The sequence below is a fragment of the Chlorocebus sabaeus genome, chromosome 17 (genome assembly GCF_047675955.1).
Source record: "Chlorocebus sabaeus isolate Y175 chromosome 17, mChlSab1.0.hap1, whole genome shotgun sequence".
Lineage (NCBI taxonomy): Eukaryota > Metazoa > Chordata > Mammalia > Primates > Cercopithecidae > Chlorocebus > Chlorocebus sabaeus.
This window is the reverse complement of record NC_132920.1, coordinates 67,701,221-67,773,309: the sequence shown is the minus strand read 5'-3', so window position 1 is coordinate 67,773,309 and position 72,089 is coordinate 67,701,221. Positions and strand designations below refer to the sequence as shown.

The following is a 72,089-nucleotide window of genomic DNA, read 5'->3' as shown; positions in this document are numbered from 1 at the left end:
GCTTTGTTTAGAACAAAAATTATGAAAGAAAGAAAGCTTAGTGAAAGTGGAAAATGACTTTCATAAATAGGAAAAAATACCAATTGAATTACTCATTCTGAAGAGCAAAATTTCTAAATCTATTTTTCTTATAAAAGAGAATAAATGTAGTAATTATTCTGTAAGATATATGTGTTGTGGAACTAAGAAGATATGGGGAAAGGAGAAAAAATTTAAAAAAGAAATAAAAACTGAAAACTAAAATTGTAAAAGTAAATATTAACTATTCTTATATAGAACACATATGAATAGAAGTGTATATTATGCCATTAAGGAACTCAACTCAATTTTGCTTTTTCCTGTAGTCTGTCTTTTCTCTTTATTACCATCAAAGAATTAGATGTTTATCAGCAATGAAGTTTCAGAAAGTAGCCCCTATGGGCATCTAATTACTTTTTTCTTCTGCAACCAGCTACTGGAAGATGAAACTTGATTGACAGATAACTCTAGAGTGTAATCTTCCAGGCTCAGTGGTGTTCCTCAGATTGAATCAATGTTGAGACTTTTCCAAGACTCTTCCAAGAACACCCTGGGGGACCCTAATTGAACTCCAGGGGATGGAGCTTAATTCATTTTCAACCCTTGATAGCTCCCAGCCTAAAGAAACCTCCTTAGGCTGAGAAACAGCTTGAGGTTGTAGAAAAAAGTAACAAAAGCCAAAACAGATCTAGACCCCTGCTGCATTAACATATCTATCTTAATATGCAAGATAAGTTTCATGCTTTTGGTAGTGGATAGTGCTGTTCCCTCTGCTTGGACTGTCCTTCTGTCTCAGTTCATTTTGACTGCTATAACAAAATATGACAAACTGGGTAGCTTATAAATAACAGAAATTTATTTCTCACAGTTCTGGAGACTGAGAAGTACAATACCAAGGAACCTGCCAATTTGATGTCGAGAGAAGGCCTACTTTTTGATTCATAGACGGCACCAGCTTGCACTGTTCTCACATAGTGTAAGCAACAAAGCAGCTCTCTTGTACCTCTTTTATAAGAGCACTAATCTCATTAATGAGGGCTCTGCCTTCAGGGCCAAATTGACTCCCAAAGGCCCCACCTTCTAATAACATCACATTGATTGGGTTTCAACATATGAATTTTGGAGATGATATAGGCCAGATGAGCCCCCAAACTGGGACTTTGCCCATGAATTTACCATCCCTTTCCATGGCACTAACCTGGAAATTGCCATCCCTTTTCTAAAAACTTCTGAATAACCTTCTTAATTTGCATGTAATCAAAAATGGGTGTAAATACAAATGCAAAACTGCTTCTAAGCTGCTACTCTGGGCACACTGCCTATGGGATAGCCCTGCTCTGCTGTGAGCAGTACTTCTGTATCCAAGGGCAAGCTGGTGGTATTAGACATCAACTATTATTGATGCAACACTGTACAGCAGCAGTAGAGGTACTGCTCCTAGCACAGCAGGGCTACCCATAGGCAGTGTGCTCAGAATATCAGTTTAAAATTAGTTTTGTAGTTGTATTTATACACACTTTTAATTACATACAAATTAAGAGGCTGGTTATTCAGAAATTCTTAGAAAAGGGATGGTAATTTCCAGGTCACAGCCATGGAAAGGGGTGTTAACTTCTGGATGTTGCCATGGCAATAGTAAACTGACATGGCACTAGTGGGCTTGTCTCAGAGAGAAGTGCTTTCAATTATTCCTGGTTTCAATGACTCTTCAATCTGGCCCAGAATTTGAGCCCCATCTCTGAAGTCACCTCAGGGAAACACAAACATTCAGACTATAGTACTCATACACAAGATGAGCTTCTTCGTTTTGGTAGTGGATACTGCTACTTCATCTGACTGGAATGTCCTTACTGTTCTCTGTTTCTTTCTAAAATTCTGCACATCCTTTAAAGTGTACGTCTAAAGTCACCTTCCCTGAGAATCCTTTCCTAGGCTCCCACAGCATCCTCTGAGTTTGCAGACTGTTTTATTATGGGCACTTATATTAGGTCTTCTATAGTAAGTGTTTGCTTATTTGTGACAGCATCATGACAAGGAAAGTGTAATTTCTTTTCTCTTACATCTTATTTTTTATACTTACAACAGAGTGCTCAGTAAGTCTAATACGAATAAAAGTATCCTGACCCAATTCATCAAACCTCTCTATGTCTACTTTATTTTATATAGAATGTGAATAACAAATTATGTCTCAGGGAAAATTGTTATTGGGATAACCAAACATGAATGTGTTTTAGAATGTATGTAGTTTGGTGCTGTATATAAATATCAATCATAAAAAAAAAATCACACATAGTATGTTGTATTCCACTTTTGTGAACTTTTATAAAATGAATTGGATAACACCAGAAAAGAGGTCCTGGGGATTCACTACCTGCCTTGATAATCTGTAAATTATAAGATGGGACTCACTGTTTACTGGGAGTTGTAAAAATTCCTCCTGGGTCTGACTCACTGTGTCTCCAGATGTCTAGAAAGTACAGATATGCCAGGCTTGTAGGAACGCAGCACAAGTATTTCCCAGTCCAGCTACATTTTAGCTTCTGGAAATGGCTCTGAGAGTGAAATTAGCATATGGCCAATTTGCTGGATGCCCAGAGGTTCCTGGATCATGCTGATACATCTTTATCTACTCATTAGCATTATGGCCTGAAATTTGGTTTACTTGAGTTTATGCCTCTTACTCTTGAAGTATTATAGATGAACAGTTCATTCACATTAAGCTTCCCTTTCTCCTTCGACAAAATGGATTAATTGACACTAAACTACAAAATATATGTAGTAAGTATCTTGACCTGTATCCAATTACATGTAATTTGTTCTCAATGGGCCAGGAATAGAAAATGACCTTCTAATTATATATACCTATAATGTAATTTGTATAGAATGTTGTTATTAATAGAGACACATTTAAGGCAGTATACAAATGTTTTGGTTTCATTATTTTTTATATTCATATAGTCTCTTTCAGGAAAACTTAAATTTAATTTGTCCCCTTATCACTGAAACCTTGTTGAACAAGTTTATCTTAATGTGATCTGAATGAAATTAAATTTTGCCTTTTATTTCACATAGAAAAATTTACTCAAGATCAGGTTGTTCCATTTCCATGTAGTTGTGTGGTTTTGAGTGAGTTTCCTTTTTTTTTTTTTTTTTTTTTTGAGATGGTGTTTCACTTTTGTTGCCCAGGCTGGAGTGCAATGGTGTGATCATCACAACCTTAGCCTCCTGGGTTCAAGCGATTCTCCTGCCTCAGCCTCTTGAATAGCTAGGATTACAGGCATGCACCATCATACCCAACCGATTTTGTAGTTTCAGTAGAGATGGGGTTTCTCCATGTTGATCAGGCTGGTCTCAAACTCCCGACCTCAGTTGATCCACCAGCTTCAGCCACCTAAAGTGTTGGGATTATAGGCATGAGCCACTGTGACCAGCCTTGAGTGAGTTTCTTAATCCCAGGTTCTAATTTGATTGCACTGTGGTCTGAGAGATGGTTTTTTATGATTTCTGTTATTTTGCATTTGCTGAGGAGTGTTTTACTTCCAATTACATGGTCAATTTTAGAATAAGTGCAATGCAGTGCTGAGAAGAATCTATATTCTGCTGATCTGCAGTGGAGAGTTCTGTAAATGTCTATTAGGTCAGCTTGCGCCAGAGCTGAGTTCAAGTCCTGAATAACCTTGTTAATTTTCTGTCTCATTGATCTGTCTGATATTGACAGTAGGGTTTTAAATTCTCCCACTATTATTGTGTGGGAGTCTAAGTCTCTTTGCAAGTCTCTAAGAACTTGCTTTATGAATTTGGGTGCTCCTTTTTTGGGTGCATATATATTTAGAATAGTTAGTTCTTCTTGTTGCATTGGTCCCTTCATCATTATGTAATGTCCTTCTTTGTCTCGTTCGATCTTTGTTCGTTTAAAGTCTGTTTTATCAGAGACTGAGATTGCAACCCTTGCTCTTTTTTGGCTTTCCATTTGCTTGGTAAATATTCCTTCATCCATATTTTAAACCTATGTGTGTCTTTGCATGTGAGATAGGTCTCCTGAATACAGCACACAGATGGGCCTTGACTCTTTATCCAATTTGTCAGTCTGTGTCTTTTAATTAAGGCATTTAGTCAATTTTCATTTAAGGTTACTATTGTTATATGTGAATTTGATCCTGTCATTATGATGCTATGCTGGTTATTTTGCCTGTTAGTTGATGTATTTTCTTCATAGTTTCAATAGTCTTTACAGTTTGGAATGCATTTGCAGTTGCTGGTACCAGTTTTTCCTTTCCATATTTAGTGCTTTCTTCAGGAGCTCTTGAAAGGTAGGCCTGGTGATGACAAAATGTCTCAGCATTTGCTTGTCTGTAAAGGATTTTATTTCTCTTTTTCTTATGAAGCTTAAAATTAAGGCAGAAATAAATAAGTTACCTGAAACCAATGAGAACAAAGGCACAACATACCAGAATTTCTGGGACACAGTTAAGCAGTGTTTAGAGGGAAATTTATAGCACAAAATCTCCACAGGATAAAGCAGGAAAGATAAAAAATAGACACTATAACATCACAGTTAAAGTAACTAGAGAAACAAGAGCAAACAAATTAAAAAGCTAACAGAAGACAAGAAATAACTAAGATCAGAGGAGAACTGAAGGAGATAGAGATACAAAAAACCCTTAAAAAATAAATGAATCTAGGAGCTGGTTTTTTGAAAAGATTAACAAAATAGATAGACTACTAGGCAGACTACGAAAGAAAAAAAGATGAACCAAATAGACATAATAAAAAATAACAAATCAGATATCACCACTGATCCCACAGAAATGCAAACTACAATCAGAGAATACTATAAACACCTCAAAACAAATAAACTAGAAAATCTAGAAGAAATGGATAAATTCCTCGACACTTACACACTCCCAAGACTAAACAAGAAAGAAGTTGAATCTGACTAGACAAATAACAAGTTCTGAAATTGAGGCTGTAATTAATAGCCTACCAAGCAAAAAAATCCCAGGAACAGACAGATTCGTAGCTGTATTCTACCAGAGGTACAAAGAGGAGCTGATACCATTCCTTCTGAAACTATTCCAAACAATAGAAAAAAAGATACTCCTCCCTAATTCATTTTGTGAGGCCAGGGTCATCCTGATATGAAAACCTGGCAGAGACACAACAACACAAATCAGGCTGATATCCCTGATGAACATTGATGAGAAAATCCTCAATAAAATACTGGCAATCCGATCCAGCAGTACAACAAAAAGTTTATCCACCACGATCAAGTTGGTTTCATCCCTGGAATGCAAGGCTGGTCCAACATATGCAAATCAATAAACTTAATCCATTATGTAAACAAAGTCAATGACAAAAACCACATGATTATCTCAATAGATGCAGAAAAGTCCTTCGATAAAATTCAACACCTCTTCATGCTAAACACTCTCAATAAACTAGGTCTTGATAGAATGTAACTTGAAAATATTAGAGCTATTTATTAGAAACCCACAGCCAATATCACACAGAATGGGCAAAATCTGCAAGCATTCCTCTTGAAAAATGGCACAGGACAAGGATGCTGTCTCTGACCACTCCTATTGAACATAATATTAAAAGTTCTGGTCAGGGCAATCAGGCAAGAGAAAGAAATAAAGGGTATACAAATAGGAAGAGAGGAAGTCAAATTGTCTCTGTTTGCAGATGACATGATTGTATATTTAGAAAACCCCATTATCTCAGTCCAAAATCTCCTTAAGCTGATAAGTAACTTCAGCAAAGTCTCGGGATACAAAATCAATGGGCAAAAGTCACAAGCCTTTCTATCCACCAAGAACAGACAAACAGAGAGCCAAATCATGAGTGAACTTGCATTCACAACTGCTTCAAAGAGAATAAAATACCTAGGAATACAACTTACAAGGGATGGGAAGGACCTCTTCAAGGAGAACTACAAACCGCTGCTCAAGAAAAAAAGACAGGACACAAACAAATAGAAAAACATTGCATGCTCATGGACAGGAAGAATCAATATCATAGAAATGGCCATACTGCCCAAAATGTTATCCCCGTCAAGCTACCATTGACTTTCTTCACAGAATTAGAAAAAACTACTTTAAATTTCATATGGAACCAAAAAAGAGCTCATATAACCAAGATAATTCTAAACAAAATAGCAAAGCTGGAGGCATCATGCTACCTGACTTCAAACTATACTACAAGGCTACAGTAACAAAAACAGCATGGTACTGGTACCAAAGCAGATATATAGACCAAATGGAACCGAACAGAGGCCTTAGAAATAACGTCACACATCTACAACCATCTGATCTTTGAAAAACCTGATGAAAACAAGAAATAGGGAAAGGATTCCCTATTTAATAATGGTGTTGGGAAAACTGGCTAGCCATATTCAGAAAACATAAATTGGACCACTTCCTTACACTTTAGACAAAAATTAACTCAAGATGGATTAAAGGATTAAAGGTAAGACATAAAACCATAAAAATCCTGGAAGAAAACCTAGGCAATGCCATTCAGGACATAGACATGGGCAAAGTCTTCATAACTAAAACACCAAAATCAAAGGCAACAAAAGCCAAAATTGGCACATGGGATCCAACTAAACTAAAGAGCTTCTGCACAGCAGAAGAAGCTACCATCAGAGTGAACAGGCAACCTACAGAATGGGAGAAAATTTTTACAATCTATCCATCTGAGAAAGGGCTAATATACAGAATCTACAAGGAACTTAAACAAATTTACAGGAAAAAAAAAAAAAAAAACCCATCAAAAGTGGGCAAAGGATATGAACAGACACTTCCCAAAAGAAGACAGTTATGTGGCCAACAAACATATGAAAAAAAAGTTCATCATCACTGGTCATTAGAGTAATGCAAATCAAAACCACAATGAGATACCATTGTAACATGCCTGTTAGAATGGCGATCGTTAGAAAGTAAGGAAACAACAGATGCTGGTAAGGATGTGGAGAAATAGGAACACTTTTACACTGTTGGTGAGAGTGTAAATTAGTTCAACCACTGTGGAAGGCAGTGTGGAGATTTCTCAAGGATCTAGAACCAGAAATACCATTTTACCCTGCAATCCCATTACTGGGTATACATCCAAAGAATTATAAATGATTCTACCATAAAGACACATGCACATATATGTTTATTGCAGCAATGTTCACAATAGCAAAGACTTGGAACCAACCCAAATGTCCATAAATGATAGACTGGATAAAGAAAATGTGGCACATATACAATATGGAATACTATGCAGCCATAAAAAAGGATGAGTTCATGTCATTTGCAGGGATGTGGATGAAGGTAGAAACCATCACTCTCAGCAAACAAACACAGAACAGAAAAGCAAACACCACATGTTCTCACTCATAAGTTGGAGTTGAACAATGAGAACACATTGACAGGATGGGGAACATCACACCCTGGGCTCTGTTGGGTGGTGGGGGTCTGGGGGAGGGCTAGCGTTAGGAGAAATACCTAATGTAGATGACAGGTTGATGGATGCAGCAAACCACCACTGCATGTGTGTACCTATGTAACAAACCTACACATTCTGCACATGTATCCCAGAATTTAAAGTATAACAATAAAAAAAGAATATACTCAATGAGTAAAGTTTTCTCCTATCCTTAGATAATGTTAGGTGGATCTCAAGGGTTCTCTACTCAACTGGCTACTCTTAATGAACGTCTAGATTACAAAAACATTCTCAATTCAGATATGAGAATGCCCAACATGATTAAATAATAATAACTCTGAACTCTAATTGCTATCGTTTCACCTCACTTACCAGTTACATGTGGTGGGACGATAAAACGAACAATTATAGAAAAAGTAAAAACAAAAACAAAATGTCTGGGCCTGCATGGTATAACTATGAGGAGGGGGAAGACAGAGAGAATTGGAATTTGGGCTCACCGTGGTGGTTCACAGCTGTAATCTCAACATCTTGGGAGTCCAAGGCAGGAGGATTGCTTGAGCCCAGGAGTTCAAGACCAGTCTGGGTAATATAGGAAGACTATCATCTCTATAAAAAATGCAAAATATTAGCTGCAGACGATGGTGTATGACTGTAGTCCTTGCTTCTCAGATACTTAGGAGGCTGATATGGGAGGAGGATTGCTTTGTCCTGGGAGGTGGAGGCAGCAATGGGCTGTGATCATGCCATTACAGTCTAGCTTAGGTAAGACAGGGAGACTCTGTCTCAATAAAAATAAAGTAAAACTAGAAATGGACTTTTATAGTTGTGGTAAAGAAGGAATACGTTAATTTATTCTGATATTGGGGTTGCAATGGTTGCTAAGTGAGAAAGAGAGAAGTCTCAGCCTCACAGGAATAGCGAATATTACTCAAAAAAGGAGAGACATGGTTTTGAGGAGTGTCACTTCTCTGAGGATGTATTGGGAACCTGAGAGCAGAAGCTTGGGAATATCAACAAGACTACCAACAACTTTCAAATATTTAAGGCCGATCAGGAAGCTTAGCGGACTGTGGGAACAAAGACAAGCCTTCATGAAGGTAGGATTTAAAAGGGCTAAGGAATGCCAGATCCTGGAAAATAAATTTCAGCAGAGAGCGAAGGAAGACACTTTTAGGACATTGCTGGAGAGAAACGCTGAAAAAGATACCAGATAATTGAGACATCAAGACATGAAGTGTGCATGAAGAGTTAACTGTTACAAATGTGAACAACCTGTAAAAGTGGAGAGTATCTGAGAGGAAGCTCAGGTTCAGTTTAACTAACTCTGGGGTTGCAAACACAGAGGCTAAGGTAGAGAATAAAAAAGAAAATTAAACACACACACACACACTCTCTCACACACACACACACACATATGGCTGGGCATGGTGGCTCACGCCTGTAATCCTAGCACTCTGGGAGGTTGAGGCAGTGGGTCACATGAGGTCAGAAGTTTGACACCAACCTGGCCAACATGGTAAAACCCTGTCTCTACTAAAAATACAAAAATTAGCCAGGAGTGGTGGCATGCACCTGTAATCCCAGCTACTCAGGAGGTTGAGGTAGGAGAATCACTTGAACCTGGGAGGTGGAGGTTGCAGTGAGCCGAGATCACACCCCTACACTCCAACCTGGGAGACAGAGTGAGACTCTATATATCTTAAAATTCCTACTACATGTGTGTGTTGATGTATATGTATATGCATATCACATCTGTGTGTGTGGAAGCTAGGGAAGAGGAAAATGATGAGATTAGACCTTGCAAAATTCTGCAACTGTGTTTCAAATTGTAACCTTAAAGGAGGGAAGTAATCTGAAAAGGTGGTGGATTTATTTATTTTTGTATTTTGATAGCTTATTAACACTTTAAGAGAAGTTAAGTGAATTTAAGTGTTATACACTATGGACATCACTGGCTGGCAAGTCTTAAACATTCAGCCTTTCTTTTTCTTTTATTATCTGTATCATAGTTCACAAATTATACTAGTTTATGTTCTAATTACCAGGGAAATTCTCTTGGGCAAAAAATGGTGGTGACAGTCTAATCCTTGTAAATATGGTAACTGGACCCTTGGATAAATTAACTAATAATATTTGTGAGGGCAGTTTTTACTTACAGAATGCTTTTAGTAGCTTATTTCTGGTTGAGGACTGCACATGGTAAACACACTTTGTATATATACATACACACACACACACTTCATATATATATATATACACACACACTTCATATATATATATATGAAGGTTTGGCGAATGTTGTACAACTTATATACTCTTATAGTGTAAAATAACACTATTTCATAAATAAAATACTCCCTGCTGTATTAGATGACTAATCAAACCCATCTGAGTCCTCATCTATGACTCTGGGCCAAACACACAAGTCCAATGTAGAAAGAAAGAACGTGAGATGCAACATGGAACACCCCAGGCTTCTGCCTTCTTCATCTCTTCCTCTTAAATAGAGTTCTATACTGGGTAAGATCTATGATGTGTGGTAATCTGACTGGACAATCCGATCTGATATATTGGTGTTCACCCAGATCACTCAGATTTGTGCTATGAAAATTAATGTCCTTCAGTTCAATGAATAAAACTTCTGGTAAGAAAATTGAAAGGATTGAAAATATAGTGAAAATAAAACAGTGGATGATTGCTACTCACCTTAGTATAAATAGATAAAAGATTTGATGCAAATTACTGTATATGAGTCTTACCAATGGGATTTGGAAGACATAGGCATCAACTAGGATAAATTAAGGAAGTCAATTGATAACAAATACAAGGGTAAGGAAAATGTACCAAAAAATTATATGTATTTGCTGTTGTAACAGTTCTAGTAAAATCTATATTAGCACTGTCCAATAGAAATATAATGTGAGCCACAAATACAAGATGTATTTATAATTTAAAATTTTCCAGTAGCTCCAGTCAATAGAGTAAAAAAAGGTGAAATTAATTTTGATTATATAATTAATTCAAAATATTATTCAAAATATTATTTTACCATGTAATCAATATAAAATTTATTAATAAGTTATTCCATATTAGTATCTTATACTAACACTTTGCAAACCAGAGTGTATTTTAACACTTAGAAGGTGTCTCTGTTTGGACTAGACATATTTCTAGTGCTCAATGTATGCTCAACATATGGTTAGTGGTGAGCGTACTGGATAGAGCAAGCCTAAGCCTGGATAAAAACAAAAAGAGGAGAGAAAGATGAGAGTATGAGAGTAAAAGATAATTCTGCAAGACTAGTTTTTTCTATCTCTGGATAATTTTGTTGTAATTTTTTTTTTTTTTTTTTGCTAGCTGCAGAGATTTATATTAACCTGCAAATAGAAGCAAATAAGGTCACTGATTAACCAAAAGACTGTATAGGTAGCCAGAGACTAAATTCAGATGACTATATAATATGAATGCATTCTAGTAAACAACTGATATATTTTTAGACGTAAATTACAACAGACAACTGTTGAATCATTATTGGCATAGATTCTTAGGTTTAATGATCAGCAGGGAACTTTGCTAATCTTAGATACTATTGGATTAAAGGAATTACTTGGTTGAACACGGATGCCAAGGTGGCTACAAGCTTTTGTGAGCAAATGTATCTACAGGGTATGGCAGCTGATCTACTGCCGTGATTTAGGTGCCGGTTGAACAGACCTAACTTGGGAGGGTAGCAAGCAATCTTACCTTCTGCCCTCTGCCTCAAATGTAATACTAAGGGTCTGGAATACTATTCGTATAGGTAACCTGAGACTACACTTTTTTGATGACTAGAGAGACACAACTAATTTAACACTGCTGTTAGTTTAACTCATATAGATACAACAACTACACTGAATGAGGCTGGGTGTCCGTAGTCTTATGCACTGTATATAACATTGTGCTTGAATATCCAGTTTCTATAAAACCTTGTACTATAATATGTGTTATATGATCATGTCCACAAACCAGTTGAAATTCAAAATTTACTGAAGAGTGGTCTCCATTCACAACCCTAGTCACTGGAAATGTGTGGTAAGCGGGAAAATTTCATTACTATTGGGCAGAGATAACTTGCCATTTTAGTCGAAATGTGATACATAAACCATTAAAACTAAATCTTTCTTTCTCAATTATATGGTGTATCAAAGTGTTTGTAAGTTTACTGACAAAATTAAATAAAAATGTGAAGCCGGGAATGGTAGCTCACGCCTGTAATCCCAGCACTTATGGAGGACAAGGCAGGCAAATCACCTGAAGCCAGGAGTTCTAGCACAGCCTGGCCAACATGGTAAAACCTCATCTCTATTAAAAACACAAAAATCAGCTGGACATGGTGGTGCATGCCTGTAGTCTCAGCCACTCAGGAGGCTAAGGCAGGAGAATCTCTTGAACCTGGGAGGCAGAGGTTGCAGTGAGCCAAGATCGTGCCACTGCACTACAGCCTGGGGAACAGAACCAGACTCCGTCTCCAAAATAAATTAATAAATAAAAGGGATGTATGTCAATGTCAATGATAATTCATAGGATAAGTAAAAATTTTTTATATACTTTTAATTCTGAGATACATGTATAGAACATGCAGGTTTGTTACATAGGTATACATGTGCCATGGTGACTTGCTGCACTCATCAACCCGTCACCTATATTAGGTATTTTTCCTAATGCTATACCTCCCCTACACCCCCAGCACCCAACAGGGCCCAAGGTGTGATGTTCCTCACCCCATGTACGTGTTCTCATTGTTCAGCTCTGACTTATGAGTGAGAATACATGGTGTTTACTTTTCTGTTCCTGCGTCCGTTTGCTGAGAAGGATGATTTCCAGCTTCATCCATGTCCCTGCAAATGACATGAACTTATCCTTTATTATGACTGCATAGTATTCCATGTTGTATATGTGCCACATTTTCTTTATCCATTCTATCATTGATGGGCATTTGGGATGGTTCTAAGTCTTAGATACTGTGAATAGTGCAGCAATAAACATACATGTGCATGTGTCTTTATAGTACAATGATTTATAATCCTTTACGTATATATTCAGTAATGGAATTGCTGGGTCAAATGGTATTTCTGCTTCTAGATCCTTGAGGAATCACCACAATGTCTTCCACAACGTTGAATGATTTTATATTCCCACAACAGTGTAAATGTTTCCTATTTCTTCACAGACTCTCCAACATCTGTTGTTTCCTGACTTTTTAATGATCGCCATTCTAACTGGAGTAAGATGGTATCTCATTGTCATTTTGATTTGCATTTCTGTAATGACCAGTGATGATGAACTTTTTTTCATATACTTGTTGGCTGCATAAATGTCTTCTTTTGAGAAATGTCTGTTCATATCCTTCACCCACTTTTTGTTTGTTTTTTTCTTGTAAATTTAAGTTCTTTGTAGATTCTGCATATTAGCCCTTTGTCAGATGGATAGATTGGAAAAATTTTCTCCCATTCTGTAGGTTGCCTGTTCACTCTGATGATAGTTTGTTTTGCTATGCAGAAGCTCTTTAGTTTAATTAGATCCTATGTGTCAATTTTGGCTTTTGTTGCCATTGCTCTTGGTGTTTTATTCATGAACACTTTGCCCATGCCTGTGCCCATTGCCTACGTTTTCTTCTAGGGTTTTTATGGTTTTAGGTCTTACGTTTAAGTCTTTAATCCATCTTGAGTTAATTTTTGTATAAGATGTAAGGAAGGGGTCCAGTTTCAGTTTTCTGCATATGGTTAGAAAGTTTTCTCAACACCATTTATTAAATAGGGAATCCTTTCCCCATTGCTTGCTTTTTGTCAGGTTTTTCAAAGATCAGATGGTTGTGTTATTTCTGAGGCCTCTGTTCTGTTCCTTTGGTCTATTTATCTGTTTTGGTACCAGTACCATGATGTTTTTGTTACTGTAGCCTTGTAATATAGTTTGAAGTCAGGTAACGGGATGCCTCCAGCTTTGTTCTTTTTTGCTTAGGATTGTCTTGGATATATGGGCTCTTTTTTTTTTTTTTGGTTCCATATGAAATTTAAAGTAGTTTTTCTAATTCCATGAAAAAAGTCAATGGTAGCTTGATGGGGATAGCACTGAATCTATAAATTACTTTGGGCAGTATGGTCAATTTCACTGATATTGATTCTTTCTATCAATGAGCATGGAATGTTTTTCCATTTGTGTCCTGTCTTATTTACTTGAGCGGTGTTTTGTAGTTCTCCTTGAAAATGTCCTTCACATCCTTGTAAGTTTTATTCCTAGGTATTTTATTCTCTTTGTAGCTATTGTGAATGGGAATTCACTCATGATTTGGCTCTCTGTGTGTCTATTATTGGTGTACAGGAATGATTGTGATTTTTGCATATTGATTTGGTATCCTGAGGCTTGGTGAAGTTTCTTATCAGCTTAAGGAGATCTGGGGCTGAGATGGTGGGGTTTTCTAAGCATACAAACATGCCATCTGCAAACAGAGATAATTTGACTTCTCTCTTCCTATTTGAATATCCTTTATTTCTTTTTCTTGCCTTATTGCCCTGGCCAGAACTTCCAATACCATGTTGAAAAGGAATGTGAGAGAGGGCATGCTTGTCTTGTGCTGGTTTTCAAAGGGAATTCTTCCAGCTTTTGCCCCTTTAATATAATATTGGCTATGGGTTTGTCTAGATATTGATGGAATGTATTTTTTTTTTTTTTTGGAGACAGAATTTCTCTCTTGTTACCTATGCTATAGTGCAGTGGCCTGATCTCAGTTCACTGCAACCTCCACCTCCTGGGTTCAAGCGATTCTCCTTTCTCTGCCTCCTGAGCAGCTAGGATTACAGGCTCCTGCTACCACGCCCAGATAACTTTATGTATTTTTAGCAGAGACAGGGTTTCATTATGTTGACCAGAATGATCTCAATCTCCTGACCTTAGGTGATCCACCCATCTCGGCTTCCCAAACTGCTGGGATTACAGAAATGAGCCACCACTCCTGGTTGAATAAGTAAATATTTTTGGAAATTTAGTGGCAGTTTATTTGAAGTTCCCAAGTGATGAAATGCCTATGGAGACAGATTAACTGGGAAATATAAATTTGGCTATGAAAATTATCCATGAAAATAAATGTATCCATCAACATGGATAAATTGATTCAAATTATTATGAATGGTAGAGGAAAAAGAGTAAATAATCTGGACAAAGATTATCATAAATGTGGTCACAAATAATTAAACAAATATCAAAGTATATGGTCACAAGTAACATGCTTAACAGAGATAATTTATATTCCTATTCATGGTTCAAATCCTATTATTCATCTAGTAGTTAATTGGCATATTATTTTATATGCTTTTGCAGAAAATTGTGGAATATCTGTAAAATGTAATGAGGAGATAATATCCAAGTTCAGATGTGTAGTAGGCAAGAAAAAGTTAAAGCTGCTGAACTGTGATCAATTTCTTCCATGATTCGTAGGTAAGCGAACACTTTGGGGAAAACAGAAAAGGCTAGTAACTATTATTCATCTAGTAGTTAATTGGCAAATTATTCATCTAGTAGTTAACTGACATATTATTTATATGCTTTTTATTCAAATCCTATTATTCATCTAGTAGTTAATTGGCATATTATTTTATATGCTTTTGCAGAAAATTGTGTAATATCTACAAAATGTAATGAAGAGATAATATCCAAGGTCAGATGTGTAGCAGGCAAGAAAAAGTTAAAGCTGCTGAACTGTGATCAATTTCTTCCATGACTGGTAGGTGGGAGAACACTTCGGGAAAAACAAAAAAGGCTAATCACCTTGTGTAATCAGTCTCCTTGTAAATATGATTTTTTAACTTCTTGGTAAATAGACTAATGATACTAGTCATTGTCTATGTAATGACCTTAATAAGATGTCTCTGGATTCAAGTGTCTTAAGTAAACAATTTATGGAGAATGTTACAAAAACAACTCTCTGGATTATAAGACAGATGGTTCCAGACTGGATTTTTGGGGGTTCTGAAAACACTGATTTACTGGAAAAAAAAAAAAAAAAACCCGTTTAAGATAAAATTGGTGTTTGGATTATAAGCAGCTCTTATTGTACATGAATTTTGAAATTTTATTTCATTTTTCCATGTTTTTCACGGCTATCTAGTGTTGTTATATTCTTATGTCCTACCTTGCCGCTAAGAGGATAACATGAGCGAATTGGAGGTGGGGTAACCCAATGTTGGAGGCGTGAAAGGGGAGATGCTCTGGAGAAGATGGTAGAATTCACTCACAGGGAGAAGCAGACTCCAAACAGGCATCTGAGTGAAGGACTTTTGGCTTGCCTAGAATAAGATAAAAAAATTGAGTGGGGAAATGCTTTTATATATGTATTGAGAAACATTAATTTCACTGTGGAATCAACAGTTTCATTTGAAAATGTGACAGGTTCTCACTGTTAAAGTTAATGGGGGTAGGAATAAATCTGAAGTATTTCATATTGCTGACATTGTGGTGTTATATGACATACATCACATGACCTTTACACAGTGAGCTTGGATAGACAAATGCCTTGGCATTAATCAAGATGGGAACTAGAAGATTAAAATTTTTTTCTAGAGCTTTGTGTTCTTAAAGAAAACTAATGGAAGTTCATTCATGATTTGGCTCTCTGTTTGTCTGTTACTGGTGTATAAGAATGCTTGTGATTTTTGCACATTAATTTTGTATCCTGAGACTTTGCTGAAGTTGCTTATCAGCTTAAGGAGATTTTGGGCTGAGACAATGGGGTTTTCTAAATATACAATCAGATGTCATCTGCAAAGAGGGACAATTTGACTTCTTCTTTTCCTAACTGAACACCCTTGATTTCTTTCTCTTGCCTGATTGCCCTAGCCAGAACTTCCAACACTATGTTGAATAGGAGTGGTGAGAGAGGGCATCCCTGTCTTGTGCCAGTTTTCAAAGGGAATTTTTCCAGTTTTTGCCCATTCAGTATGATATTGGCTGTGGGTTTGTCATAAATAGCTCTTATTATTTTGAGGTACATTCCATCAATACAGAATTTATTGAGCATTTTTTAGCATGAAGGGCTGTTGAATTTTGTCAAAAGCCTTTTCTGCATCTATTGAGATAATCATGTGGTTCTTGTCTTTGGTTCTGTTTATATGCTGGATTATGTTTATTGATTTGCAAATGTTGAACCAATCTTGCATCCCAGGGATGAAGCCCACTTGATCATGGTGGATAAGCTTTTTGATGTGCTGCTGAATCCAGTTTGCCAGTATTTTATTGAGGATTTTTGCATCGATGTTCATCAGGGATATTGGTCTAAAATTCTCTTTTTTGTTGTGTCTCTGCCAGGCTTTGGTATCAGGATGATGTTGGCCTCATAAAATGAGTTAGGGAGGATTCCCTCTTTTTCTATTGATTGGAATAGTTTCAGAAGGAATGGTACCAGCTCCTCCTTTTACCTCTGGTAGAATTCAGCTGTGAATCCGTCTGGTCCTGGACTTTTTTTCATTGGTGGGCTATTAATTATTGCCTCAATTTCAGAGCCTGCTATTGGTCTATTCAGGGATTCAACTTCTTCCTGGTTTAGTCTTGGAAGAGTGTAAGTGTCCAGGAAATTATCCATTTCTTCTAGATTTTCTAGTTTATTTGAGTAGAGGTGTTTATAGTATTCTCTGATGGTAGTTTGTATTCCTGTGGGGTCAGTGGTGATATCCTCTTTATCATTTTTTATTGCAACTATTTGATTCTTCTCTCTTCTCTTCTTTATTAGTCTTGCTAGTGGTCTGTCAATTTTGTTGATCTTTTCAAAAAACCAACTCCTGGATTCATTGATTTTTTGGAGGGTTTTTTGTGTCTCTATCTCCTTCAGTTCTGCTCTGATCTTAGTTATTTCTTGCCTTCTGCTAGCTTTCGAATGTGTTTGCTCTTGCTTCTTTAGTTCTTTTAATTTTGATGTTAGAGTGTCAATTTTAGATCTTTCCTGCTTTCTCTTGTGAACATTTAGTGCTCTATATTTCCCTCTACACACTGCTTTAAATGTGTCCCAGTGATTCTGGTATGTTGTATCTTTGTTCTCATTGGTTTCAAAGAACATCTTTATTTCTGCCTTCATTTCATTATGTACCCAGTAGTCATTCAGGCGCAGGTTGTGCAGTTTCCATGTAGTTGAGCGGTTTTGATTGAGTTTCTTAGTCCTGAGTTCTAGTTTGATTGCACTGTGGTCTGAGAGACACTTTGTTACAATTTCTGTTCTTGTACATTTGCTGAGGAGTGCTTTACTTCCAATTATGTGGTCAATTTTGGAATAAGTGTGATGTGGTGCAGAGAAGAATGTATATTCTGTTGATTTGGGGTGGAGAGTTCTATAGATGTCTATTAGGTCTGCTTGCTGCAGAGATGAGTTCAATTCCTGGATATCCTTGTTAACTTTCTGTCTCGTTGATCTGTCTAATGTTGACAGTGGAGTGTTGAAGTCTCCTATTATTATTGTATGGGAGTCTAAGTCTCTTTGCAAGTCTCTAAGGACTTGCTTTATGAATCTGGGTGCTCCTGTATTGGGTGCATATATGTTTAGGATAGTTAGGTCTTCCTGTTGAATTGATCCCTTTACCATTATGTAATGGCCTTCTTTGTCTCTTTTGATCTTTGATGGTTTAAAGTCTGTTTTATCAGAGACTAGGATTGCAACCCCTGCTTTTTTTTGTTCTCCATTTGCTTGGTAAATCTTCCTCCATCCCTTTATTTTGAGCCTATGTATGTCTCTGCACGTGAGATGGGTCTCCTGAATACAGCAGACTGATGGGTCTTGACTCTTGATCCAGTTTGCCAGTCTGTGTCTTTTAATTGGAGCATTTAGTCCATTTACATTTAAGACTAATATTGTTATGTGTGAACTTGATCCTGCCATTATGATATTAACTGGTTATTTTGCTCATCAGTTGATGCAGTTTCTTCCAAGCCTTGATGGTCTTTACATTTTGGTATGTTTTTGCAATGGCTGGTACCGGTTGTTCCTTTCCATGTTTAGTGCTTCCTTCAGGGTCTCTTGTAAGGCAGGCCTAGTGGTGACAAAATCTCTAAGCATTTGCTTATCTGTAAAGGATTTTATTTCTCCTTCACTTATGAAACTTAGTTTGGCTGGATATGAAATTCTGGGTTTAAAATTCTTTTCTTTAAGAATGTTGAATATTGGCCCCCACTCTCTTCTGGCTTGTTGAGTTTCTGCTGAGAGATCTGCTGTTAGTCTGATGGGCTTCCCTTTGTGGGTAACCCGACCTTTCTCTCTGGCTGCCCTTAAGATTTTTTCCTTCATTTCAACTTTGGTGAATCTGGCAATTATGTGTCTTGGAGTTGCTCTTCTTGAGGAGTATCTTTGTGGCGTTCTCTGTATTTCCTGGATTTAGAGCCAAATCATAAATGAACTTCCATTCACAATTGCTTCAAAGAGAATAAAATACCTAGGTATCCAACTTACAAGGGATGTAAAGGACCTCTTCAAGGAGAACTACAAACCACTGCTCAGTGAAATCAAAGAGGACACAAACAAATGGAAGAACATACCATGCTCATGGATAGGAAGAATCAATATCGTGAAAATGGCCATACTGCCCAAGGTTATTTAGAGATTCAATGCCATCCCCATCAAGCTACCAATGACTTTCTTCACAGAATTGGAAAAAACTGCTTTAAAGTTCATATGGAACCAAAAAAGAGCCCGCATCTCCAAGACAATCCTAAGTCAAAAGAACAAAGCTGGAGGCATCACGCTACCTGACTTCAAACTATACTACAAGGCTACAGTAACCAAAACAGCATGGTACTGGTACCAAAACAGAGATATAGACCAATGGAACAGAACAGAGTCCTCAGAAATAATACCACACATCTACAGCCATCTGATCTTTGACAAACCTGAGAGAAACAAGAAATGGGGAAAGGATTCCCTATTTAATAAATGGTGCTGGGAAAATTGGCTAGCCGTAAGTAGAAAGCTGAAACTGGATCCTTTCCTTACTCCTTATACGAAAATTAATTCAAGATGGATTAGAGACTTAAATGTTAGACCTAATACCATAAAAACCCTAGAGGAAAACCTAGGTAGTACCATTCAGGACATAGGCATGGGCAAAGACTTCATGTCTAAAACATCAAAAGCAACGGCAGCAAAAGCCAAAATTGACAAATGGGATCTCATTAAACTAAAGAGCTTCTGCACAGCAAAAGAAACTACCATCAGAGTGAACAGGCAACCTACAGAATGGGAGAAAATTTTTGCAATCTACTCATCTGACAAAGGGCTAATATCCAGAACCTACAGAGAACTCAAACAAATTTACAAGAAAAAAACAAACAACCCCATCAAAAAGTGGGCAAAGGATATGAACAGACATTTCTCAAAAGAAGACATTCATACAGCCAACAGACACATGAAAAATTGCTCTCATCACTGGCCATCAGAGAAATGCAAATCAAAACCACAATGAGATACCATCTCACACCAGTCAGAATGGCGATCATTAAAAAGTCAGGAAACAACAGGTGCTGGAGAGGATGTGGAGAAATAGGAACACTTTTACACTGTTCGTGGGATTGTAAACTAGTTCAACCATTATGGAAAACAGTATGGCGATTCCTCAAGGATCTAGAACTAGATGTACCATATGACCCAGCCATCCCATTACTGGGTATATACCCAAAGGATTATAAATCATGCTGCTCTAAAGACACATGCACACGTATGTTTATTGCAGCACTATTCACAATAGCAAAGACTTGGAATCAACCCAAATGTCCATCAGTGACAGACTGGATTAAGCAAATGTGGCACATATACACCATGGAATACTATGTAGCCATAAAAAAGGATGAGTTTGTGTCCTTTGTAGGGACATGGATGCAGCTGGAAACCATCATTCTTAGCAAACTATCACAAGAACTGAAAACCAAACACCGCATGTTCTCACTCATAGGTGGGAACTGAACAATGAGATCACTTGGACTCGGGAAGGGGGACATCACACACCGGGGCCTATGATGGGGAGGGGGGAGGGGGGAGGGATTGCATTGGGAGTTATACCTGATGTAAATGACGAGTTGATGGGTGCTGACGAGTTGATGGGTGCAGCACACCAACATGGCACAAATACATATGTAACAAACCTGCACGTTATTCACATGTACCCTAGAACTTAAAGTATAATAATAATAAATAAATAAATAAATAAATAAATAAATAAAAGAAAACTAATGATTGTCATCTAATTTTAAATTTTAGAATCATCTGTGGCTATAACATATATGCCATTGTTTGATGTAAAAATGCATATTAGATCAATGAGAAGAAGGAGGAAATAAAAAGAAAAACTCGAGAAGCTTTAGGTAAGATACTTGACACTCTTAAATTTCTTCCTTCATGGTCACAGTTATATTCTTGGTTTAAAACAGTCTGTATTTTAAGCCCAATAGATAAAATTTAACAACAATAAATGTGGAAAATCTGGCTTCTAGGAATAGTATCAAGTTCCTTATCCCTTCTATTATTCATTTTTTTTTTTTTTTTTTTGTCAAATACAGGTAAGGTTCAGTGAATGATAAATATTGGACACAATTTCTCTGAAAATCTATCATTCTTCATCTCTCTTTGTAGTATCTCTGTACCATCCACTTGAGCAATAATATAGGAGGATATCAGGCTGCCCTTTACTATTTGAGAAGAGACTTCATACTAAGGAAAATTTGGGGAATAGATATGATTGATACTTCTGTGTATTTCACTGCATTTTTTTCTCCTTGATGTCTTTTACCTTCGGTTGCCTTCCAAGTATGTCAATCTAAAGTCAATCAACACATTTCTGCCAGCTCTACTCAGTGGCTGCTCAACGATTGTTGACTAAATCAAGGTACGATGCCTTACTCTAAAAATAGGGAGATTTTTGTTTTACATAACCTTTCTAAATGTCTCTTCTGCAAGTCTGTGGCAGAAGTAAGCAAATGGTCAGGGATTTTGGCTTTTGGGATTGTGGTTCTCAGTCAAGTATTATTTTATCTTGACGAACACTTGCATTGTGCTTTTATCGTTTTATGAATATTTGGAAATGTCAGGGTGAGTGGCCCTTGTATAATACTTTCTTTTCTTCGTAGCAAATAATAATAATAATAGTAATAATAATAATAATCCGTGCAGATATACCTGTTAGTTGGGAATGAAGCCAAATCATTGATTTAAGATTTCAGCATGAGCACATGCTGCTAGAGGTCTCCCTTGCTTCAATTATTATGAAAGTCATGTCTTTAAAAGAAGCATCATATCTCTTAAATCAGCTTCAGTTGGTGCTGATAACACAGTCATAAAGTTTATCCTGTGAGTAAATAGAGGGTAAGAAATTGTGAATTCTGTCCTTTATAAGAACATGTCAGTTTGCTGTAATAACTGTTCAAATCCCTAGATTCATAAAATGTGTAGAGTTAGCATTTGAAAGTTATAATTAACAGCCACACTTCAATTGCAGTGCAGCAAGTGGGAGAGAAAAAATAACGTCAATTATCTGCTTTATTTCAACAAGACTTTTTAAAGTATGTTGCACTTGCCAACTCTGTTTTTCTAGTAACCCTGGGTTATCAGAGATGAAAATAAGAAAAATTTACACCTGAGTAATTATTTGGATTACTAAAATGACTGCTAATATTAGGTTGGTGCAAATGTAATTGTGTTTTTTGCCATTAGTTTTGCACCAACCTAATAATAAAACAAGTGACTCAATTCCAAATAATACAGGCTTCATGTCTACTAATTAATACCAAAACATTATCTAAATTATTTAAACCAGAATGAATTGGGATACATAATGTCTCTAGAACATTTAGGGCTCTTTGCAACATTTTTTTCTATTTTTTTATTTTATTTTATTTTATTTTAGAAATAAGTCAAGCTGGGTGCAATGGCTCATGCCTTCAATCCCAACACTTTGGGAGCCCAAGGTGGGTGGATCACCTGAGGTTAGGAGCTCAAGACAAGTCTGGCCAACGTGGTGAAACCCCATCTCTACTGAAAACACAAAAATTAGCTGGGCATGGTGGCATGTACCTGTAGTCCCAGCTTCTCAGGAGGCTGAGGCAGGAGAGTCACTTGAACCTGGGAGGTGGAGGTTGCAGTGAGCCAAGATCGCACCACTGCACTCCAGTCTGGGGACAGAGAGAGACTCTGTCTCAAATAATAATAATAATATAAATAAATAAATAAATAAGTCAAGACATAATCCCCCTCCTTTTATTCAGTTTCATCTTTCTCATTGGTTAAGGAAGATAGATTTCTATCAAAAGATAGATTTCTATTACCTCAGATTCAATAGTATAAGTGCTAAATTTTCTTTATATCCATGTATCTTATTCATGGAGAAGGTAAAAAAAGTGGAGAAACTCAAAACCAATTTCATTTAAATCTCATTGAATTGTGCATTTATTTGTTTAGGATGCCTTTAAATTATGACTTATGATGAGCTGATTGAAACTATTTTATAAATATTTGAGTTCTACTACCATTTGGTCACATTTTAGGTCCTGATGGGTATCATAGTAAACAAGAGAGCCATACATATTTGTTCTCATGGAACTTTTATTTATGATTTTGGTTGGAGGCAAAAAATCAAATAAATAAGATACATAATTGCAGGTAACAAGTGCTCAATACTATGGCAAAAAATACAGGAGTGTGGGGAAAAAGAAGTTCCACAAGAATGCCATTATAGATAGGATGAGAATGTGAATTTTGACAAGAGATGTGAAGAAAGCTGCAATTATTTGAGAAACAGGAATGTCAGGTGCTGATAACATCAAGGGAAAAGGCAGAAGCACTCTATGTAGCTGAAGTGCAATGAACTTGAAGAAAATCAGGAGGTTAAGAAAGAGAAGAGGCCAGGAGCTTAATCACATAATTGTAAACCATGGGGGAGACTATGTGAATTTTATCCTAATGTGATGAGAAAATAGTACAAATTTTGAGTAGGGAAGCAACATAATTTGATGTATTTTTGGCATTTCCATTTTATGATAATAGCCATAACTGTTATTACCTGCACATAAAAAGTAGAATAATGGATGAAGTTAGTTGAGCAAATAATATTTAGAATTATTTCTAAAAAATGGTTTCTTTAATAGCAAAAATTTCAAAATAATTTAGAGGTTTTTTTTTGACAGTTTATCACTCACTCAGACTGGAGTACAATGGTGCAATGGCTCACTGCGGCATCAAACTCCTGGGCTCCTGAGCTCAAGCGATCCTTCCACCTCAACCTCCTTATTAGCTGGTACTACCAGTGAGTGCCACCATGCCTGGCTATTATTATTGTTTTTGTAAAGACAGATTCTCACTATGTTGTCCAGGCTTGTATCACACTACTGGCCTCAAACAATCCTCCCATCTCAGCCTCCCACAGTGCTGGGATTATAGGCCTGCCTGAGAAATGAGCCTGGCCAGTGAGAAAGATTTCATGTGTAGTTCTTTAAAATTGTATGCCACAAAGTTCTCTCACAGAATAATTTGTGATTTTGAGGATGCAAAATCATCTATATTCACTATGTCTCCTCTTAAAAACATTGATTAAAATATACATATAAACACATGTGTATTGCATATGTTATATATAAAATATTTTCTATATATAAATATTTTAAACTTCTTTGGAATATGTATCAGAAATAAATACTATCCAAAACCACAAAATATTTTAGTAGCAATTACATTTTACATAGAGCTCATAAAATATATTTTGAGAGACAAAAATCTAAAAATACTTTAATAAAATTATATTTTAGATAGTATTTTTTTAGTTAAAAGATTTTACATTTAATGTCTTACCTTAAGTTTATATGTCATTGAGATGCCAATGTTTTAATGAAAAATTAGAATATAGAGTATAAAATTAAATATCACCTATTTGTCTCAAATAAAAAGTACAGGGAGTATTAAATAGGAATGACAGTATAGTAACAATAACAGAACTTGTAGGTTTTCCCAAATTGAATTAACTCTCTTTCTCTGAGTTCAAGGGGTATGGAAAGTTGAATGTTTGATCGCTCAGCAATTATTACAGTATCAGTTTAACACCATTCAAATACTACAGAAGGCATTTCTCTATTCACATTGACTTCTTAAGTAAGTATGCATATGCTGAACTATAAATAGTTTTCTTTCCATGTTTGGTCTCTAAGCACTAAATATGTAGACTTCAAATCAGTCTGTGCAACCCAGTGGCCCTCTCTCCAGAGGCATCAGTAATGCATTTGGCAAATGCCTTGAACCATGAATTGTAAATTAACTTAGTTATAATCTTGATAATATGAAAAAAGACTTCCAAATACTTATTTTTGAAATAAGAAAATATAACATTTTTCTAATAACATTAGAAAAAAGAAACAACAAACTACAATTATCATCATTTCTACTTCCTGAAAATTCATTTGAGGTAACTTCTGCCGGTCACAGCTCTACATTTACATACAGTTCTGACCCTCTTTTTGGCTGAGCTGTGGTCAATACACTCTGAAGGTATATCTCCAGAACCTTTTGTTTGATTGTCAAAAATCAACTCTTCTCCAGCATTTATAGTTATCATGGAACACAGTACTATTTAGGGAAGGCAAGTGTCAAATTATCAATGAAAACATTGAACACCTGAAGTTTTGGGTCAATACCGTGATTCACAGAATGAGATACAGTTCCATATTGAGCTGCATCCACCGTGAGTTCATCAGATGCATAGTCCAGATCCTATGTTGTCATACAACTGCCCTCATATTTCAGCTTTTTCACTTGTGATTACCTTTCCAACACATTCAATGACAAAACTCATTCTTTTAATCTTCACATGGATTTTTACACCCCAGCCATGGTCATTGATACTGTGAAAGATGCAAAGTGAATTATTGTGTGTCTTTTTGTACAATCCTATTGGTACAGCGAGGCCCACATTGACAGCTTGAGATACATTTATAGAATTGAGTAACAGGTGGAATTTTAATTTGTTGGTTTTTACTATAAGTCAAAAGAACTCCAGCTTCAGCAGGACAACATTTTTCAAAGAAGCAACCTGTGCATGATCAATCAAAGGTGGCTTCATTTACTAAGCTGATTCCAGGAGCTGGTTTGTGTTCATTAATGTAGCAGAAGTCTGAAAGTGGGCCTTCTAAGTGAACCTTATTTTCAACAAATATCAGTCTTTTATTATTCTGTCTTCTGTTGAGTTCATCTTGCCATCTCTGCAGGACTATCTTTTGTTTGGCCTTCATTACAATGTACTTGGCAATGGCAGGTTTCAAAGTTTTGTTATTGTCTTTTGGAGTTATTGCTTTGCCTTTCTTTACCTGAGATAAATAATTATGCTCACTATTAAAGAATTGCTGAAACAGTCATGGGCCCTTGAGATTTTGCAAAGATTCTTAAGTATTTGTAGAATCTAGCCGTCATTTTCATTTTACAAGATTAATTCCATATTCTTCACTGCCTTGTAGTCACACAAGTAGTCTACCAATAGATTGGTGATTCCAACCTATTTACATGTGTGCTTTTCTTTTCTGCATATTTCCTGAAGAATATCAAGTGTAACTAGCCAAGGCACCATGCCAAGCTCCTTCATGCCGTATCCCAGCTGCTGCCACCTTGTGGATATTTCGTTCAAAGTCTAACAGGATAGCTCAGGTGAACTAATGCCCACCCTTGCTCAGTCCTGTGAGACCTGGGGCCAATGCTGGGGGTCTGGTACCTGAGCATCGTGATATCACTGCAGGCCCACCTCGGCCACAGTGTCCCAATACTGTATTGTTTTAATAACTACTTTTACTAGGCACTTACTATATGTCATCATCTCTCAGTATTGTACATATATTGTTTAATATCTAACACTCTTTGTGTAGGCATTGTTATCTCAACTTTCCAGACAAGGAACTTGAGACTCAGATACAGTAAAATAATTAACCACAACTTGCTCAGATAATTAACATCATGACTAAGTAGCAAATCAAGTTGTGGGTGACTGAAATACAATATCTTAAGCACTACACTGTAATGCCTGGCTTAGGAATAAATGCTGTGTATCATAAGCAATATCCTAAGATCACGATATTATATAGATACATTGGACAATGTTAGTATTTAGTATTGGAATTTTTATATGACAAAGACATCTACTCCACATACAACAAATGATATCACTGGGTGATTTTCTTGAAAAGTTAACCTAATCTATATACTTAAGGGCCATATGTATGTAACTAAACTCCACCGGATTAAGTCTGCACATTTTGAATTTATTTGAAACTATTTAGCTTTCACCGTTTATTTGTTTCACCTAAGGAGAATATCTCTCTGTCCAATGCCTTACATGATATGAATTATGTTATATGCCACCAAGGACTTTTATTCACTCCCAAACCCATTACTTGAAAATTAGAAAAATCAGAAATGTTAATTAAAAAATTAATTTTTGGCAAAGTGCACTGTTTAGGGACACTCTTTGTATTTGTTCCTTCTTCCAATAATTCACAGTTCTTTATAGAAAAATGATGGAAGAATGACCTTAGAACAGCAAAGATTTGGCTGTATCATCTGATAAGAAATATAAAACATTATATTAAATAATAATAGAATAGTGCAATACATCTCCCATGCTGTATCTTTATGCAGTCTTTGTCCCTCCTTTATATATTTAAGCACCCAGTAATATTATTCTTCAATAATCAAAGATGTCTTAATATAACTACCTTATTTAATTTAATGCCTTAAGTTAAATCCCTTATATTTAATGGGTATTTATACATGTATTTCAATGAATTGTTCCATTTTGTAGTTGTTACCATCTTATAAATGAGCAAAGCAAGCATTTTACATTTTGTTTTCATTTTTAGGTGAAAACAAGAATAATTAAAAATAAAATGACAGGTTTTTAAGCTCCAATGAAATAACACCTACTTTGACTGAAATATAAAATTCTTTATCATGTATTTCCAGCTTTTTTTCCCAGCTTTCTTGCCACTACCTTTTGCTGAGCATTATAGGGTCTTATAACATCACTTTATTCTTTCCCAAATGCTCAACACATGTTCATGCCTCAGGCCTTCATGAGGTTGTTTCTCTTCATGTTCCTTCTCCTGGAATGCCTTCTTTATCTGTTAAAATTTTATTCATGTTTAAGCTGATTTATCATCTGTCTTTCTTCAGGGAGAACTTATCACTCATTAATTCATTCTGATGAAATTTGAAAAATAGATTTATTTTCTAATTCATTTATCCAGAATTACTTATCGAATTCTTTATAAGTGCTAGCTACGGTGGGAAATCAGATGGTGAATATTCACAAATGCTGCCTTTACACAGTCTTTGTAATACATTTATATTACACGTGTTTTGTTATGATGCTGTATTTATCTATCCCTCTCCCAAGAGGTGGTGAAAGGATCGAGAGACTATGGAGTAGAGATTTTTGCTTATCTTTGTATCTTCAGCACTGAGCATTGCTACCTAACACATTCTTTAAATGATTAAAGATGAATGCATAGTAGTTTTTAAGAGGCATATATCTGAAAATAAGGAAGTGTGAAGCAACACTTAGATTTTCTAAATCCTATACTGTCCACTGTATTGTAGTGACTCCAATAAGAATTCACTAGGAAAATAATCATTCTACTAATCTCTGTGATTCGACCATTTTTTGTTTTCAACTGAAAAAATTCGCCGATTGCTTTCAAGCATCAAATTAGTGTCAAGTGTAAACTAGGCATAAAAGTGAGGTGTTGCTAGTCACTTTATTTGTTTTGAATACGTTACTAAAGCGTCCACAATTGGGGACAATCATTATGGATGGTCAATTGGTTTAATATGTGTTTTAATAGTCTAGAGAGACGTTAGACCTTCCTTTAACCAAACACAAAACTAGATCTATAGCAGGGGTCAATAAACAGAGAACATTGATATGGTTTGGCTGTGCCCCCACCCAAATCTCAACTTGAATTATATCTTCCAGAATGCTCAGGTACTGCGGGAGGGACCCAGGGCGAGGTAATTGAATTATGGGGGCCTGTCTTTCCGGTGCTATTCTTGTGATAGTGAATAAGTCTCACAAGATCTGATGGGTTTATCAGGTGCCTCCGCTTTTGCCTCCTCTTCATTTTCTTTTTCTGTTGCTACATAAAATGTGCCATTCACCTCCTGCCATGATTCTGACACCTCCCGAGCCATGTGGAACTGTAAGTCCAATTAAACATTTTTTCTTCCCAGTCTTTGTCAGCACCGTCAAAACAGACTAATACAAACATTAATTATAACTAAAAGAAAATGACCTCCCCATAAAAAATCCTCTAAAATAGCAAAAGAAGTCAATATGTATGTCTTCACGTTTGAATACAGCACATGATTACAAAAATCATAAAGATAATTTTAAAGCTTTTTATGTGAATTAGGAAGCTGTGTCTTTTCAGTTACAAGCAAAGGATTACTGAACTAAACAGTCTCAATATTATATGTAAGCTATAATTATGTGCCTGTGATATTGGCTTATGCTAGTTTTTATTGTATTAGATAACAAAAACTTCAAACATGTCTCCAAAATGATGACAATAATCTATTCAGTCATCAGATTAAGATAAAAGTCTGTAACAAATATGTGTCTACTGATCTAATACATAGATACAATTTGAGAGAGACTAAAGATAGTAAATGGGAAAAACAACAGTGTTTCAGTACCAGAATGGCTTGCGAACTAGCCAACATTAAAGACGAGGAAAGGTAATTTCCTTTGAAAAAATTGTAAGCTCTTCTACTGTAATTTTTTAAAGTTTTTTTATTATTATTATTACACTTAAATTCTGGAATACATGTGCAGAATGTGCAGCTGTGTTACAAAGATATACACACGCCATGGTGGTTTGCTGCACACATCAACCTGCCATCTACATTACATATTTTTCCTAATCCTATCCCTCCCTTAGCCCCCCAACCCCTGACAGGCACCAGTGTGTGTGATGTTCCCTTCCCTGTGTCCATATGTTCTCATTGTTCAACTCCGACGTATGAGTGATAACATGCGGTGTTTGGTTTTCTGTTCCTGTGTTAGTTTGCTGAGAATGATGGTTTCCAGCTTCATCCATGTCCCTGCAAATGATATGGGTTTTTTTATGGATGCATAGTATTCCATGGTGCATATGCGCCACATTTTCTTTATCCAGTCTGTCATTGATGGGTTGGTTCCAAGTCTTTGCTATTGTGAACACTGTTGCAATAAACATACATGTGCATGTGACTTTATAGTAGAATGATTTATATTTCATTGGGTATATACCTAGTAGTGGGATTGCTTGGGCAAATGGTATTTCTAGTTCTAGATCCTTGAGGAATTGCCACACTGTCTTCCACAATGGGTGAACTAATTTACACTCCCACCAACAGTGTCAAAGCATTCCTATTTCTCCACATCCTCTCTAATATCTATTGTTTCCTGACTTTTCAATGATCTCCTTAATGACTACTGGGTAAATAACGAAATTAATGTAGAAATAAATAAGTTCTTTGAAACCAATGAGAACAAAGACACAACGTACCAGAATATCTGGGACACATCTAAAGCAATGTTTAGAGGGAAATTTATAGCCCTAAATGCCTATAGGAGAAAGTAGGAAAGATCTAAAATCGACACCTTAACATCACGGTTAAAAGAAGCAGAGAAGCAAGAGCAAACAAATTCAAAAGCGAGCAGAAGACAAGAAATAACTAAGAACAGAGCAGAACTGAAGAAGAGAGAGACACAAAAACCCTTAAAAAATCAATGAATCCAGTAGCCGGTTTTTTGAAAAGACTAACAAAATAGATAGACTGCTAACTAGTCTAATAAAGGAGAAAAGAAAGAAGAATCAAATAGACACAATAATAAATGATAAAGGTGATATCACCACTAATCCTACAGAACTACTATAATTTATTGAAAATGTTTAGTTTACATAAATATTGCAATTCATGGTTCATGAAAAATTGCAGCTGTTTCATTTTAAAAATGTATATATAAGTGAAATAAATGCCTTCAATACCAAGGTTGTCCATTAACATTTTTGTAAGTCTCCTTCCAGAAGTATATTTTTTTGTTGTTTATATTGACTTCAGGAATCTGACTAATGTATAAAAAATGACCTAGTTTTTAAAAAGTGTCTTCTATGTAATAGTTTTGTCTTCAGGTTGTTTTTCAGTGGATTAAACATACCAATAATAAGCAAAAAGGCAAAAACAAAACATGTTAATTTTTTTCTATATTTCCAACTTTTTAAAAATTTTACTTTAAGTTCCAGGACACATGTATAGAAAGTGCAAGTTTTTTACACAGTTATGCGTGTGCCGTGGTGGTTTGCTGCACCTATTGACCTGTCCTCTAAGTTCTCTCCCCTCACTCCCACCCCCCAACAGGTCCTGGTGTGTGATGTTCCCCTTCCCTGTGTCCATGTGTTCTCATTGTTCGACTCCCAGTTATGAATGAGAAGATGCAGTTTTTGGTTTTCTGCTCCTGTGTTAGTTTGCTGAGGATGATGGCTTCCAGCTTCATCCACGTCCCTGCAAAGGACGTGTTTTCATTCCTTTTTATGGCTGCATAGTATTCCAAGGTATATGTGTACCACATATTTTTTATCCAGCCTATCATTGATGGGCATTTGGGTTGGTTCCATGACTTTGCTATTGTAAAAAGCTCTGCAATAAACATACATGTACATGTGTCTTCATAGTAGAATGATTTATAATCCTTGAGTATATGCCCAGTAATGGGATTGCTGGGTCAAATGGTACTTCTGGTTCTAGATCCTTGAGGAATCACCATATTCTTTTCCACAGTGGTTGAACTAATTTACATTCCCACCAACAGTGTAAAGCGTTCCTATTTCTCACAGCCTCACCAGGATATATTGTTTCTTGACTTTTTAATAATCGCCATTCTGACTGGTGTGAGATGGTATCTCATGGTGACTTTGATTTGCATTTCTCTGATGATCAGTGATGTCGAGTTTTTTTTCATATGTTCATTGGTCAAATAAATATCTTCTTTTGAGAAGTGTCTGTTCATATTCTTTGCCCACTTTTTGATGGCTTTTTTTTTTTTTCTAATTTCAAATAGCATCCCTGTTGCATTTAAGTACAATTGCAAAAGATATTAGCATTTTGTTAAAACATTTTCTCTCTGAATTCTCTATTATTTTTATAGCATTTAAATACTTTTGAAGAACAAATTGAGACCTTAAAATGTGTAGAACTTAGTTTAGCCAGCATAATCCTGATTCCAAATCTGAGAAGAGACACAACAAAAAAAGAAAACTTCAGGCCAACATCCCTGATGAACATGGATGCAAAAATCCTCAATAAAATACTGGGAAACCGAATCCAGCAGAACATAAAAAACCTTATCCACTATGGTCGAGTCAGTTTAATCCATGGGATGCAAAGCTCGTTCAACATACGCAAATCAGTAAACATAATCCATCATATAAACAGAACCAAAGACAAAAACTACATGATTATCTCAATAAATGTGGAAAAGGCCTTTGATAAAATTCAACATCTCTTCATGTTAAAAACTCTCAATAAACTAAGTATTGATGAAACTTATCTCAAAATAATAAGAGCTATTTATGACAAACCCACAGCCAATAACATATTGAATGGGTGTCTGGGCAAAAGCTGGAAGCATTCTCTTTGAAAATTGGTACATGACAAGGATGCTCTCCGTCACCACTCCTGTTAAACATAGTATTGGAAATTCTGGCCATGGCAATCAGGCAAGAGAAATAAATAAATCATATTCAAATAGGCAGAGAGGAAGTTGAATTGTCTCTCTCTGCAGGTGGCATGATTTTATATTTAGAAAACCCCATCATCTCAGCACCAGAACTCCTTAAACTGATGAAGAAAGTTCAGCAAACTCTCAGTATACAAAATCAATGTGTAAACAACACAAGCATTCCTATACACCAATAATAGAGAGCCAAATCATGAATGAACCCCCATTTACAATTGCTACAAAGAGAATAAAATACACAGGAACACAGTTAACAAGGGATTTGAAGGACCTCTTCAAGGAGAACTACAAACCAACTTTTATTTTAAGTTCGGGGTACATGTGTAGGATGTGCAAATTTGTTACATAGATAAACATGTGCCACGGTGGTTTGCTGCACAGATCACCCCATCATCTAGGTATTAAGCCCAGCATCCATTAGCTATTTTTCCTGATCCTCTAGCTCCTCCCATCCCCCCCCCCCCCCACCGATAGGCCCCAGTGTGTGTTTTTCCCCACTATGTGTTCATATGTTCTCATTATGTAGCTCCAACTTATAAGTGAGAACATCCTGAATTTGGTTTTCTGTCCCTGTGTTAGTTTGCTAAGGAGAATAGCCTACAGCTCCATCTATGGCCCTGAAAAGGACATGATCTTACTTCTTTTTATGGCTGCATAGTATTCCATGGTGTATGTGTACCACATTTTCTTTATCCAGTCTGTCATTGATGGGCATTTAGGTTGATTCCATGTCTTGGTTATTGTGAATAGTGCTGCAATGAACATATGTGTGCATGTATCTTTATAATAGACTTACAGTCATTTGGGCACGTACCCAGTAATGGGATCGTTGGGTCAAACGGTGTTTCTGCCTCTAGGTTTTTAAGAAATTGCCACACTGTCTTCCACAATGGTTGGACTACTTATACTCCCACTAAGAGTGCAAAGGCATTCCTTTTTCTTTACAAACTCACAAACATCTGTTGTTTTTGGATTTTTTAATAATAGGCATTCTGACGGGTGTGAGATGGTGTCTCATTGTAGTTTTGATTTGTATTTATCTAATTATCAGTGATGTTGAGCTTTTTTATTTGTATGTTTTTTGGCTGCATGTATGTCTTCCTTTGAGAAGAGTCTGATCATGTCCTTTGCCACTTTTTAATGGGGTTGTTTCTTTTTCTCGTAAATTTGTTTAAGTTCCTTATAGGTGCTGGATATTAGACCTTTGTCAGATGGATACAATCCAAAACTTTTCTCCCATTATGTAGGTTGTCTGTTTACTCTGTTTATATGAATAGTTTCTTTTCCTGTGAAGAAGCTATTAGTTTAATTAGATCCTATTTGTCAATTTTCCTTAACAAAACATTTTTAAATGCATAAATTATGTGTTATCTATCTCTGGGTGCTACTCGTAATTTCCAGTGGTCTACTCAGCATTAAAATGTGAATCATGTGATAATATTTCATATAGATCTGGCTTTCATGATTAAATGTTGTCAGCAGAATTATTGGAGTTATTGGGGCTATTTAATAAAGCCAATGATGAGAATTAGAAAGGCTGGGTTAAATTTCATCATAGCCGAGCACATATGCCTTATAAAGTGCTTCTTAAAGGCTACTGTGTTGTATGATCATTTTCAGTAATTTTGCTAGGCAATTGTTTCCCAACTTCAGACAACAACTGTATGAACCCAGAAAGAAGATTATATGTAAGAAATGGCACTATCTCTTTTGATCATTATTAGGAGTTTACATCTTTCTTCTGCATTCATAATAAAATGTCTACATTTATAAAATTATTGCTGTAATAGACTTTTTATTTAAAAATATTTTTACTTAAAAAATAGAAAGATTGCTGTCTTTAAAAAATAATCAGTAGATCACAAAATGTAACAATTAAGTAACAATCACCACACTTCTTCCCTTTTGGAAGTCAATGTTCTTAGAAAATAATCTGGGCTTCTGAGGCTTTCTCTGCACTATTTAGTGAACTGTCAAATATGACAATATTATGAATAAGTGATAATCTTTAGAATCTTTCTAAATTTATATTAAATTGTATTTGAAGCACTTCAGGTGGAAATTCCAATTAAATAAGGCTTGCTGTATACACATGTTTCTCTTTTATCTTGTTCCTAAATATGGTTAAATGATATTACAGAAAGAGAAAGTACATGGGCTTAAAATAGTAAAAAGAATTGGAAAGGAAAAAAAAAATCAGAAGAGATTTCAACAGATTGTGAGAACACTAAATGAAGAGAGAGGAATGCCAACTGATAAAATAAGTTGGCAGAAGCTGCAGGTTAGAATACTCAGTAATCCTGCCCAAATATGCTTGGGAAGCTTTGGATTTGGAAATACCAGGAATGTTACAGGCAAGTCATGAGGTTGAAAGCCAGGGAAATTAATTGAAGTTATGCAAAGCATTTAAACCACCAATTTATCTATCTTACTTTATATTCAGAATGTCAAGAAATTATGAGTCAACACTTTTTCTTAAAAATGTCAAATGTACCTTAGAGGAGTGAATTTCTGCCCAACAAAGCAACCAATCCTAAGATCCAGCACAGAAAATAAAGAACAACATTGAACAGATCCTGCCCACATATGGAGTTTCTCTCCCATAGTTGCAGGCATCATTGTTAAATATGAATGGCCCATTCTGGATCAGCAGAATTTAAAAAAAGGTACAAAATTTTAAAAAAGGATAACAAAGGTTCAAAAAATAAAATACGTGATCAAAATAAACAAAGATAATTTCAGAAATAGAATAGACGTTTTTAAAGATAGTCATTCAAAAAGTCCACAAGGAGGAATTGAAATCATAAATGAGAACAGAATGTTATTTTGAAAAGTAACAAGCGCACAAGAAAAATATTTTAAGATACATATATGTATACATATACATATTTAAATTCAGACATAGACTTAGTTTCAATTTTGATTTGTAAAAAGCTTGAAAATTTCATGCTGAACATTGTAAGAAGAGAAAAACTGAACAATCTGAAAATTGACAGCTTTTCTCAGACCATCAGAGAATTAGGGTCCTAATACAAACCCTGATCTACATATCTGAAACAAAACAAAACAAAACAAAACAAAACATGAATTTAAGAGAAGCACCAAATGCTGTTTCTTAGAAAAGTTCAATATAATTAATAAATTGGTAAACTGATAAGATTTATATACTTTTGATCAATTTAACCAGGGGAAAAAAAGAGAAAAGATACAGTTTGCTGATATCAGAAATGAAAAAGAGGGCAGAGGGTGGTGGCTCACGCCTATAATCTCAGCACTTTGAGTGGCCCAGGCAGGCGGATTGCTTGAGGTCAGGAGTTGGGAGACAAACCCGGGCAACATGGCCAAAGACCGTCTCTACAAAAAAAAAAACCACAAAAATTAGCTGAGCATGCTGGTGTGTGCCTGTAGTCCCAGCTACTTGGTAGACTAAGGTGCGAGAAGCACTTGAGTCAGACGGCGAAGGTTTCAGTGAGCCAAGATCATGACACTGCCCTCCAGCCTAGGCAACAGGGCACGACTCTGTCTCAAAAAACAAAAAAGAGAAATTAAAAAGAGGGCATCACTGTCGATTCCATGAGGCCATCACTGTTAATTCCATGGACACCACAGTTTTAAAACTTTGATGAAATTGATTAACTCATTGAATAACAGAAATCTTCCAAACTCATGTAGGAGAAATATATAATCTGAAAACACCAATATCTATCAAATAAATTAAACCAAAGTTAATAATCTTTCTGAAAAGAATGCATCAGGAACAAATGATTTTAAGGGGTGACTTTTACCAAATATTTTAAGAATAAAAGATACTAGTTCTCCACAAACTCTCCCAGAAACGACAAGTAGAATGAAGACTTTCCACTCATTCTATGAGGCAAAAATTATCCTAATGTCAAAACTAAACAAAAACATTACAGGAAAGGGAAAGTACAAACCAGTATCTCTCATGAACCTAGATGCAAAACTTCTCAAAAGATCCTAACTTATTGGATCCAACAATATATCAAAATAATTATATTTCACAATCAAGTGGGATTTATTTCAGGTATGCAAGACTGTTTCAATATTCACAAATCATTTAATGTAATTCACCAAATCAGCAGACTAAAGAAGAAAAATTATACTATCGTATCAATTGATGCAGGAAAAGTTTTGACAAAATATAATTTCTAGTTATGATAATTATACTTAGCAAACTGACAATATAGGAGAACGTCCCCAACTTGATTAAGAACACTTACAAAAAATCAGTAGCAAATATTACATTTAATGGTGATAAACTAGATGCTTTCCTCTACTATTGAGAGCAAAGCAAATATTGCCTCACCATGTTTATTTCTATAGCTTTGTATTATGTTTTGAAATCAGGATGTGAGATAACCACAGTTTTGTTTTTCTTTCTCTGAATTGATTTGGCTATTTATGACTTTTGTAGTTGTATTTCTTCTTCTTTTTTTTCTGTAAAAAATACCATTGAAGTTTTGGTGGTGACAACATTGTGGATTGCTTTGAAAATCCAGCATTGTGGATTGCTTTGTAAAGTATGCACATTTTAAAAATATTAGTTTTAAAATCTGTGAACACAAAATGTTTTTTCATTTTCTTGTGTCTCTTAAAATTTATTTTAGGCTGGGTGCAGTGGCTCAAGCCTGTAATCCCAGCACTTTGGGAGGCCGAGACGGGTGGATCACGAGGTCAGGAGATCGAGACCATCCTGGCTAACAGAGTGAAACCCCGTCTCTACTAAAAAATACAAAAAACTAGCAGGGGGTGGTGGCGGGCACCTGTAGTCCCAGCTACTTGGGAGGCTGAGGCAGGGGAATGGCATAAAACGGGGAGGCGGAGCTTAGAGTGAGCTGAGATCTGGCCACTGCACTCCAGCCTGGGCGACAGAGTGAGACTCCGTCTCAAAAAAAAAAAAAAAAAAAAAAAAAAAATTTATTTTATTGGTGTTTCATAGTTTTTAATATGTAAGTCCTTCATCTCTGTAGTTTATTCCCAATTAATTTATTTTTTGTTAATGAAATTGATTTTCTAATTTTATTTTAAAATAGTTTACTGTTAATATATAGAAACACAATTATTTTGTGTGTTTTCATTTTGTGTCCTGCAACTTTACTAAATTCATTTGTTCAAATATTTTTTAGTGGAGTCTTTAAAATTTCATTATATGAGATCATGCTACCTGTAGACAGAAACGATTCTACTTCTTCTTTCTGATATGGGGGTATTTTATTTCTTTTTCTCACAAATTATCTGGCAATTTTTTTTCTCACAAATAGCCAAGATATGGACACAATTTATATGTCCTTTGACAGATGACTGGATAAAGAAAATATGGTATATACACACAATAGGATATTATTTAGCCTTTAGCAAGAAGGAAATTTTGCAATAAATGACAGCATTGATGCCTTGATGCCATAGTAAAATGAAATTAAAGTAAAAAGATAGTAAGGGAAATAAGCTAGTCACAGAAAGATAAATACTGCATGATTTCACTTATATGAGGTATCTAAAATAGTCAAATTCATAGAATCAGAGTGGAATGGTAGTTGATAGGGCCTGGGAATAGAGGAAATGGGGAGTTACTAATCAATCAATGGGCAAAATCTTTTAGTTAAGCAAAAAGAATGATTTCTAGAGATATGTTATATAACATTGTACCTATAGTCAACAATATTGTATCGTACATTTAAAGTGTTTTAAAAAGGCAGGTCTCATGTTGGGTTCTTACCACAATAAGATGAAATTATATTCAAAATTCTCTCACATCATTCCCTACTCAACAATATACTATAAATCCTAGCTAATACAGTGAGACAAAAATGAAATATACATATTGGAAAAACTAAATAAAGCTATCTTTGCATGCAGATGACCTACGTGTTTATGTAGAAAATCCCAGAAATTTGACAAAAGTTCTGGAAATAAATGATTATTGCAAGTTTACACAGGATACAAGATTAATATATAGAGTAAATTTCATTCCCATATACCAGCAATAAGCAATTTAAATTAATAACATATTGTTATTTATAATGACTCTAAAATATGTACAAGTGTAGCCAAATATGCACAGAAACTTGACATGGAAAACTACAAAGCTCTTTTAAAAGTAATTGATGACTACCTAAGTAAATGAAAAGATCATGTGTTCATATATTGGAAGGCTCAATATTCTTAAAATGCCATTTCTTTCCAAATTTATCTATAACTTCAACTTAATCCCAATAAGAATTTCAGCAAACTAATTTTCATTATCAACAAATTTATTATAAAGCTTATGTGTAAGCGCAAAAGATCTAGAGTAGTCAACACAATATTAAGAAGAGCAAAGTTAGAAGACTGACACTATTCAACTTAAAGATTTACCATAAAGCTACAGTAGCTAAGGAGTCATTGTATTAATGAAATAATAGGCCCAAGGAACAGAGTACAAAGCTCAGAAATAGAACCATACTAATACAGTCAAGTGATCTTTGACAAAGAAGCAAAGGCAACTCAATGGAGAAATGCTGGCCTTTCCTCAAATAGTGCAGGGATAATTGGAACTTCTAAAGGAGCTCTCACTCATTGCTGATTGGTGTGTGTTAATAAAATACTATAACCTCTGTCAGAGACAATATGGCAGCCCCAACAAAGCTAAACATGTCACCATACAATTTGACAACCAGGCCCTGAGGTTCTTACACAGTGGTTTAAAATCTATGTTAACACTAAAACTTACAGGTAGAAGTTTGTAATAGTGTTATGAATAATTACCAAAAACCGGGAATATATCCAGAAGTCCTTCAATAGGTGAATAGATAAATAAACTGGAAAATAATATAGATAGAATCATATAGCATGCATCCTTGTCAGCTGGCTAATATGCTTTTAAGTTTTTTCCAGGTTATTGTTTGACTTGATACTCAGATTGTTGAAAAATATTTCATTGCATCAATAATCTGTGCTATCAAACCAAAACATAACAGGAAAAATCTTAAATGTATATTAGCCAGCTGACAAGGCTATGTGCTATATGATTCAATCCATATTATGTTCTAGAAAAGGCAAAACTAATGGGATAATAAAAGATCAAATAATTACTAGAGGCTGAGAATAAGTGAAGCACAGGAAATGTTTAAAGAGTACAACTATTTCATATGATACTGTAAATAAGGATATTTGACATTATGCATTTGTCAAGAACTGTAGAAATATAGAAAATAAGAGAGAACCTTAACGAAAACAAATTCTTAAAAATTACATAGAAAATCATGGGATAGGCCTGGTGTGATGGCTCATGCCTGTAATCCCAGCACTTTGGGAGGCCGAGGTAGGCGTACCATGACGTCAGGAGTTGGAGACCAGCCTGGCCAACATAGTGAAACCCCGTCTCTACTAAAAATATAAAAATTAGCTGGGCGTGGTGGTGCCTGCCTGTAATCCCAGATATTTGGGAGGCTGAGGCAGGAGAATCGCTTGAACCTGGGAGGTGGAGGTTGTAGTGAGCTGAGATTGCACCACTGCACTTCAGCCTGGGCAACAGAGTGAGACTCCATTTCAAAAACAAAAAACAAACAAAAAAGAAAGTCATGAGATAACAGAAAACAATGTAGACTGTGATGAGATGATTTAGTTTTATTACAAATATAGGAAACAACCCCATTAAAGGGGTTGGGAAAATAGTGCTGATGTAAGGATTTTCAGAAATGAATGGAGTCTCTAAGGTTAAAGGCAAAATTAAATGCCCATAAGGAATTTATTTGATAAAGTTGTTTTCAGTAGAAATATGAGTTAACATTTCTGATACTGCTATAGATGTATACTGGAATTGAACAGTTAAGAAAAAAAGTTGGCTTACACTATGAGTCAGGTTCTCATGGTTGGAGTAGGATTTTGTAGATACACAAGAGGTAGAAAGTAGGATGATACATTTGGTAATATGGATTAAAGTTGCATATCTCATTGGGAATTTATTTAACTTTATGTATATATGAATAGTTACATATAGAAGTATTTATAAAATATATCTATACATATGTTAGTGTATATACACATATTTTTTTTGCTTTGTCACCTTATAGCATCTGAAGAAATACACAAGTAGCAATATGCACATCTATTCCCGCATCTTGGTTTCTACAATAAATGTAAGTGGAGCTTCTTGGAGAAATGGTTGATTTTAGGACTATGGCAGGAAATATATAAGATGAGTCTGGAGTATCTTATAATGCCAGAAAGTAATAAAATGCTAAAAAAAGAAAAAGAAAGAAAAGAAAAGAAATGACAGTTGGAAATATATCAAAGCGCGACACAGCAGCCAAGGGAAAGAAATTCTACTAGCCAAAGCGGGAACAATTTTAGCAAAAAATGAAGTAGTGCTGGATTATAACATAGAGGATTAAATAAATACCTGTGCATCTATACTGATATAAATACATAATTGAGCAAATTAGTAAGTCACGAAAAGAGACAAATCTCCCATGAAGAGGAAAGCCAAATAATTTATCTACAGACACCCTAGAGACGAGTATAACTCTCCACTCCTTAAGTGTGAACTGCAGACACTGGCCCCCTTTTAAAGGTACAGAATAGAACGGGGAAAATACATATAGCATTGTAGTGGAGAAATCTGACAGATACTACTTCAGCCAGGTAACCACTGTCAATATCAATAGTCATAAATAATTGATAGTATATACATTTGATTTACATACATGTGATGAAAATTACACTTTAGATATGTGGACTTCTTCTCAAAATCCCATGAAGTCAGTGTAATGATGAGGAAAAAAAAAAAAATAGAGAAAAAATCCAGTATTGGGGCAACCTGCAAATAATTTGATGAGTATTATTCAAAATTGTCAAGGTCACCAAAAGGAAGAAAATTCTGACAAACTGTCACCACAAAGAGATTCATAAAGAGAAATGACAATTTAATGTAAGGTAATGTTTTGAATGGGCTCCTCAGACAGAAAACAGACATTCGGTAAAAACTAAGGAAATCTAACTTTATGGTAGTCTTTAGTTAATTAAGAAAAAAGGAGGCCGGGGTGGTGGCTCATGCCTGTAATCCCAGCACTTTGGGAGGCCAAGGTGGGGGATTACCTAAGGTCCGAGTTTCAGATTAGCCTGGCCAACATGGTGAAACCCTGTCTCTACTAAAAATACAAAATTAGCCAGGCATGGTGGCACATGCCTATAATCCCAGCTACTTGGGAGGCTGAGGCAGGAGAATTGCTTGAACCTGGGAGGCTGAGGTTGCGGTGAGCCAAGATAGTGCCATTACACTCCAACCTTGGCAACAAGAGCAAAACTCTGTCACAAAAAAAAAAAAAAAAAAAAAAAAAAAAAAGAAGAAAAAAAGGAAAAGAAAAAGAAAAGAAAAAAGAAGATACGATTTCAATAATATGACGTTCTGGAAAAAACAAAACTATAGAGACAATAAAAAGTCATTGATTCCCAAAAGCTCTGGTAGGTACAGAGCATGATAATTAAATAGTAAAGCACAGAGTATTTTTAGGGTACCAAAGTTATTCTGTGTGATATTTTGTTGAATACATTATCTTATGCAGTTTTCAAAACTAGTAGAAAGCTTAAAGAAGGAAATTTAATGTATGCAAATTAGAAAAAAAAAAATATTGGGGAGGTTTGAGGATTCCCAGAAAGGAATGAAGACTGTGAGAAGAAAAATTAAGTATTACAAACGTATGAAATAATTTTTGTGTAAGGTCAAGAAGAAAAAATGCTGACTTAAGTAATTTTTGAAACGAGTAATCTATAAGATGAAAAAAAAAATGAACAGCGCACAAGGAATCTTCTTGTTACACAAATGTAAGTACTGTTGATAACATGCACCTTTGGTGTGATATGATAGAGCTGAATAACTTGATAGAGCTGAATAACTTGTTTCCCATGAAGGTAACGATGAACAATTCTGGTACAATTATACATATATACCGAAAATAAACAATGACATAAATTGATGACAAACAGTGGGAGCCAGGTTTTTTACTACCTGAGTAGGAATTTACGTATTAGCAAAGGGAGGCCAAAATGGTGTATATGGTAATGGATTAGAGTGGGAGACGTTAGTACTAATAAACATTTAATATCATATAAATGCAGATGTCTACTTAGGAAAATTAGATATGTGTATATAAAAATAGGTTAGCAAAAATATGTATATTTCCTTGCTGTTAGCTGAGAAGGCCTGGAAGCTCTGATACTCCAGTAGCGGTGAGTACATCACAATCTTAGTTTCTAATATCATTCTTTAAAAAAGGAAGAGAAGAAAGGAAAGGAAAGGAAAGGAAAGGAAAGGAAAGGAAAAAAGCAAAGGAGAAAAGAAAAGAAATTGAGGCTTCTTAGAGAAATGGCTACTGCTAGGATTGGGGCAGAATATACAAGATGAGCCTAAACCATCATGCCAAAAAGTAAGGAAGCACACAAACAAAAAAAAAGGGAACATTGATTTGTATATGTCAAAGAAGAGGACACAGGAACCAACAGAAAAAGATCCACATTCCAAAGCTGAAATGATTTAGTAACAAAACAAAGTAGTATTAGATTATAATAGAAACTGTAAATTGAATAATCATGAGTCCATACAATATATATGAAAATATAAATAACAATCGGAAGAGCAGAGACAAATCTCTCATGCAGAAGAATGCCAAGTAATTTATAGATATGCCTTGCAAAGAAAGGAGGCATATATCAAAACTTCATAAATGCTGACTGTGCATTACTACATTCCTCTTGAGAATATGATGTGGAAAAGGGAAAACAAGGGAAACTTCAGTGGAGAAACCTGAGAATAACTATCTTAGCATAGTGATCAAGATAAGTAACAGTCACAAATTATGCTGCTAGTATGTACCCTTAGTACTATGTAATAAAAATGTTGCTTTATATTTGTGGCTTTCCTCTTAAATACCCACAATTCCAGCCTAGTCATGAAAAAAAATCAGATACATTCCAACAAGGAGCATCCTTGAAATACCTAATCAGTACTTCTAAAAACTGTCAAGGTCGTTGAAAATAAGGAAAGTCTGAGAAGCTGTCACAACCAAAAGGAACCTCAGAAGATGGGATAACTAAAAGTAATATGGTTCTTTATGGGAACCTGAAACAGAAAAGGACATTAGATAAAAATCAAGAAAATCTGAATAAACTGTATTTTTTTTTAGTTAATAATAAAATAAACATATTGGTTTGTTAATTGTAACAAAATGTATCATACTAATGTAAAATATTCATAAAATGGGACTTTTCTGTACTATCTTGTATTTTTTAATAAATATGAAACTTTTAAAAATTAACTATGTTTTTAAAAAGGAAAATAAACATAAACATTTTTCATACAATAAAAACTGAAGAATTTTATTGCCAGTAGACCTACTCCACAAAATATGTTGACAGTTTTTGAGAGAGAAGAAAATTGATGTACGTTAAAAACTTGAATACATATAAAGAACATCAGAAAAAGAATAAGTCAAGTAAAATACATGGACTTACACTTAATTGCTCTAAAATTAACTTAAATAATTGTGATAATGTAAATTGGATGTTTGTAGCATATATAAAAGTGAAATGAATGACAACGATATGAAACATCAGAGAATTAGGATCATTCTGTAAAACAACACCTGCCCTACATATGAAGAAGTATAATATTATTTGAAGATATATTTATGTAATCTCCTCTGTGAATATCTCATTTGTATTTCCTAAAAAAATTTGTGTTGGTTACCCTTGGATTGACAATATACATGTTAAAACAGTGTAGATTTATAAACAATGCTCAATAAAGATCAGTAAAAATAAATTTTAAAAAGAAATGAAAGCAATTAAAAGAAAAATAAACATTAGCAATGTGGTCAATTTCAATCATAGTATATCAATAATCACTGTAGATTTGCATGGTATAAAAGTAACAGTCAAATGATACAAATTATCAAATTGGATTTAAAAAAAACCCCACAACTATATCCTTCCTACAAGAAAATCACTTTACATATAAAGACTTAGATGGGTTAAGAGTAAAGAAATGGAGAAAGATATATTATACCAACATTAACCAAAGAAAACAGGGAAAGTTACATTAAGTTCAGGAAAAACTGACTTGGAAACAAGGAAGATTATTAGGGATAAAGGGGAATATTATATAATGATAAAGGGCACAGATTTCCAGGAAGAGATAAGAACCTTAAAAAGGTATGCACGTAACAGCAGATCATTAAAATACGTAAGTCAAAATGTTAGAACTGCAAACAGATATAGACAACTTTACAATTATCATTGGAAACTTTGTCCCTTGTTCATTAATTGATGTATCATGCAGGCAGAAAATCAGTAAGAATGGAGATGATCTAAAGAGCGTTCTCAATCCACTTGACCTAACAGAATTTCTTTTTTGCCATGAACCACGATGGAAGTCTACATCCATTGTTGACACCCATGGATCTCTACTTAGAATAAGAGCTTAAATGCGTATAAGAAATGCATACAATTATAATGAATGTCAATTATATTAAAATGTCATTGGGAAATTTTTAAAATAAAATATTTGATGTAGAGCAATATATGTTTATTTACTAAAATATAAAATAAAAATATCTTATAATTTGTCTATCAATTAGCATAAAAGATGTTTTGAGATATCTATAACAACTTTAAAGGGAGTGATCAAACCTCATATCTTAGGTACAACAAGCATTACTATGGTTTGTTACCTGCTATCAAAATGGAATGTAATGTAAAATGTCCATTGGAGGTAAGTGGAAAATATATATTTATCATGTTCCTCATTCAACTTCACAGATTACCTAAACCTATTCATAGATCCCAGATTAGAAAAATGATATTGACAGAATAAAATGTAAAAATTTCCAACTTTGACCTTCTGTACTTGAGGTGCCTACTTTGCTAGTTGTAGTCTTGAAGACTTCATGAGATGATGGAGGTTAATAATAGGTTTGAGGCCGGGCGCCGTGGCTCAAGCCTGTAATCCCAGCACTTTGGGAGGCCGAGACGGGCGGATCACAAGGTCAAGAGATCGAGACCATCCTGGCTAACACAGCGAAACCCCGTCTCCACTAAAAAAATACAGAAAACTAGCCGGGCGAGGTGGTGGGCGCCTGTAGTCCCAGCTACTCGGGAGGCTGAGGCAGGAGAATGGTGGGAACCCGGGAGGCAGAGCTTGCAGTGAGCTGAGATCCGGCCACTGCACTCCAACCTGGGCGACAGAGCGAGACTCCGTCTCAAAAAAAAAAAAAATAATAATAATAATAATAATAATAGGTTTGAATAAATTTCTGAGTATTTAATTCTATAATAATTGTTTACTAGCATTATCAATTCAAAAATTCATATGAATTTCAAGTGATTACTTGAAAACAGCAAGTATATATTAGTTTCCCATTGATCTGTACAAATTAACAGGGGTGATGTTTTATTAATGTGATAATCTTACAGGCTTTATCAACTTATATAAATATTTCCACTAAAAATTTTTTCTGTTCTATTTGCCATTGTAGGCTCTCAGAAATCTGAGTTTCAAAGTATACATATACATATTCTATTGTGTGTGTGTGTGTGCATGTGTGTGTGTGTGTATTTTGCTTGCTTTCAGGACACCAATAATAATGTGACACTAAATAATTAACATAATGAAATAATTTTGCCCTGTAGTGGGCACCTAAGATTTGGCTTATTATTATATTTTTAATCACAGCTAGTTTGTAGAGAAATAAGAATCTCAGTTTGAGAAATATTCATTAAAAAATGACTCATTAGTCTTTTGTAGATGGGCACTACTGCATTAAAAGTACTAAATTTTGAGATTGCTGAACTATAGAAAGAAAATATGTTTCTGTAGTATTCTTGTTAAAAAATTTAATTATAAGAACATTGGTTTCTTTTAAGACTTAGACCTAGTGAATATACTATATATTACATTCTGTGGCTTTTGAAATTATAAAGATGAAATATATTTTTCAAGCTCAAAATGCTATTGTATAATTATTAGTCTTGTTTTTAAGATTTTTTTTATTGTTGTTGATATGAGGTCTTGCTTTGCTGCCCAGGCTGGTCTCAGGCGATCCTCCCACCTTGGCATTCCAAAGTATTGGGATTACGGATGTGAGCCACTATATCCAGCATGAATCACTTTTTATTAAAATGAAATATGAGTGATCCTCCTGGCCTGTTATTTCCCACTTATTTATGAAACTGAACTCCATTTTACACAGATAGCATTTATTTTCATACGAGTAAATTTAAAGGATAGTTTTTTACAAACCTTTTATTGTAGGTTTGAGGGTACATATGAAGATTTGTGACATAGGTAAACACGTGTCATGGGAATTTGTTGTATGTATTATTTCATTGCTCATGTATTAACCCTAATACTCAATAGTTATCTTTTCTGCTCCTGCCTCTCTTCCCACCCTTCCCCCTCAACTAGACCCCAGTGTCTGTTGTTTTCTTCTTTGTGTTCGTAAGTTTTTATTATTTAGCTTCTACCTATAAGTGAGTTCATGTGGCATTTGGTTTCCTGTTCCTGCTTTAGTTTCCTAAGGATTATAACTTCTAGCTCCATTCATGTTGCTGCTAAACATAAGATCTTGTCCTTTTTTGTGACTACGTAGTATTTCATGGTGTAGATGTACCACATTTTCTTTATCCAAACTGTCATTGATGGACATTTAGGTTGATTCCATGTCTTTGCTATTGTGAATAGTGCTGCAATGAACATATGTTTGCATGTGTGTTTATAATAGAATGATTTATAGTCCTTTGGCTATATATCCAGTAATAGCATTGCTGGGTCAAATGGTATTTCTGCCTCTAGGTCTTTAAGAAATCACCACACTGCCTTCCACAATGGCTGAACTAATTTTTACTACAACAGTGTAAAAGAGTTCCTTTTTCTCCACATCCTTGCCAGTACCTGGTTTTTGGTTTTTGTTTTTTACTTTTTAATAATAGCCATTCTGACTGGCATTAAATGTTCTCTCATTGTAGTTTTGATTTGCATTTCTGTAATGATTAGTTTTATAGAGCTTTTTATCATATGCTTCTTGGCCACCCGTATGTCTTCTTTTGGAAAGTGTCTGTCCATGTGCTTTGCCCATTTTTAAATGCGGTTGTTTATTTTCTCTTGTAAATTTGTTTAGTTTTTTATAGATGCTGGATATTAGACCTTCGTCAGAAGCATAGATTACAAAAATGCGTTCCCACCTTGCAGGTTGTCTGATCGTTTCTTCCGCTGTGCCAAAGCTCCCACTTGTCAGTTTTTGCTTTTGTTACAATTGTGTTTGGTGTCTTTGTCATAAAATTTTTGCCCACTCCTATGCCCAGAATGGCGTTGCTTAGGTTGTCTTCCAGAATTTCTGTAGTTTTGGGATTCGCAGTTAAATCTTTACTCCATTTTGAATATTTTTTATATGGTATAAGGAAGGAGTCTAGTAAAAATCCTCTGCATATGGCTTGCCAGTTATCACAGCAACATTTATTGAATAGGGAGTTTTTTCCCCATTGCTTGTTTTTGTCAGCTTTGACAAAGTTCAGATGATCATAGATATGCAGCCTTGTTTCTGGGCTCTCTATTCTGTTCCATATGGTCAATATCTGTTTTTGTACCAGTTTCATACTGTTTTGATTGTTGTAGCCTTGTAGTACATCGAGTTTGAAGCTGGATGATGTGATGCCTCCATCTTTGTTCTTTTTGTTTAGGATTGCCTTGGCTATTTGGGCTCTTTTTCTGCTTCTACGTGAATTTTAAAATAATTTTTTTTTCTAGTTCTGTGAAGAATGTCATTAGTAGTTTGATAGGCATAGCATTTAATCTATAAATTGCTTTTGGCAGTATAGCCATTTTCACAATATTGATTCTTCCTATCCATGTGCATGGAATGGTTTTCCATTTGTTTGTGTCTTTTCTGATTTATTGAAAGAGTGGTTTGTACTTCTTATTGTAGAGATCTTTTACCTCCCTAGTTAGCTGTATTTCTAGGTATTTTATTCTTTTGTGGCAATCGTAAATGGGATTGACTTTTTGATTTGGCTCTTGATTTGGCTGCTGTTGGTGTATATGAATCCTAATAATTTTCTACATTGATTTTGTATTCGACAGCTTGGCTGAAGTTGTTTATCAGCTGGAAGAGTTTTTGGGACAAGACTATAGGGTTTTCTATATATAGAGTCATGTTCTCTGCAAACAGAGGTTGTTGGACTTCCTCTCTTCTTAATTGGATGCCCTTTCTTCCTTTCTCTTGCTTGATTGCCCTGACTAGAACTTCTAATACTATGTTGTATAGAAATGGTAATAGAGAGGATGCTTGTCTTGTGCTATTTTTCAAGGGGAATGTTTTTAGCTTTTGCTCATTCAGTATAATATTAGCTATGGAATTGTTAGATGACTTATTATTTTGAGGTATGTTCCGTCAATACCTAGTTTATTGAGAGCTTTTAACATGAAAGGGTGTTGAATTTTATGAAAAGACTTTCTGTGTCTATTGAGATAATCTTCTGGTTTTTGTCTTTAGTTCTCTTTATGTGATGTATCACATTTATTGATTTGTGAATGTTGAATCAACTTTGCATCCAGAGAAGAAGTCTGCTTGATCATGGTGGATTAGCTTTTTAATATGCTGCTGGATACAGTTTGCAAGTATTTTGTTGAGGATTTTTGCATCAGTGTTTATCAAGGATATTAGCCTAAAGTTTTCTTTTTTGTGTGTGTCCCTGACAGGTTTTGGTAAGATGATGATATCAAGAATAATGTGAAGAGGAGTCTCTCCTGCTCATTTTTGTTTATTTGTTTTGCTTTTCAATAGTTTCAGTACGAAGGGTATCAGCTCATTTTTGTACATCTGATAGAATTCAACTGTGAATCCATGATGTCCTGAGCTTGTTTGTTTGTTTGTTAGCTATTTATTACTGATTCTATTTCAGAGCTCATTATTGGTCTGTTCAGGGAATCATTTTCTTCCTGGCTGCTATCATAGAGGAAGAAAATTAACAAAAATATTCAGGACCTATACTCAATGTTAGACCAAATGGATCTGGTAGAGCTTTTCAGAACTCTTCACCCAAAAGCAACAGAATATACATTCTTCTCATCATCACATGGTATATACTCTAAAATTGAGCACACGATTGGACATAAAACAATCCTCAACAAATGTAAAAGAACCAAAATCATACCAAACACACTCTCTAACCACAGGATAATAAAAATGGAAGTCAAGATTAAGAAAATTGCTCAAAACCAGCTGGGCTTGGTGGCTCATGCCTATAATCCCAGCACTTTGGGAGGCCAAGGTGGGTCAATCATGAGGTCAGGAGATTGAGACCATCCTGGCTAAAAAATAGAAAAAACTAGCCAGGTGTGGTGGAGGGCACCTGTAGTCGCAGCTACTCAGGAGGCTGAGGCAGGAGAATGGCGTGAACCTGGGAGGCAGAGCTTGCAGTGAGCCAAGATTGCATCACTGAACTCCAGCGCCTGGGTGACGGAGTCAGACTCAGTCTCAAAAAAAAAAAAAAAAAAAAAAAAAAATTGCTCAAAACCATGCAATTACATGAAACTTAAACAACAAAGTCCTAAATGACTTTTGGGTAAATAATGAAATTAAGTCAGAAATCAGTAAGTTATTTGAAATTAATAAAAACAAAGATATGGCATACCAGAATCTCTAGGACACAGCTAAGGCAGTGTTAAAGGGAAAACTCACAGTAATAAATGATCACATTAAAAAGTTAGAAGGATCTCAAATTAACAACCTAACTTCAAATTGAAAGAATTAGAGAAGCAAGAACAAATCAAGCCCAAAGCTAGCAGAAGACAAAAGATAACAAGCCAGAGCTGAACTAAGGAACTTGAGATACAAAAAACCATTCAAAAGAGCAATGAATCCAATAGCTGTTTGGTTTTTTTTTTTTTTTTAATAATAAAAAAGACCACTAGCTAGACTAATGAAGAAAAGAGAAGAAAAAAGAAAAACAATTAGAGAAGACAAAGGTAATGTTACTACTGACCCCACAAAAATTAAAACAACTATTAGAAACTGCTTGCCGAGACCAGCTTGGTCACGCAGACCCTAACCCAGTGGCACTAGAGGAATTAAAGACACACACACAGAAATATAGAGTGTGGAGTGGGAATCATGGGGTTGACAGCCTTCTGAGATGAGAGCTGCAAACCAAGTTTTATCACATATTTATTGACAGCAAGCCAGTGATAAGCATTGTTTCTATAGATTATATATTAACTAAAACAGGAAACAAAGGGATGGACTCTGACTAGTTATCTGCAGCAGGAACATGTCCTTAAGGCACAGATCGCTCATGCTATTGTTCGTGATTCAGAATGCCTTAAGCCGTTTTCCGCCATGGGTAGGCCAGGTGTTCCTTGCCCTCATTCTGGTAAACCAACAACCTTCTACCGTGGGCATCATGGCCATCATGAGCGTGTCACAGTGCTGCAGAGATTTTGTTTATGGCCAGTTCTGGGGCTTGTTTATAGACAGATTTGGGGGCCTGTTCCCAACATTACTATAAAAAGCAGGGCTCTGTGGCTGACACCTGTAATCCCAGCTCTTTGGGAGGCTGAGGCAGGTGGATCACAAGATAAGGAGATCAAGACCATACTGGCTCACATGGTGAAACCCCATCTCTACAAAAAATACAAAAAATTAGCCAGGCATGGTGGCATGCACCTGTAATCCCAGCTACTTGGTATGCTGAAGCAGGAGAATTGCTTGAACTCAGGAAGTGGAGGTTGCAGTGAGCTGAGATTGAGCCATTGTACACCAGCCTTGGTGACAGAGCAAGACTCCAAAAAAAAAAAAAAAAAAAAAGAAAAAAAAAAAAAAAAAGAAACTACTATAAACACAAACTGGAAAACCTAGAAGAGATGGAAAAATCCTAATACACCCTCACAAGACAACCAGGAAGCAACTGATTACCTAAAAGATAGTTTTAAAGTCATAGTTGTTCAGAAAAATGAATAAATTTAAAATAAATAAAAAAAAAAAAAAACATTTGAAACTATTGCCCATTTCTGAGAGATGGAAATTACATACATAAAACCCATTATTCTTATTTATTTTTCTCATGTTTTAAAAGAATATTAAATTCTCTTCTAAAAATGTAGGTCCACATATTGTCATAAAATCATACATATAATTTTGATGAGCAGTTTTATCTACAAGAGGCTACAAATTATTAATAGTTAGAAGATTTTCAGACTAACATATAATAATTGTAATAGTCTTGTTTTCAAATGTTCTTTTTTTCTTTTTCTTGTTTTCAAAATGTTCTCATTGATGATTTTCCTCAAGAACAAATAGTCTCCCCCTGGAAAAATATAACATGATTAGGAATTGAATGTAGACATTTCAAGTATAAAACAGTATTAAAAAGTAAAAGCATACTTAGAGGATAGATAGATAGATAGGCAGATAGATAGATATTAATGGAAGGAAGGTCAACTATCTGTCTAGAAATCTGAAAATATTTTATTTAAATATTAATACAAAATCAATTTTACATTGTCTCTACTATTTGCTTTTTAAAATTTTCTTATAATAATTATACAAACGCAATGTATCACAAAGTGCCACACAGCTCCATCATTTACTGAGTATGCCACCACTGAATAAAGATGAGAAGCCGTGTTGTCTTCTGGTTTTAGGGTCGGTTGACTGACTCTAATGGAAACAGAAGATAGATGGCTTCTAATGTAATATAACTTGGCATGAATTAAAACTGATTCTACCTGATTAAAAAGGCAGGTATGAAAGTACTAACTGTAGAGACACGTGAACAAAAGTGTTTGGGATAGAAAATCCCTATATGGATGTAGAAAAGCCAAGTTCTGCAACTTTAGTTTGCCTATTACTGGAGGATTTTAAAACAATTTTTGTCCTGGGTCTCAAATTAACATTGCTACTTATTCTATATTATACAATAATATAATCATTATTTTATAGTTCATATGTTGGCTTTATAACATATAATAACTGTAAATGCTTTCCTACATTGACATTTAGTTTTCCCAACTCCATATTATGGTAAATAAGTTCTCTACTGCATATTTGAGAAGATGAAAGTTTGGAGAAGCTAATCAAGTTGTTCTTTATGTCAGGTTTTTCTCACAATCCATATACAATACATTAGCAAAGACTGTCAGCTTGTCTAATAATTGGCCACTTTTGACTACTTCTACCACTATGCTATGATCTAAACCATTAGCTTTTACTGACTAGAGTTTAGACTATTGTAATACTTGCTAATCAGTTTCCTTGCCATAAGACCTTTTCTCTTTCTCCTGTGCTCACACATTCTACTCTTTTTATGATAGTGCCATGGATTGAATGTTTATGTCCCTCCAAAATTTATGTTGAAACCCTAATCCTCAGTGCTATGGTACTTGGAGATGAGGCCTTTAGGAGGTCATAAGCTTTAGATTAAGTCAGGAGGGTGAGGTTCTCCTAATCAAATTAATGCCCTTTTAAAAAGAATAAGAGAGGTGAGCTAGTTCTCTGTCCACCATGTGAGGACACAGTGAAAAGGTGCTGTTTGTAAACCAGGAAGAGGGTACTCTTTAACAAAATAACCATGCTGGTTCCAGGATCTCAGATTTCCAGCCCCCAAAAGTCTAAAAAATAAATGTTTGTTCTTAAAGCCACCCAGCTCAAAATTATAATATCAACTGACTAAGATAAGCAGCCAGTGTGATCTTTTAAAAACTGTCAGTCAGGGCCAGGCACAGTGGCCCACAGCTGTAATTCCAGCACTTTGGGAGGCCAAGGAGGGTGGATCACAAGGTCAGGAGTTTGAGACCACCCTGGACAACATACTGAAATCGTATCTCTACTAAAAATATAAAAATTAACTGAATGTGGTGGCACACTCCTGTAGTCCCAGCTACTCGGGAGACTGAGGCAGAAGAATCGCTTGAATCAGGAGGCAGAGGTTGCAGTGAGCTGAGACCACACCACTGAACTCCAGCCTGAATGATAGAATGAGACTCCGTTTCAAAACAACAACAACAAAAATACTGTCAGTCAGATAAAAGTAGCAGTGAAATCCCAGATCTAAAGTGCTTATTATGGTCCAAAGGCCCAAATGATCTGATTCTTGGTTTCCTCCATAACTTCACCTCTTGTCTCCCTTGCTTGTTGTATAATAACCTTGCATGCTTCCTTGCTATACTTCCCTCCTGTTCTCTGTCACTTCCTTTCTGCAGCTACTAAAATGTCCCTACAACCTACACTGGCTATCTAATGCTCTCCATCTGCTTATTCTTCTTAATAATAGTGTTACCATCTGAAATGCTTGTGTTTGTTTTTAGATTCTTACTTCTCTATCATGCCATAGAGAATAAAGAACTTAACGTGTCGTATTTATTGCAGCACTCTCAGCTCTTAAACTAGTGCCTGAAATCCTGTTATTGCTTAATGAATATTTGTTGAATGAATAAAAAGTTCACTGAACTCAGTTATCAAGTCTCAGAGCTTACATTTGATACTGAATTTCTCTGATTTCTAACCATATAAAATACTGAATTTAATTTCCCCCATATGTCTAAATAGTTCACTAATATGTGCTTGATGCAACTAATCTCTGAGGGGGGTAGAATAATTGTACAAATTTCATCAGATTTTAGACAAGAAATTTGTAATATTAGGGGATGTTTTAAGTAGCTCCAGATGGTTAAATTCAACTGTTCCTAATATGACAAGCCACAAGGAAATCTTCTAACTCACAATGCTATAAACAAAAAGTAGTTGAAAAGAGCAAAATAACAATGTAAGTTGAAAAAAATCATTTAATATTTTAGAACCACTTAAAAATAATTGTGTCAATAATTTGGATCGATTATCTCTATAATTAATGTTGATTGGTTCCTGATTGTTAGTAAAGATTTACTCTAAATAGCCTGTTAATAAAAACTCAGTTTAGTGAATTCATGAGTTACTCTTAATCAATTTCTATGTCCACCTGTGAACTTCCAAAATTTCCCCCATAACTGTTATCAATCCAGCTGTTAGCTGGATCATGCTGAGGATTCATTTGTGAAATCTTCTGTGCTATTATAAGATTGAAATTGGGTTCAAAAACTACCTACCAGGTACTATGCTTATTACCTGGGTGGCAAGATCATCTGTAAACCAAATCCCCATAACACACAATTTACCTATATAACAAACATGCACATGTACCCTTGAAGATAAAATAAAAGTTTTAAAAAATGAGGTTCATTAGCACATAATATTCACTCCTAAATAATTCAATGGTTTCAATATGGTTTTAGGCTTACATTAGAATTAGATATTTATTGAACCTCTTCTTATATGGAAGAACAATATATAATAAGAAGAATATATTCTAATAATATATATTTATGAATATGCTCATTATTAGTTGAATTCAAAATACCAAGACAGCAATTGTCAGTGGTAAATTATTTCAAAATAACAGAGTATTAAAATACTGTCTTATGTATATTCAGACATTTGTAAATTTTTGAAAAACATTATTATTATTTTTTTTCCTCTGATTAGAGAAATGGGTAAAATGTTAGAAGGCAGCCAACTTGCTGCAATAGAAAGAACAAATTACAGTAACAAAACGGACTTTATGTATTAGTGTAGTCCACAATTCTCTTAAATTCTGATGAAATTCAGTTTTTCATGCACTGACACTGATGGATTATTGTTATTTTTAGACCCAGTGCTGCAACAACAAGTCACCAGTGTTAGAAGTGCGCTGGCTAATATGGTGATGGTTACAGCTTTGATTGAGATTACTCCTGTCACAGGTCAGGCAGAGCAGTAGACTGGGTCATACTGTCCTGGCAGCTGGTCTTTTTCTTGCCCTTGTATCTTAGAGAAATATGAACCTGTTCAGCCCATACAGCATTGTGGTGGTAATCATTTCTAATGGAGTGTGGAAACAAGATGTTGCAGAAATATATATATATCATTTTATCCTGGTAATATATCTTCTTTCTATAGAGCAAGCAATGTCCTACTTAACAAGAATGGCCACATTCATCTTGATCTGCCTGGGTGTTAAACTTTTCATGGTTGCTGTACTGATTTTTTTAAACAAAAAGCAGTAGAATGCTTAAACATGTTAGAACACAAACCAACAAATGATTTAAATATATATAAGGATTAAATGGCACAGTTCTTTCTTTTTTGTTTGTTTTTCAGGATGAGTGCCCAATCACTCAAACAACAAATGCTTTTGTTATGTTTGTTTTGTCTGGATTTTTAAAGACAGCTACATGATAATACCTGTAGTTAGGGGAGAAAAGTGCAAAAAAAAAAAAAAAAAAAAAGCTATTAAAATGCTATCTTCAAAATTTAACTTACAAGTATTACAATTGTTTTTTTCTTATTCAAACTAAAAAAGAGGCAACCAGACAGATGGTAAATGTAATCTAATCCTGTGGCAGAGAAGGATGGCTGCATACTCAATATCCATTCTGTTTATCTTCCTTAGTAACAGCATAACAACGTTATTTCAGGATGGGAAAACAACAACAACAAACTTTTGCAGCTTTCCTTGCCACTAGGAGTGAATGAAATGTAAACGGAAAGTAATACTTCTGAGAACAATGTTTGAAAAGGGCCCTAATTTAGCTAGAAAATTGCCTATTTCCCTGAATATTTGTCTTATTCCCACTTCCTTGGCACCAGAAGTTATGTCTGGTTCCTCCATAAGCGTCTTGTGACAGTGACGTGACCTCACATAGAAAAAATCATATATTAAGAACGGCTGAGTAGAAAGGAACCACCATGGATTGACTTCCTCTGGATTTCTTTATGAGAGAGAAAGTATAATAACCTGTGTAACTCACTGTTTTTAATGACCGTCCTACTACCAAAAGGATTTAATTTCTGCATGAGACAACTCCAGACTGTGAGAGGGAAATTATTATTCTTATATCCACTCTACGGAAATTGTAGCATTGCCCAATTAGCATTATAGTTTTTTCCAGAGAATTGTTCAGAGCCACCATAACTAGAGAGATCATGTTGTTAAGTAGATGAATGGCTTCCACATGTCCTGCTCCACCAGTAATCATTCCCTACCTTCTCCTTGTAGATAGTTGTATGTTAATAACCTGTACGTTTGTTCAGTAACTCCTTGCCCCAGTTGAATTTATATAACATGATTAAATTTCATGGAGGCCAATGTTGTAAAATAATTCACAAACTCTCTTCTGCATGTGACAATTATGAATTAAATGGAAATTTTTGCTTTGAACTAAAATATCTGCTTTCTTTGAGATAGGGAATAAAAACAAGGCCAAAGTTCACATATTGAGAGGGACAGCTGGACAAAGCAAACTGAAATGTTTGGTTCCAAATCAATTATCCTGGTTCTTGCAGATTCCATTTGCTTTGTCTGTCTTAATTAGTAAGCACTAAATAGCAGGATTTTATACATTATACTGTTTCTGTGATTGGATGTGTGTCTTTGGGATAATTATCACCTAATCCTGGAAAGATATTTTGCATATTTGGTAACAGAAATTTTATATTAGAAAATATGTAGACTCAAAAATTTTTGAACATGCCTGGCAAAGTTACAGTGGCAGCAATTTTTTTTTTTTTTTTTTTTTTTTTTTGAGACGGAGTCTGGCTCTGCCGCCCAGGCTGGAGTGCAGTGGCCAGATCTCAGCTCACTGCAAGCTCCGCCTCCCGGGTTCACGCCATTCTCCTGCCTCAGCCTTCCGAGTAGCTGGGACTACAGGCGCCCGCCACCTCGCCCGGCTAGTTTTTTGTATTTTTTAGTAGAGACGAGGTTTCACCGGGTTAGCCGGGCGCGGTGGCTCAAGCCTGTAATCCCAGCACTTTGGGAGGCCGAGACGGGCGGATCACAAGGTCAGGAGAGCAATTTTTTTTTTAATATCCCTAAATCATCTCACCAAATATAGCATAAAAATGAATACAACAACAAAAATTATCACAGCCAACATACACCGTAAAACCAAGTGACAAAGTAACTCCATAAGTCCCAAAATACATGCAGGTAGGGCCAAATCACTGACAGAAACAATATCTGGAAAGTATAGTAAGACAAATCTGATGACCTAACCATAAACTTAATGAAAAACATCCAAAATCTTACCAAGACTGTTGTAAAAGACTTCCAAAAGACACAACAGTAGCTTAAGCAAATGAGAATGCCTATATCATCTTTGAATAAGAAACTTCAATATCATAACGACGTCATTCTTTCCCAAGTTAATTTAATACAAAAAATGACAATACCATTAAGTTTTTGCTTTTATTTATTTGTCTGATTGTTTTGCCTGAGTTAGACAAGTTCATTATAACAATCAGTTTGAAGACTAAGCAAGCAAGAATGACCACAAAAGGCATAAAATGGAACAGCAATGGATGGGGCAATTGTTACCAGATGTTCAAACAAATTATAAAACCTCAATAATTAAAATAAATGTGATATTGTTGCATAAATAAACAACAGGACCAACAGTACAAATAACATACAAGCCAAGTCATATGTGGAAATGTAATACGCAATGAAATTAGCCTCTTTAATTTGTAGGATAAATTATTAAAATTCTTATTAAAGTGAATTCAATACAAATAATTTTAACAGAAAAAAATGTAACTGGACCCTTTTCTCACAATCTACACAAAAATTATTAAAATTGATCAAAGATTTACATATAAAAATCTAAAATATTCAAGTCATAAAACATGGATAAAATTAAAACTTGGGAATGAGGCAAAAATTTTCTACTAATAATTTAAAATCCAGACCCAACAACAGAAAGATGGAGAAATTTGACTGTAACCTAAAAAAAGTATGGAGATCTAAGGATACCACAGGCAAATTTTATTTGCAATTCTTAGTGAAGACTAAATGTAGATGTTCCTAATATACAAAGAAATTCTAAAAATGGAGAATGAAAAGCCTAAAATATGATGGGGAAACAGTTAAATAATGTGAAGAGTGTCCTCCAGGGAAAAAAAGGCAAATTTTCTTTACCATAAAAAAGAAAATTCAGCTTCACTTACAGTAATGCAAATTAAAACTATACTGAAGAAAGCATTTTCCATTTTACAGATAGGCAAATTCAAAAGTTTGACTCCATATTTACCTATCGAGATGTTGTTTTACAAATTGCTGGAGTATAAAATAGTTTGACAATATCTAGTAAAACTACATATACATGTTTTTTTTTTTTTTTAATTTGGCAATCGCACTGCTAAGAATCTATTCCAAAGATATATTAAAAACAACCCCAAAAGACAAATGTATAATTTACAAGTACAAAAAAAAGAAAAAAAAATAGGGAATTAATTAAATATATTACAGAACATCTATACAATGCCATATTATGCAGCTCAAGGAAAGAAGGGGGAATATCTTTAAATAGTTCTGTGGAACAATTTCAGATTATATTCAGGGAAATTAGGTAGAAAAGTGTTCAAATTAGGTTTCCATTTATTTAAGAAAAGCAGGAGTAAAACATAAAAATACACAGTTAGCTTCCAGTTTTATTTTGTCTCTGAAATACAGTAATTGTCTTTTCAAAAAGTTTCTTCAGGTTTAAAATTATGTAAATTATTTCTGCAGATTTAAAGTTACATCTGCAAAACAAGATTTGGAAGTGTTTTTTCATTTTTGCCCTAGCCAGCCTTTTTCCTCGCTTCCTAAGTTTGATGATAATTTTTTTGTTTCATGTTTCTGTGGTTCACCCTTCATTGAGTTTAATTACAAGCACTTGTGTGTGTATGTATATATGTTTGTGTGTATGTATATGTATGTATGTGTGTTGTATAAGTGTTTGTACATATATTATGCTTGATTTATAACCATAAAGAAAAGAATTTATAAAAATTAAAGCACAGCATTATACTGCATATGATAGTGGAAAGTACTCTAAAAAATGATAAAGGCAAAATTAAAGTAATTAATATGACCCATCCCTAGACAAATTCCTCTCTATCTATGAGATAATTAAACTAAAAATCAAGGTGTCTGTCCCCAACATGTAATCGTGAATCTGGCATAGTATAACAATTACAGACACTTTCATTTCCAAAGAAGAAGAAGAGCAAAGAAAGAAAGAATTGCCAGCTGTATTAGTCAAGTTTCTCCAGAGAAACTAAATGAACAGCATGTGTGTGTGTGTGTGTGGGGGGGGGGGGGGAGGATTATTTTGACTAAGATCAAAATAGAGAAAATGTAAATATACATATTATTCCTACAAAATTAGAAAATTGGGCGAAAGAAGAAACAATGTTTTTTAAGAGTTGGAAAACAGTAGTGAACGTTGATTCCTGAGAGAGAGGAAATATATTAACTGAAGGCCATAGTCTTCTAGCTTTCTATATAGTCAGTTTCCAGACTGAAGTGCAAAAAGAGGACGCCCAAACAGAAGATGACAGTCTCATGGAGTTAAGGAGACAGAGCTCAGATTTCAGGGAGATAGAAACATTGAGAATAGAGGTAGCATAGAACTGGAATAGAAGGAGCTTTTGAAAATACTTCTGAAATGTTTATGCACTTTTCTTGGAATCTTGGGTTGAATATTATTCTGTAAATGTGTGGGATGAAAAATAAATGAAACTGAGCTTTTAGAAAATAATATCAGAAAACAGATGAGGGAAAACTTCCAATTGTGGAAGAAATGAAGTGGTACAGTTTTTTCACCGATAGGTAGTTTTATGGCTGAAGCCACTATAAACAAAAGACAGTGTAAAGTCCTCTGAACAGGCTGCGCCAAGGTCAAGCCATCGTGACTCCTATGACCCACACGTACACATCCACAAGGTCTCCTGGAGCCAGAAAGTCTGGAACAACAGGAAAAGCACAAAAGAAGAAAGACCGCTAGTTCCTGTCTTAACTTAATAGCCAACCTTGCGACATTCTATCATTGTAACAGGCTCTACCCTAACTGATCAATCAACCTCGTGACACTGTGCTCTATAAGCTTGTGATAATGTACCTTATGACATTCTTCCTCTGCTCGCAATAAACGGATCCTAACTGTAACTTTCCAGTGCTTACCCCAACCGATAAAACTAGCTCCAACCCCATCACCCTCTGCTGACTTCCTTTTCAGACTCAGCCCACTCGCACCCGGGTGAATAAGCAGCCTTGTTGCTCACACTGAGCCTGTTCAGGTTGTCTCTCTAATTAGACGCTCGCATAACATTTGGTGCTGAAAGCCCGGGATAGGGGAACTCCTCCTGGAGACCTCTCCCCTATCCTCCCCGTGCCCACGTTCTCCTGTGCAAGAGACTTCCCTCGACCTCAGGACCTCAGAGCAGCCCCGCGAGCACTCCGGCCTCTGTCTATGCATCGGATAAGCTGCCTCGATCTCTCCTCATCGGAGTCTCCCTCTCTTTTTCTCTTTTCAGAATTGAGCCAAGGAACCTTCCTCTTATCCGTGTTTCAGAAACCCAACATTGGTCACGGACTCTTCTTGGGAAGACAGTCTTCCCTCAGTGTTAGGTCAATGCCAGGGACGCCTGCCTTGACCATTTGCCAGTCACACAACCCGGGACCTCCACTGGGGATGCCCACCGAGGATCCTAGTGGTTGCTGTTTTCCTTGTCTCTTTCTTTCCCCCAAAACTTTCCTTGTTCTATCATGGGCAATCTCCCGCCCTCCATCCCTCCTTCCTCCCCTCTGGCTTGTGTCCTCAAAAACCTCAAACCTCTTCAGCTTGCGCCCAATCTAAAGGCTAAACATCTATTTTTTTTTTTTCTGTAACGTGTCCTGGCCCCAATATAAATTAGACAATGGCTCTCAGTGGCCAGAAAACAGCACTTTCAATTTCTCTATTTTGTGGGACTTAGATAACTTCTATGGCAAAATAGGCAAATGATCTCATGTACCCTACATCCAGGCATTTTTTTACGCTACGACCTCTCCCCAGCCTATGCTCCCAGTGTAATCCATCCCAAATTTCCCTTATTTCTTTTCCGTCTATGCCTTCTTCTTCCACTGGCGTTGCTGACTCCTCTTTGTCTGTTGACCCCTCCGATCTTTCTCCCCACCACCACCTATCCGAACCTGCTCCCAATTCTCCCCCAGAACCTATTTCTACACAGAACCCACCACCTTATGTCCCTCCCATTACCACCGTTCCTCACATCCAGTGTGGCTTACAATTTGGGCCTGTGGCCAACCCCCAGGCCCCTGCCTAGCAATTTCCCCTTCCAGAGGTGGCAGGAACCGAAGGAATAGTTCGAGTTCAGGTCCCTTTCTCCCTGTTCGACCTTTCCCAAATTAGCCAACATCTAGGCTCTTTCCCATCTGACCCCTCCAAATGTATACAAGAATTCCAATACTTAACCCAGTCCTATAATCTTACTTGGATTGACTTAAACGTCACCCTCACCTCTACTCTCACTCCTGAGGAGCAAGAGCGGGTTTGCACCCTAGCTCAGTCTAATGCTGATAACCGCCAGTGCCTTGAGCCTGGCCTCCAAGAAGATTCTAGGGCAGTACCTCCTGAAGACCCCGGATGGACTTACCAGGCCCAAGACCACGGCATAGCCAGCCGGGACTACACGATCTCTTGCCTACTTCAAGGACTTCAGAAGGCTGCATGTAAAGCCGTCAATTATGACAAACTAAAACAAAAACAAAAACAAACAAAAACAAACAAAAAAAAATCACTCAGAACAAAGCTAAAAATCCAGCTCAGTTTATGGCCACCCTCAGGCAATATACAGCACTAGACCCTGAAGGGCCAGAAGGCCCTTTTATTCTTAACATGCATTTTATTACCCAGTCAGCTCCTGACAGTAGAAAGAAGCTTCAAAAATTGGAATCTGGCCCTCAAACCCCACAACAGGAATTAATCAACCTCGCCTTCAAGGTGTTCAATAATAGGGAAGAGGCTGACCCGCGACAGTGCATTTCAGAACTACAGATGCTTGCCTCCACCATAAGACAAACCCCAGCTGCACTGCCTACCTGCAAGAACTTCAAGGTGTCCAAACGCAGCATCTAACAGCCCCTCCAGGACCTTGCTTCAAGCATCAAAAACCTAGCCACTGGGCTAAGGAATGCCTGCAGCCTGGGATTCCTCATAACCGGTGCCCCGCCTGTGCGGGCCCTCACCGGAAATGGGACTGACTCTCATCACCACTTCCGGAGCTCCTGGAGCTCAAACCCAAAGGTCCCCTACCGACTCCTTCCCAGATCTCCTTGACTTGGCGGCTGAAGACTGACGCTGCCCAAGAGTCTGGGAGACCCCCTAGACCACTGGGAATGCTGAACTTCGGGTAACTCTTATGGTGGAGGGTGTCTGTCCCATTCTTAATCAATACAGGGACTACCCACTCCACGTTACCTTCTTTTCAAGGGACGGTTTCCCTTGCCCCAACAACTGTTGTGGGTACTGATAGCCAAGCTTCTGAACGCCTTACAACTCCCCAACTCTCGTGTCAAATCAGGCAACACTCCTTTTTGCACTCCTTCCTAGTTATCCCCACCTGCCTAGTCCCCTTATTAGGCAGAGATATTTTAACTAAATTATCTGCCTCCGTGAATATTCCTGGACTACAACCACGTCTCATAGCTACCCTTTTATCCAGTTCCAACCCTTCCTCCAACCTCCCTTTTCATCCCTAAAGTATGGGATACTTCCATTCCTTCCCTTGCAACTGACCATTCACCCCTTATCATCCCATTAACACAAAACCAACCCTATCCTGCTCAACACCACTACCCCATAAGGGGCCTAAAGCCTGTTATTACCCATTCAGTGCAGCATGGCCTCTTAGTTCCTACCGACTTCCCTTACAACTCTCCTATACTACCTGTTCAAAAACCAAATAAGTCCTACGGGCTAGTCCAAGACCGTCATCTCATTAATCAGATCGTCCTCCCCATCCATCATGTTGTACCAAACCCTTATACTCTCCTATCTTTAATACCCTTTTCCACAATTCACTATTCTGTTATTGACCTCAAAGATGCCTTCTTTACCATCCACTTACATCCCTCTTCCCAGCCCCTTTTCACCTTTACTTGGACTGACTCTGACACCCACAAGTCCCAACAACCCACCTGGACCCTTCTATCCCAAGGTTTCAGAAATAACCCACACCACTTTAGCCAGGCCCTCTCCCATGACCTGCTTTCTTTTCATCCGTCTGTTTCCCATCTCATTCAATACGTGGATGACCTTCTTTGCAGCCCCTTTTACCAATATTCCCATCAAGACATTATCCTGCTTCTTCAACATCTCTACTCAAAGGAGTGCAGAGTATCCCCCTCCAAAGCTCAAATTTCTTCCCCTAGCATTACCTATTTTGATATAATCCTCCATCAACGTACACATTCACTTCTGGCAGACCATATTCAGCTAATCTCCCAAACTCCAATCCCCACGACCAAACAGCACCTCCTCTCCTTAGGCATTGTTAGATACTTCTGCCTTTGGATACCAGGTTCTGCCATCCTAACCAAACCACTCCATAAACTCACAAAAGGAAATTTAGCTGAACCCACAGATCCCAATTCCTTCCCTTGCCCCTCCTTTTACTCTCTAAAAAAGGCCTAGATGGCCCCCACTCTAGCACTCCTCGACTCCTCTCAACCCTTTTTCCTTCACACAACAGAAACGCAGGGCTGCACTATAGGTATTCTTACTCAGGGACCAGGCCTGCCACTAGTAGCCTATTTATCCAAACAGCTTCCTCTTATAGTCCTGGGTTAGCCATCATGTCTGCACACCGCAGCGGCAGCAGCCCTTATACTCTTAGAGTCTCTCAAAATCACAGGCTATGCCTCACTCACCCTTTATAACTCTTAAAATCTCCGAGACTTAGTTTCCTCTTCATACATAAAACACATACTCTCAGTCCCCTGCCTCTTCCAGCTCTATTCACACTTTATCAAAAATCCCACAGTAACTATTGCCTTCGGACTGGACTTCAACCCAGCCTCTCACTTAATACCCACTACAAATCCCAATCCACACAACTCTATTTCCTTAATCCACATAGCCTCCTCTACTTTTCCCCGTATTTCCCTTTCCCCTATCCCTGACCCAGGCCACATTTGGTTTACTGACAGCAGTTCTTCAAAAACCAATTGATCATCACCAGGTAAAGCTGGCTATGCTGTTGTGTCTCACTCATCTATCATTGAAACTGCCACACTCTCCCCACCTGCAACTTCTCAACGAGCTAAATTAATAGCACTAGCTTGTGCCCTAACTGTTACCAAAGGACTGCATGTTAATATCTATTCCAAATCCAAATACACCTTCCACGTTCTCCACCACCATCCTGTCATCTGGGCAGAAAGAGGTTTCCTCACTACACAAAGGTTATCTATTATCAATGCCCCCTTAATAAAAGCCCTCCTTTAAGCTTCCCTCCTTCCAGCCAAAGCCGGAGTAATCCACTGCAAAGGACGCCAAAAACCTCTGACCCCATTGCGCCAGGAAATACCTATGTCGATAAAACAGCCAAAAAAGCAGCAAACTCCCCAGTATCTGCTCCCAGTGGCCAATATTTTTCCTTCTCATCTATCACTCCTACCTACTGCCCTTCCAAAACCTTAACCTACCAGTCACTTCTCACTCAAGGCAACTATTTTTTAGATCATGGAAAGCTCCTCTCTGCCTCTCAAGCTTACTCTATTCTGTCATCCTTTCATGACCACTTCCATGTAGAATATAAACCTTTATTCTGCCTTTTAGAATCTCTCATTTCTTTTCCAGCCTGGAAATCCATCCTTAAAACAATCACCTCTCAGTGTGCTATATGCCAGTCTACCACCCCCCGGGGCTTTCCCAAACCTCCTCCTTTCCCTACGTGTCAAGCACGAGGGTTCACCCCTGTGCAAGATTGGCAAATTGATTTTACTCATATGCCCCATGTCCAGAAACTCAAATACCTCCTGGTTTGGGTCAACACCTTCACTGGATGGGTTCAGGCTTTTCCCACGAGTTCTAAAAAGTCCACTGCAGTTATTTTGTCTCTTTTAACTGACATAATCCCCTGGTTCGGTCTCCGTATTTCCATATAGTCTGATAACAGGCTGGCCTTCATTCGCCAGCCCTTGGTATCCAATGGAATCTTCATGCCCCCTATCACCCTCAGTCCTCTGGAAAAGTAGAAAAAGCCAACGGCCTTTTAAAAGCACACCTCACTAAACTTACCCTCCAGCTTAAGAAAGACTGGACCACTCTTCCACCCCTTGCACTTCTCTGAATTTGAGCCACATCCAGGGAACCCACCGGGTACAGTCCATTTAAACTCTTATAGGGTTGCACATTTCTTCTTGGGCCCAACCTTATTCCAAACACCAGTCCTCTTGGTGATTATCTTCCTGCCCTTCAACAGGTTAGACATAAAATCTGCCAAGCTGCCAATTTCCTTTTACCTACTCCAGATACCCAGCCATATGAAGACACCCTAGCTGGACTGTCAGTTCTCATAACCCCTCAAACTCTACAACCTCTGTGGACAGGACCCTACCTGGTCATCTATAGTACTCCAACCGTGGTCTGTCTACAGAATCCTCACCACTGGATTCATCACTCCAGGATAAAACTGTGCCCATCCGATGACTAACCTAGCTCCCCTGCCTCCTCCTGGAAGTTGCTCCCCCACTTCCCTTAAACTTACCCGCATTCCTGTAAAAGAACAATAACCCTGTATACCTTTTATTTACAATAGGCCTTTACACAGTCACCTCACTATTTAAACTCTGTCTACTTATGCCCTTAATCACCATTCTCACCTGCTTCTAAATGCCCTGCTTTTGTCTATACTGCCCGTTCACACTTCTCCTGCAGACCCTTGTAGCTGATACCTTATGGTGTCACCCTCAAGCTGCCACCCTTAACTCTTAGAGTGGATAGATGATCTTCTGCGGCAAAGTACTCTCCAATTCTTCCATCCTGATGAAGTTCTTTTCTTTAATACTTACTCTTTGTCTTACTCCCGTTCTCCTGCCACCCTCTACCCCTCCCTAATTATCTCCAGCATACCATCAACCTCACCCACTCCCTCCTCACAATCTCCAATCCTTCCTATGCATTTCCCTCTCTTCCTCCTACTACATAGCTGTCCCTGCTCTGCCAGCCGACTGGGCAACCTCCCCCTTCTCCCTACACCTCTGAACCTCTTTCAGTGACCCCCAACTTTACCGTCCCGAATAATTTCTTTACTTCCTAGAAAAATTCAGCAAAAACTCCCCTTATATCTCATACCAACAAGCTGCTGCTCTCCTCCATACCTAGCTATGAAATCTATCTCCCTATGTCAATTCCACACCTCCTATTCTTGGACCCCTGACAACATAAGCAACTATCCCCATTGCTGCCCCCTTATGCATCTCCCCACAATTACCTATTGGAATTCCCTTGGGTTACCTCCCATCTTCCTTATGTTCCTTTACTCTTTACCTCCTAGGCCCTGCCACCCACATTAACCAAAATGTGGGAGCATTCCAGCTTCATATTACAGAAAAGCCCTCTCTCATCACTAACACTCTTAAAAACATCAGTAGCAACTTCTGCCTAGGGAGGCATTTCCCCTGCCTTTCACTGCATCCTTGGCTACCCTTCCCCTGTTCAATGGATTCCCCTCCAAGGCCTTCTTCCTGCTTATTTATACATAGTCTTATAAATAACAGTGAATAGCTACTTACAGATACCAAATTCTTTCCTTTACATCATGAAAACAGAACCTCTCCCTCTACACATTTACCCTACCAAACCCCACTACAACCTCCAACAGCCCCTGCCCTGCCCTTGCTGGATCCCTAGGGCTCTGGGTGCAGGACTCTGCTTCCAGAACACACTCTCATTTTTTTACTCTCCACTTCCAGTTCTGCCTGCCTCAAGGACTCTTTTTTTCTCTGTGGCTGTTCCACCTACATGTGCCTTCCTGCCAATTGGATAGGCACCTGCACTTTAATCTTCCTTACTCCCAAGATCCAGTTTGCAAATGGAAGCAAACAACTACTCATTCCCCTCATAACTCCAACACAACAATAAATAAATAAATAAATAAACAAATAAATAAACAAATAAATAAACAAATAAAAATTTAAAAACAGTCATCCCTTTAATTCGTTTACCTGTAGGTTAGGAGTTTCAACCGCGGCAATTGGAACAGGAGTAGCAGGCCTTACAACTTCCATCAACACATTTTGCAGTCTTTCCAGTGATTTCGATAGCCTTACTGATATAACTCAAATGGTTTCTGTCCTCCAAGCCCAGGTCGATTCCTTAGACACAGCTGTCCTGCAAAATCACCAAGGCCTCGATCTGGTTACTGCTGACAAAGCAGGACTCTGCCTATTCTTACATGAAGCACGTTGCTTTTACTTAAATCAATCAGGCCTCATATATGACAACATTAAAAAACTTAAAGACAGAGCCCAAAATCTCCCTAATCAGGCAAATAGTTATACTAGCCCTACCTGGCCATCCTCTAGTTTAGCTTCATGGCTCGTTCCACTGACAGGCCCCTTTGCACTCATCCTTCTCCTCTTCTTATTTGGACATTGTCTTTTCAGACTCATCTCTCAGTTCGTACAAAATCGCATCCAAGCTATTACCTATCAGTCAATACTACAAATGCTCCTTCTAGCAGCCCCACATTATCCCCCTTACCCCAGGATCTTTCTTCTGTTTGGTCTCTCCCACCTTAGATTCCCACGCCGCCCCTAAGCCTGCTCGACGAAGCCCTGAAAAAATATCATTCATCATCACTCTCTACCACTCCCCGAATTTTCACCACCCTAACATTTCACTACTTTTTCTCATTTTGTTTTAATTGTTAACATAAAAAGACAGGAGTGTAAGATCCTCTGAGCAGGCGGCGCCATGGTCAAGTCATCATGACCCCTGTGACCCACACGTACACATCCAGAAGGTCTCCTGGAGCCAGAGAGTCTGGGACAACAGGAAAACCACAAAAGAAGAAAAACTGCTAGTTCCTGTTGTAGCGGATTAGCCAACCTTGCGACATTCTATCATTGTAACAGACTCTACCCTAACTGATCAGTCAACCACGTGACACTGTGCTCTGTAAGCTTGTGATAATGTACCTTATGACATTCTTCCCCTGCCAGCAATAAACAGCTCCTAACTGTAACTTTCCAGTGCTTACCCCTAACGTATAAAACTAGCTCCAACTCCATCACCCTCTGCTGACTTCCTTTTCAGACTCCGCCCACTCGCACCCGGGTGAATAAACAGCCTTGTTGCTCACACTGAGCCTGTTCAGGTTGTCTCTTCAATTAGACGCACACGTTAACAGTAACAGATTAACAATAAAACATGTACAAATTAATTTAATATAAATTTTAAATGGCATGGGAGCTTTCAAAGACCCAAATAAACAGGGGAAAGTATGTATTTTTATTATTAGGTTTGATGAAGAGTGTGTATGTAGAAGGATGATTAGAAAAAACAGGTATAATCTAATGGTAATAAACTGGGGGGTGGCAGGGGAACATAGCAAGGCCTGTCTGTTCAGATTCTTCTCTGCCTTTGTGCCTTCCTGTCCTTTCCTCTAGGTATAGGGAGCATCACTCTGAAAGGATGGTCTTATGTCCTACTTTAGAGGAAAGGCAGATAATTATTTTATGGCCTGCTTTAGGGGAGGGAGAGCAGTGGGAGAATGTCAGAGGGACCTTTCTGCTTCTGCTGTTTTTGCAAATGCCAAGGTGCTATATTTTTTGGTAGCATATCCTGAACCCCATCACAAACTCATTTTATGAGGCCAGCATTACCCTGATACCAAAATCATAAAAACACATACAAAGAGAGAACTATTATAGAGCCCAATATCTTTCATAAACATAAATTTTAAAAGTCTTTAAAAATATTAGCAAATTCAATTATTAATATGTAGAATAATGGTGAAACTGCCTTTGCAAAGTTATAAACGAGGAAGTTATGACAGTGAAAGAAATTAGACCTAACCAACTCTATCTTGCTTCTAACCCTCAAGCTGTCGTTGTTCATTCCTAACAGTAGGCTGAACTATAGTTGGGAAGGAATTTAGTTCATGGTTTGACTCTGAAACAAAATTGATAAGAGCCCTTTCCCTGAAAAGACCCCCTTCTTGCCTGGGGTCCAGTCTGCCTTTGTAGGACTAATAAATTAGCTACAAGATTGGAAATTACAATTTAGGGGAAATGCAGCCTCTGGTTCCAAGAGTCTGAACCTCCCCAAATTGCTCCTGGGGGATAACATCACTATTGTAAAACCTAAGATCATTGCTTGAGATATCTTGCAGACCCTGCACTGGATGGATTGGCTGACACCAATCAGACCAGTAATCTGGCCCAACCAGTTCTGCCATCACACCCAGGAACAGAAGACATTAAGAAAACCTAACTTCAACCCCCTATGATTCCATTTCCAACCTGACTAATCAGCACTCAACACTTCCCAAGGCCCTACCCGTCAAATTAGCTTTAAAAACTCTGATCCCTGAATGCTTATGGAGACTGATTTGGGTAATAATAAAACTCTGGTCTACCACACAACTGGCTCTGTGTGAATTACTCTTTCTCCATTGCAGTTCACCTGTCTTGATAAATTGGTTCTGTCTAGGCAGCGGGCAAGGTGAATCCATAGGGCGGTTACAATAGTATATTATAAATAAAGCAAGACTGGCTTAACCTTCAAAAATTAATCAATACAAGTCATTGTACTAACAAAATAAAGCAAAATAACCATGTAATTATTTTTTTTAGCTACAAAATAATTATTGATAAAAATCTCACATCCAGCAATGATATGTACTCTTTCATTTGCAACCTGGAAATATAAAGAGATGGCCTCAACCTGATAAAGGGGATCTACAAAAAAATCCTATGGCAATATTATATTTAGTATGAAAGACTAAATATTTTTTCTCTATAGTTGGTGAAAAGAGAAAGGATATTTATCCTCATCACTTCTATTCAACATTAATTAGTGATTCTAAACAGTGAAATAAGTCAAGAAAAGTATATTTAAAGCATTTTGTAATACATGAAGTTAAACTTACTACTCATAGACCACCTGGTAATTTTCATGGAAAGCCTTAAGAAACCTACAAAAATAATGACTAGAATTTATAAACAAAAATTAAAATTCTATGACCCTCAAACATCTGAATGGACTTAGTCCTCAGCCAGGGGTCTTTTAAAATGGAATCTGCAAGACTGGTTCAGGCCATGACTTGGACATGCTTCATTTTACCTCTCTGGCATTAACATCAACACAGACTTTAATTCTGATAAGAAACATTTTACAACCTATTCTCTCTAAAGCATGCTACCTGGAGTCTTCATCTGCATGATAAAACCGTGGTCTCCACAAAATCTTATCACAACCCAGAAATTCCTTTCTATTGATTCCACGTCTTTGGATAAACTCAACTAATTGTCAACCAGAAAATTTTAAAATCTAACTAATAAGTTGTAAGCTCCACCCCCTTCAAGTTGTTCTGTGTTTCTGGGTCAAACCAATGTATTTCTTAAATTCATTTGATTGAAGTCTCATGACTCCCTAAAATGTACATAACCAAGTGGTATTCTGACCAGCATGAGCACATGTTCTCAGGACCTCCTAAGGGCTGTATTATGGGCCATGGTCACTCGTATTTGGCTCAGAATAAATCTCTTCAAATATTTTACAGAGTTTGACTCTTTTCATCAACAAATTAATAAATTTAGACTCATCTTAGGATACAAAGTAGTGCTAAAACTCACTGCATGTTTATAAGCTATCAGCAAACTATTTGAAAATGAAAAATTAAAATAACATGGAAAATAGGATCCTAAGTCACGTCACAGTTAGGAATATATTCACCAAAACATATGCATAACCTGTACAATTTAAAAATCCACGCTATTGCTTAACTAAACTAAAAATCTATCATATAATTAAATCTCAGAACTCTGTCTTTTAGTTTACCCAAGTCCCTGGGCTATAACATTCATATGTGCCTTATCCAACTGCCCACGCAACACTACCACTTAGGTAAGACAGGAAAGATTCAAGATCTGCAGTTGGGTAATTGCTGTTCTACCTCTGTGAGGTAAACTTCGTTAAAGTCTCTTTCCCTGGACAGTTGCCTTTTGTCAAAGAGAATAAACCCTCCATATTTTTATATGACTATTATTCCCTTTTCTCTTCCAGGCACATAGCAATGTTTATTGACTCCTGACTGAGAATGTGGTAAGGTACCTGGAGGCAAAACTTGCAATAGAATATGATCCCTGAAGTTATGCATTTCAAAAGATTTTCACTCTGAAAAGTAGTCTAAACCAAGCCACCAGCAGCCTATTTTATGGATTATCTTTTATTAAAATTAAAGTCACTGAATGTCCTGTGGAAAAAAATCTTATACTTTGAATTGAATGGTTATTTTACTTTGCAGTAGTCAATAATTAATGCATATATATACATACATATATATGTGTGTGTTTATACATTTGATAAATACTAAACATAAAAAGTAAAATTTTATGAAAATGTATGCATTTTTCTCTTAATTGCAGAGGTAGTTGCATGATTGAACACTTCTTATTTTTAGAATGAGACAGGAATTAGAATAAAATCTAGTCTGCAAGCACTGAGAGTCTGTAATGATGGTTAATTTTGTGTTAATGTTGCTAAGCCATGGTGCACAGATATGTGATCAAGCATTATTCTGCATATTTCCATGAGGGTGTGTTTGGATGGCATGGACATTTAAACTGATGGACCTTGAATAAAGCAGATTGCCCTCCATAATGTGGGTGGGCCTTATCTAATCAGTTGACAGACTGAATAGAGCAAAATGACTTACCTCC

General features: G+C 36.5%; 1 pseudogene; it reads right to left on the bottom strand.

Annotated features, from left to right (window-relative positions):
* Positions 1 to 24,890: 24,890 nt before the first annotated feature.
* LOC119620158 (histone-lysine N-methyltransferase SUV39H2-like) lies at positions 24,891 to 67,998 on the bottom strand (annotated as a pseudogene).
* Positions 67,999 to 72,089: the final 4,091 nt, after the last annotated feature.